This window comes from Lampris incognitus, unplaced genomic scaffold, assembly GCF_029633865.1.
Source record: "Lampris incognitus isolate fLamInc1 unplaced genomic scaffold, fLamInc1.hap2 scaffold_296, whole genome shotgun sequence".
Lineage (NCBI taxonomy): Eukaryota > Metazoa > Chordata > Actinopteri > Lampriformes > Lampridae > Lampris > Lampris incognitus.
The window spans coordinates 1-60120 of NW_026611254.1; the positions used below are offsets into that span (position 1 = coordinate 1).

The following is a 60120-nucleotide window of genomic DNA, read 5'->3' on the forward strand; positions in this document are numbered from 1 at the left end:
TCTGTATGTGTGTACAGGCATGTATGTCTTACTGATTTTCAGGAAGTGGAAGTGTGCAGCGTACGTGTTTTGATGTGTGACGTGTATGTTAGTACGCGTGTTATTGTGTAATATTTGTGTGGTACCTGAAGTTGCTGATGAACTGCCGAAATGTGTCCATCCTCCTGGACAGAGGCACGATGATGTTGATGAGCGTGTAGCGTGTGTCCACCCTCTCGCTCCTCACCTTCATCACGGGGCCGAAGGGCCGGAAGAACACCAGCTGTGTGAAGTCCTGCGGCCTCTCACCTTTGAACATCAGCTCATAGACTGTTCCTCTGTCCCTCTCTGTGCGAGTCAGCCCTGTTACACAGAGACGGGGGGGGGGGGGGGCGAGAACAAAGATGGAGGCTTTTACAGGATAAGCTCAGAGTTAAGGACGTTTACCTTGCTGACTTTGGACACACGTCAGAAAGTATTCCCAGGCCTGCTGAAATGCACGAACGTAATAGCAAGCTAGACGTTACCTTATGTGACACCAATTAGCAGCACATATCTAAAACAAGCATATCAAAATGAAATCATCATTATTTCAAAAATTACATTAAAAGTACCGGTTCTCCTAATTTCATTTCCCTTTTTTATTCTTGTTTTTAGCTGTTTTGTTTCACACATCGCACTTGTTGCATGTGACTTATTTTACTCAGTGTGAGTGACTGCTGGGATAGGCTCCAGCATCCCCGCGACCCTGAGAGCAGGATAAGCAGTTTGGGGAATGGATGGATGGATGGATGGATTTCTGTTTGTTTTGTTCTCATTGTTTGATTATTCTGCCTCTATTCTGCCGTAAAGCACTTTGTAACACATACAAATAAAGGTCATCATCTCCCACCCTGTACGAAATCTGATGGGGAGTATGTGCGCTTGCGTCTGGCGGCATCACTGTGTTGGTACGGTCCATTGAGGACATGCAGAGCCGTCTCCAGAGTGCCGATCAACTCGTCCCTGCGGTCCTTCCTCACAGGCCTCTCCTCGGGATGTTTTGTCAGTCCCGTCTCCAGCTGGTACACGCTGTGTGACAAAACAAACTATGTCATCTCACCACTGGCTGACCTTGACATGGTTTTATTCACTGCATGCACACAAAAAAAAACTAATGGAAGCGATGGCAGTTAAGTGTAGCACAGCTTAGGCAAGATTCAAACTCCGTGTCACCGCACGTTGCACAGACGAACACATCTCATGGCACTCACACTGTGCGGTTGAGAGAGTGGAGGCCCGAAAAGGATTTACTAAATTAGTGCATTTTATTTAGTAACTTAGTCTCTTAACAAGTTTCCTGACTCACCGATGCAGAGTAAAGGTGTCATAAGGAACCACTGCGTACTCGCTGGGCAACCTCATACCCGTGTTCACCTCAGCCTTGTTCAGCTGGGAGCGGAAGAATTCCTAGAGGACATGACAGGACATTTGCTACTATTTACTGCAGGATATATGTGCAAAGCATACTTATTTGACACCCATAGAAAAATTAGAAGGCGTCGACATTGTCCTTTTATGCGTGTATCAACCCCCCCCCCATCAACCTCTTACCCACTCCCTCACAATGGGAGGTCAGTACACCCCCTCTATCCGTCTATCCATCTATCCTACCTATCTATCTATCCATCTATCTATCTATCTATCTATCTATCTATCTATCTATCTATCTATCTATCTATCTATCTATCTATCTATCTATCTATCTATCTATCTATCTATCTATCTATCTAATGTTGTCTACGGTTGATACCTTGAGGTCATACTGTGTGGGGCTTTTGTGAAGGCTATCCAGTCCCAGAGGTAGGACCCCTTTGGCCTTGGCCTTCTCCAGGGAATCCTGTAGTTGCTGGGTCCTCTCCTGCAGGGCCTCCTTCAGCTGGGCTATCTGCTTGGTCAGGCTGTTGATGTAATGTCTGTGAGAGTCCTCTCTCTCCTGCAGTAAGGCCATGTAGACCTCTTTACTGGCGGCCCCCCCGGACCACAGCAGAGACTGGTGGCTGTAAGGAGCTGCCGGCTTACAGGCCAGGAGGTAGAAGAGGGTCAGACAGCAGCAGAAGAGCAACACGATGACCCAAACACGGGCCAGCAGGGCCAGCAGCCACCTCTTAAGCATCGTCCAGCAGGGTTTGTGCGTGTGTTTTTTAAGCAGGATGTGTTAAAAAAACCTCTGGCCAGAGGTCCTGATTGATCCAAACACAGGAGTGCCTTTGTTACATGGGGATGCACAGAAAAAAAGTCGTGTCGTTCATGTTGGGGTTCCACTCCATAGTTTAAAAGGAAGTAATGTTTTGTGGAGATGTCCTCCTGTTTGCTCTGTGTCATCTTATGTCATCCATAGTTAGTTACATCATCGACCACATCCACTGGGGCCATCTTCGTCAACGGGATTCAAATGTTCATTTCTCTCACCCTTTGTGTAGAAACTGTGGGGTTTGTCTCACATCAGAGGACAGATCTTCCCCGGAGTAGCGAAAGGATCTACAATGACAAAATATATAGTGCTTTAAGAACGACAATAAGTCACCTTTAATCACATGAAAACCGAGACACAATGCGATGTCAACGGCGTAAAGTATGCAGTGAAAATGAATCAACGAGCGTTAGCTGAAGTCAAGATATTCGTTGATATAGACTAACAATTTGAACCAAGCCAAGGACCAGTCCATTGCATCTGCTTCACGATGCTCTAAAAGCAAAACTAGAAGTCTAAAAGGCAATGAATTATAACAGTTATAAAAGTTTAAGAGAGAGAGGGGTCGCAGAGTCTAATGGCGGACCCTTGGTCAGGATTCGGTTGGACTTAATGTAAGATATACAGAAAGAAAAACTGACCTTACATTCCCTCTGAGTGCCATGACGCTGAAGAGGTAAGTGACAGAAACAAGACTGTCTCTGTGTGTTTTCTAACCCTGCGCGCGCATGTGTGTGTGTGTGTGTGTGTATGTGTGTGTGTGTGTGTGTGTGTGTGTGTGTGTTGCCATCATCCATGTTTGCTCATAGCACAGTTGGCTCTTTATTGCTCAGGTAGAGGCTGATCTCATGAAAGACTTGCTTATATTTCCAGGTCCACCCAAGCAACGTGTGTGTGTGTGTGTGTGTGTGTGTGTGTGTGTGTGTGTGTGTGTGTGTGTGTATGTGTGTGTGTGTGTGTGTGTGTGTGTGTGTGTGTGTGTGCATGGCAGGGTGCACGTGCACATGCACAATACATGTGCATACACGCCTCCATGCATCCATGCATTCTTGCATGTACCCACACCATCCAGCCCCTTAGAAAGCTGTCTATCAGTAAGGCGACACTCATTGCACTTTAATAAACATTGTAGTCTTTTAAACCTTGCAGTCGTAAAATGCTTACACGGCATTCGTAACTTTTAAAGCCTTCATATTATGCTTATGTTAGCATTCTTGCACAGCAGTCGTCTCCTACATGTGAGACTAAGCCTTGGGAGTGTTTGAAATGTTTGCAAAGGCTTTGGTGGTGGTATCAGCCCCGCCGAACACCTTTACATGCTGTGACTCCCACTAGAACATCAGCTTCGAGAGCCAGCTGATGCTGTCAGATACCAGACACTGGCTGTGTTTGACAAAGACACAAAGATATGTGTGAGGACACAGCTGCGATAACCTCTGATTTCCATTCATCATTCCAGAACAGATGGGAAGATTAGAGAAACTCTACTCACCAACTTCTTCTGATTTGACCTGAAAGATAAAAACAGTCCTCCGAGTTTCACAGAATCTCCTTCTCGCTTTCGCCGTCTTTTTATTTTGTTTTCATAAACAATGAACCTCTTGACAGTGCTGGTAGTCCTTTATCTTCAAGCAAAATCTTATCAATAGCGAGAAGCAGATAAATCCTGCACACAAATTATGTCAAAGCAACTCTCTCTTCCTCTACCTCTCTTTCATTTTCTCCCTCTCCCTCTCTCTCTCTCTCTCTCTCTCTCTCTCTCTCTCTTATACACTCACTCACTGTCTCTCTCCCACTCTCTCTTTCCTTGAATCCTAAGGGTTCGAATGCCCTTATAAATAAACTGAACTGACTTCTACGGTGCTCTAAGTACCCTGTCTATCTCATCCTCTCCTCTGAAACTCCACCCACTGACAGAACCCCCCCCCTCTCTCACTCTCTCTCCCCCTCTCTCTCTCTCTTCCCCCTTTTTCTCACTTTCTGTGAGAACCAGTGTTCACTCCCAATCTGCAAGAGATCTCCGGCCATCTGCCTTAATCTCAAATTCCCTTTCAGGTCCTCGGAGGCACCGCTTGCCCTTAAGTCTAATTAGAAGGCACCGGGAGTAAAAAGGAATGCCCCTCCGACTTCGGTGCTCTGCCACCTGCAATCTGTTCCAGAGAAATGGCTAGGTGCCGTTTGGATCCCACCATTAGGAAGGAGCCTTGCACATTTAATGGGGCACGGTGCAGATGTTCCTGCTGTTTATTTTCTCCCAGTCCTTTAGGGGCTGAATCTGCAAGCGCTCTCCTTGTTCTCCTTGTCATTAATCGAATGTATCCAGATTTTGTTAATGAATATATATATATATATATATATATATATATATATATATATATATATATATATATATATATATATATATATATATATATATATATAATTCAGTTAGTCAAGTAAATTCTCTATGAGACAGTACCACCCTGTTTCACGCTATAAGCATACATATATAAAGATAGATGTAGGAAAAAAACTTTGATACATTTCAGTACAAGCTTGTTTCGTGTGTCGCGCACTCGTCAGCTGCCAATGTGATCTTAATATCTTAACATATTTAGCGTTCACTTTTCTGCTTATCGCAGCGTGTAATTTTATATAAAATTGATGGATTATTGCACAAAAACAAAATGTCTGACATTACTGTTGCTGCCAATAAGCCCAGCTATCCCCCCGGCTATGTGAGAGTCTTTAATGGTCAGATTGATGATCAGATCTGATCCAAAGTGAAGTTTTCATAGTTAATGGAATGAGGATACTCACCAGCAAGTTTTACATCAAGCGCACCCCCCCCCCATCACAGCAGAAAGCCTTAGTGAAAATCCAGGTGTAACTACAGTATTTCACCTGTAGATGGCGGAAGAGGCATCATTGTCCAACAACAAGCAGGAGAAGCTCAGCAAAGCAGTCAACTGGATTTATTATTGTCTCGGGTCAAAGGTATTTTACCTCTATTGGATTACAAAATGTGGAATGTGGCCAGAAACGGCACTTCTAACATCATATTTCACCCATGTCTCGCGAATGTAACACGTGAACCAGACCTGTCCTTTCACGGTAACCCAGTCTCCCTGGAGTCAACAGGTTCACATTGACATTGGCAATAAATTACAGTGGATATGTCCATCCGGATCATGTGCTTAGTGAGGTTTGTGCTCAATTTAGGCAGTGCTTGCTTACAATGGCTGAAAACTTGTTGTAAACCACAAAACTAACAATCAAGGAATGTACAACCACCGGCGAGAATGGACAAATTTCTTTGTATAAAAGTGCAATTGAGTGTTTTTACCAGCTGAATTCACATGATGACATGTAAGTACTATGCCTCTACGTCCTTCACCATCGGCTGATGAAAACATTTCTGTCACATTAATAGAACTTTTAAGCAGTTACCCCCAAAAACACTATACCTGCTTTGGCGCTTTCGTCGAAAAATATTTGCCATGAAAAGTGGCACTGGTTTTTAAAACACTTGAGTTGAAGTGAAATACAAAAAAAAACAACCTTAAAACAAATCACAGCCAAGAACGAAACTGGTGCAGTGAAGAGCAGACGCACAAACTGTAAATTCCTGCAGTCAGTGTTAAAACAGTAAATCCATAACATGTTGCTAAAGGCATGTCAATAACAATGTTAAATCTCAGGAGCAAAACCAACTGGAACATATAAAACATACTAGCGGTGGGAACCAATATGGATTTTCCATATTGAATATCAACTGCAATTTCTCAATACAAAATCGATAATTATGAGTTTGTAGGAAAGAAAACAATTTCACAAGATGAAAAACAAAACTGTTGACTTGCTACACTTGGATTATAGCTAGAGGCAAACAGTGCTCTTTCCCTGTACAATGCAACCATTCAAGTCCTGCTGATTGTTAGGTATGATGCCGTCTGACCTGTCAAAAACACAACTTTTATTTATGGTAATAAATACTCCCTTATGAGCTTTCAACTTGTTTTAAACCCTCTTTGTCCAAAACTATACATTATATGCCCTGGTAACAGTATGTCCTTCTTCACTAGCAATGACAAAATATAACACTAAGCAGATGAGAAATATTTGGTTCAAGTCAGCTCTTTTACTCTAGCTAAATTTTAGCCAGCTTCAACATCTCTGGCACATTGTTGGATTTTCTTTTCCGTTCTTAACACATATATCTTGTTGTATTTGTGACATTAGCAGTGAAACTCACTAGGTAGTGAAGCTTCCTCCAACACTTCTTTGTGCTGCTTCCAGTTCTGTTTGCATTGTAGGCAAGCTCTCTGAGCAGGAAGTACCAATTTATCTATCTAACCGTCTCTGAGTTTCTTGTTTCAAATAAACTTAGGCAGGCATGATTACCCGATATTCATCCATTTTCTGTATCGATACTGGGACTCTCCAATCAATATCATATCATATCATATCATATCATATCATATCATATCATGTGAAAATGCTCAGAGAGGATCTTGCCTCCAACCCAATGCTCATTTCCCTCCTTACCCATTTGTTCACATATGTAAAACATGGCTGTATTGCTCTTCCATCTCAGTAGCGCTCTCAGCCTCAGGGAATGTGACAAGAGAGAGGGACAGAGGTGGAAGTGTGAGGGGGCGATGGTGGAGAAAGAGAGGGAGTTGAACAAACAAGGGTATGCTGAAAGGAGGAGAGTGGTGGAGTGATGTGTGGAGTTAATGGCTGAAGATAATCTCTCAGACACCACAAGGTGTCGTGTGTCGCCAACTCAGGGGTAGTTGCTAGGCAACGGCATCCCTCAGAGTCCCTCTCCGGGTTGTAACTAGGTTACCCCGCCTCATCATTTGTTGGTGTTTCACTGGGTTATTACAACGTAACAGTGTCCTCCTGTCAGTTGCTAGTTTCTACCAGCTTGCCTAGTCTGGCTACATCCCAGCCAAGCTGGCAGAGATTCCTTAGTTACACCAGTTCGTCCAGTAGGGTCCCAATACTGTGATGCTGCTCTGGGGGGCCGGCGATGGGTTTGTTGCACATGGGGCAGACGCAGCGCACCTCCAGCCACTTTACCAAGCACCTGTACAGGGGAACAAAGAGAACGAGGTCAAACAAAGGGAGAAATGAGATGTCCTAAACAGACATCAGAGCAAAGCTTTGTTCCTAACTGCCACCTTTTTTTTCTCTCTCCATCCATCCCACCACTACCATCTCCCTCTTCACATTCACCCATACTGCAGAGAGACAGATGAATTTTCCATGTTCAAAATGCTTTGGAGAAACCCCAGTCTAAATGTTAGACACGGATGAGCGCTATTGGAGAAAAAAAACAAACAAACAAAACAAAAAAACTGTTTTTTGTTTTTTGTGGCATGTGTTGAAATATTAACGAATAAAAAGGAGTGACACAGTTTCACCAGATCCGTGCAGCCTTTAACTTTCAAAGCTGCATTTGCAATGCATTTATCACTCTTGGATTTTAGAGGGGGGATAGACAAAATCATTTTACTGTACTAGGGAAATTTTTTCCTTCAAAAGTAATCGTATTATAGCAGGCCTTGCTAAATTTGGGTTCAGTAAATAAATGAATAAATAAACAAATAAATAAATCATCAAGGAATAAGAAACCTAAGGAAGCTAGCCTTACATCGGACCTTTTGCAACGGGAAAATGGCTCACGCGTATATTGCAACGTCTGTTCCGAAACGATGCATCGTTCAGCGCTGACGCCAGACCAGCGCCTTGACGTCAGACCAGCGCCCTAACTTTAGCACGCCGGGCGCGTGTTTGTGGACCGTAGGATGGTTAGGGCAGAGGCTGCAATTCCGCTATTTGGCAGCAGGGGAGGGTCCCCAGAATGTCCGCGTACGGAAATGTGACGTAGGCTTCACTCTGTAGACAGACAGCTGTCATTCTAGCCAAATATTTCGGTGGACTTATCGCTGATTTCAAGCAGATGTAACGTATATTGTAACATATATTAAACTAACGTCAGTTAAACACATTTCTGTGATGTGTGTGTGTTATTCATTCCTAACAACCCGCGACACTACTGACACATAGTAGCCTATACATATTGTGTACAAAGCAGTGTGTATTTTGCACTGCTTTCTCTTTAGGTGCTGCACACCTGAGATTAATCACTTCATCCAATTGTGTTTCATATTGTGAAGGTTTCAGAGTTTCGGCCAACACACTTTTTTTTAAGGCCAACACTCTTTTTTGTTTCCTATGGCTTGTCTGTTTCCATGATGTAGAAGATACACAGGATTATAAAGTTACAGGTGATTTGGACAAAGTTACATTTACTTGTATTTCTTATGTGAATAGCTTAAAACTGTGTGTGTGTGTGTTGCTGATCAATTAACATTTATGTGACAGTTTCAAAAGTAAATTTTGGTAAATGTAAAAATAATTGATTAAATCAAATGGTTGTTACTATTGTTGAAATGTCTTGTTTTATTGTCTTTATCTGTGTTGTTTTATTGTGGAAACAGGATGTTCCAGTTCAACTAACTCAGGGTCCTAAGTGATTAATCTCAGGTGTGCAGCAGCTAAAGAGAAAGCAGTGCAAAATAAACAGCCTATACGTGGTTGTGTAATGCAAGTTTTCCAGGCCAGTTTATTGCAGCTTCCTTCAGTTGTATTTCTCCCAGCTTGTCATCTCAGCATCCCCAGACACTCTCAAACAGAAGATGGAAAACAAAAAAAACAGTGGGTTCACCCATCCCCTCATTCACCTGTAAACCTCTCCCTTAGGCTACTCTGTGCCTTGCAGATGTGAGGCGCTTATTCGCCTTTGAAGACAGAAATAGCTACATATTCCATAGGCTACACACTGCTTTGTACACACCGAAATATTTGGCTAGAATGACAGCCGTCTGTCTACAGAGTGAAGCCTTCCGTCACATTTCAGTACGCGGACATTCTGGGGACCCTCCCCCTGCTGCCAAATAGCGGAATTGCAGCCTCTGCCCTAACCATCCTACGGTCCGCAAACACGCGGCCAGCGTAACATCAACGCTACATCTTGTCCTGTGGCGTTTAGCTTGGCGGAAGCATACCACCGAGCTAACATTTTAAATGTTTGGGGGAAGGATACCACCGAGCTAACGTTTTAAATGTCTGGGGGAGGGATACCGCCGAGCTAACATTTTAAATATTTGGCGGAAGGATACCACCGAGCTAACAGTTTAAATATTTGGGGGAGGGATACCACCGAGCTAACGTTTGAAAGTCACCCAGAACATTTCACAAAACGTGTCAATTTTCAACTTAACGATGAGATTGAACGCAACCATTCTTGCTCGTAAACCCCCCCCCACACACACACACACACAAACCAGTGACAAAAGTCAGAAGTGACGCCACTGCGTCGTCTCGTACCCACCTCCTGTGGAAGGCATGTTGGCATGGCAACACGCCCAACTCGTCTTTCACTTTGAAGTCTTCCAGGCAGACGGCGCACGTCTGCTGTGTGAGTGACAGAGGAGGGAGCGAGAGATAAGGCACGAGACTGAGGGCAATCACTTACCAATTAATTCTTGGATTTGTTTAACAGGACGCTGCAAACAGCCGTTAATTTCGAGTTAGATAAGCCTTAATATGTGTTCGCTGTGGTGCGCTATGTGTGAACGCCAGTCTTTCTCTTACCCCATGAAGATTCAGCTTTTTGGGATCTCCCTTTAAAACTACCTGTAAGGGTGAGATTTTTTAAAAAAAAAGAAAATGGTGGAGGAAGAATCTTAAAAAAAGAAAAAGAAAAGAAAAGTATTTTAAGGTCTGACGGCATCTGTTGAATAACCCCCCTCAGGCTTACCTCTCTGTACCCAAACCGCTCGCTCTGTGCCTGGTGTCGTAGTTTACTGTGGACGGGCATACAAACAGATCAATGAACAACCTCGCTGAAATTCTGCATATCTATTCTCTGCACATTCGAGTTATTTTCTGTTACAAGACAATGATATGATATGATGCCCATTCTAAACCGAGTTTAATAACGGGTCAATTGTGCCAATTGCTTTCATTGCTGCACAGTAATTAACTGGCTGTGGTCAAATGAAAGTTCTGACCGCGTGTCTGCAGCTATGTAATTACTAGGCACGCTTTGATGCTGCATGGGGACTATCTGGTCAAACAGCTCGTATGAGAGCCCACACACATGCATATTCACTCGCAAGCGGAAGTGTGCACACCCACGTCACATGCATAGAAAAAGACGTTACCCCGTGAAAATACATACTCACGATGTATGTGCATGCACATGCGCACCCTTGTGCACTCCAGCCCCCTTTACCGCACGCACGCACGCACGCACACACACACACACACACACACACACAGCTGATAAGTGTGTTGCTTCTTTGAGTCCCTGTCCCACCCCCAATCCCAACAATAGATGGAAGATCTTTATCGTCTTCCAAGCCGACTCTGTACAGACAGTTATTTTTGTCCCCCTATTATGGGGCTGTTTTTACACAACTAAACATAGTATGTCTTTCACGTCTGTTGGCGTGGCCCAAAACAAAGTGCAACATGGGCATTTGAGATGAAAGCTGAACGTTGTTTCTGGCTGACGGTAAGGGAATTAATAACTCGTTGCGTCACTGCTTGAAAGTGGGAAATAATAGGAGTTTTTTTTTTTTTAGTTGTTCCGTTCTTCTCTTGGTTTATTGTTTGCGTTGATTGCCCATAACAATCTGCCATGCAGAACAATGCGAGGATGCACGTTATACATGCTGTAGAGAGTCGCCCTGCCAGGAGAGTGACATGAAGAGGGTGAAAGGGGAGGTCGTGGAGATTTTAGATATTTCCGTTCAGCTATCGCAGCATGGTACTTAACAATAGAAAATCCTTACAAAACGACCAATAACCCAGCTTGTACAATATAGTAGGATTTATTTGTTGAAAAAACTGACAGCTAAATATATCTACTCATATATTTTCGTAATGTGTGTGTGTGTGGTGTTAGTGTGTGTGTGTGTGTGTGTGTGTTAGTTAGTGTAGATAGCGGGCCGAAAACTAAAGCACTTATGATCCTAATTCTTTCTGGAGGTGGTAGGTATTGTCTCAGAGAGTAAGGGAAAAATCCCAGAAAATTGAAATTATGCATAATTATGCATAAATATGCAAAATATGAATTTTTCTAAAAAATGGCTTTAAAACCACTTTTCTCGGCATTTCAGATGATTCTGAGCATCTTTGATTTTTTTTCACCTATATAAAAAAAATTTCTCGGACTTAGAAATGTTTTGGCATTACGCAAAATATATGCATTTTTGCAAAAATGCACTTGTGATCCTAATTTTTTTTTGGATGTGGTAGGTATTGTTCCAGAGAGGACCAGAAAATTAAAAATAATTATAATAATTATAATAATTATGCAAAATATGCATTTTCTAAAAATGGCTAAAAACCACTTTTCTCGGCATTTCAGATGATTCTGAGCATTTGGGGGGAGGGAGTTGGAGTGGGGGGGGGTTAGGGGCAGGGGGAAGGCGGTTAGCTGGCAGGATGAAGAGGAGGGAGATTTAGACGGGTGGAGAACCAAACCGCTTCATTGTAGCGGGGTTCTTCTAGTATATATACATATATATATATATATATATATATATATATATATATATACATATATATATATATATATATATATATATATATATATATATATATATATATATATATATATATATATATATATATATATATATATATATATATATATAAGACCAGAGACCTAATGGATGCTGGGTGAGGCGTGGGGTAGGTGGGCGGGCAACACAATGAGAAGGCATGACCAAATCTCCCAGAAGGCAACGATAACTACCAAACGCTCCAGCCCACATACACCGACTTTGCCTTTAAGCACAGCAGGAGTCATCAGCTCCTCAAGATTCATGTGTTTCTAAAGGGGACAGAAATGTCAAGCAGGGCACCACCGAAAGGAGCTAAAAGAAAACAAACGCCGCATTATTATTATTATTATTATTATTATTTGAGGGGACTTGATGCAGATGAATAACATCCAAAGGCAGCCTGAGATCTTCAATGCCAGCGTGCAGCTGAAGTGTTTATAATGGAGCATCCCAATATCCTCCGACACAGGCATCAGATCACATCTGAGAGGGATAATAGGAAACCTGCCCCCCCCCACACAGCAGAGCATGGCAATCATCACTCTGCATTCGTGTGATGAATCATCCAAGCCTATAAATGAATTCACAGTCACACTCCTACCCGAGACTACCTTCACACATTCATTCTCACGGGTGGTCTAAAGGAAGTGACTCATCGGTTGTGATTCATACCGGGAGCACTTTGAGAAAAGGGGGGAAGGATCCAAACTTCTTCTTTCTTTTTTTTTTCGCATACTGCCAACGGTCAATTATTACGACGGTGTTTTAGGGCCATTGTAGTAAAAATAAATAAATAAAAATACAATAACTTAATAAATAATTAATTTCTAATCAAATAGAAACTTTGAACATTTGCAAATTTGAACCTTTTAGACCTTTTAATTTCCAGGTTCCATTTTACATTCAATAACAACAACATTAAATTGCAAATATACTATATATATATATATATCTACTCATATTTTCGTAATGTGTGTGTGTGGTGTTAGTGTGTGTGTGTTAGTTAGTGTAGATAGCGGGACCGAAAACTAAAGCACTTATGATCCTAATTCTCTTTGGAGGTGGTAGGTATTGTCTCAGAGAGTAAGGGAAAAATCCCAGAAAATTAAAATTATGCATAATTATGCATAAATATGCAAAATATGCATTTTTCTAAAAAAAACCCCACTTTTCTCGGCATTTGAGATGATTCTGAGCATTTTTGATTTTTTCACCCCCCCCCCCCTTAACCTGGAAAATGTGACCCTCTCCCCCTTTAATGTTATTGTGTATGCAATGTCATGTATGTGAAATATGCGTGGTTGGAACAACTATTGGCCTCAAAGGGGCAGTTAGGGCACAGTTAGTGACAGGTAGCAAGCAATTAAAATGCTCTGCTGTGATTGGCTCTGGACATGTCAGGTGATATGTTATGTGGCCTGCTATGGCAGGATGAAGAGGAGGGAGATTTAGACGGGTGGATAACCAAACCACTTTAGCGGGGTTCTTCTAGTATACATATATATGCATATATGTATGTGTATATATATACACTACCGTTCAAAAGTTTGGGATCACCCAAACAATTTTGTGTTTTCCATGAAAAGTCACACTTATTCACCACCATATGTTGTGAAATGAATAGAAAATAGAGTCAAGACATTGACAAGGTTAGAAATAATGATTTGTATTTGAAATAAGATTTTTTTTACATCAAACTTTGCTTTCGTCAAAGAATCCTCCATTTGCAGCAATTACAGCATTGCAGACCTTTGGCATTCTAGCTGTTAATTTGTTGAGGTAATCTGGAGAAATTGCACCCCACGCTTCCAGAAGCAGCTCCCACAAGTTGGATTGGTTGGATGGGCACTTCTTTGAGCAGATTGAGTTTCTGGAGCATCACATTTGTGGGGTCAATTAAACGCTCAAAATGGCCAGAAAAAGAGAACTTTCATCTGAAACTCGACAGTCTATTCTTGTTCTTAGAAATGAAGGCTATTCCATGCGAGAAATTGCTAAGAAATTGAAGATTTCCTACACCGGTGTGTACTACTCCCTTCAGAGGACAGCACAAACAGGCTCTAACAGGTACTATTTAATGAAGATGCCAGTTGGGGACCTGTGAGGCGTCTGTTTCTCAAACTAGAGACTCTAATGTACTTATCTTCTTGCTCAGTTGTGCAACGCGGCCTCCCACTTCTTTTTCTACTCTGGTTAGAGCCTGTTTGTGCTGTCCTCTGAAGGGAGTAGTACACACCGGTGTAGGAAATCTTCAATTTCTTAGCAATTTCTCGCATGGAATAGCCTTCATTTCTAAGAACAAGAATAGACTGTCGAGTTTCAGATGAAAGTTCTCTTTTTCTGGCCATTTTGAGCGTTTAATTGACCCCACAAATGTGATGCTCCAGAAACTCAATCTGCTCAAAGAAGTGCCCATCCAACCAATCCAACTTGTGGGAGCTGCTTCTGGAAGCGTGGGGTGCAATTTCTCCAGATTACCTCAACAAATTAACAGCTAGAATGCCAAAGGTCTGCAATGCTGTAATTGCTGCAAATGGAGGATTCTTTGACGAAAGCAAAGTTTGATGTAAAAAAAATCTTATTTCAAATACAAATCATTATTTCTAACCTTGTCAATGTCTTGACTCTATTTTCTATTCATTTCACAACATATGGTAGTGAATAAGTGTGACTTTTCATGGAAAACACAAAATTGTTTGGGTGATCCCAAACTTTTGAACGGTAGTGTATATATGTGTGTATATATATATATGTGTGTGTATATATATATATATATATATATATATATATGTATGTAGTATATACACAACTTATGCAGTGATACATCACATCCACACAGCTGTTTTCCTTCCTCTGCAGAGAGGCAGCTTTTTAGCTTTCCTCGAGGAGAGGCCTCAGCACCGTCGCATTGATAACTCAGGAAGGATTGCATTTATCTTTTCTTTTCTTTTTTTGGGGGGGGGATTTTCCCCCTTTTTCTCCCCAGTTGTACTTGGCCAATTGCTCCACACTTCTGAGCCGTCCCGATCGCTGCTCAGCCCCCTCTGCCGATCCGGGGAGGGCTGCAGACTGCCGCACGCCTCCTCCGAAACACGTGGAGTCGCCAGCCGCTTCTTTTCACCTGACAGTGAGGAGTTTCGCCAGGGGGATGTGGTGCGTGGGAGGATCACGCTATCCCCCCCTTGCCTCCGAACAGGCACCCGACTGACCAGAGGAGGTGCTAGTGCAGCAACCAGGACACACCCACATCCGGCTTCCCACCTGTAGACACGGCCAACCTTGTCCGTAGGGACGCCTGAACCAACCGTGTTGGTAGGCCACGGAATAGACCACCACGCCACCTGCATTTATCTTTTAATACATAGATATCGCGTCTTTATTTGTAATCGCTGGAAATGTTGGGTGTGTAACATCGCGAATCACCAGTAGTTTCAAATTGTGAATGACACGAAGGCTGTGTGTGTGCTGAACTATCCGACAGCAGCGCATGCACAAAATGGACAAGATGCGGCCTCCGAGAGCTCACCGTGCCAGGTCGTTCTGCTGTAGCTACTCTGAGGACATGAAAAAATAATTTGCACGTACATTTCAGAGGGAAAGCGTATGGCCTGCCACCTCCCTGATGCTTTCATACGTTATGCCACAAGTTGACCTTTTCTCAAACGTCCCTCCGGACTGCAGGTCTTGTGTATTACGTGCAGTGTAGTATTCACGTAGCTGGTAAAAGGCGGGTCCAGATAGGAGCGTCGCTCTAAGGACACGTTCTCGGTTTAAATGAAGCACAGTGAAATGAAGTCCAATATAATAACACTGGTCAACACAATTTTTCTTGCATGGGGTTTTTCAACGGATTCTAGCTAACTTTTTGGGTGCTGAGTCCAAACCTGGCATTAGCTTTTGCCTATCACATCAGGTTTTTGAACTATGAAAAATCATTATTTTTGAGAAAACAGCAATTTTACACTCGAAGTTAAAAAAAACACTGCTGCATTAGAAGATCGATAGATACAAAAATGATTACAATTAATAAATCAACACTCAGCCTAGCATGAAATTACTCAGGAAATGAATAGGGGTCCTTTTTATCCCCACCAAGATTGCCAGACTAGATGGTCAACTTTTGTAAAATCCTGAATAAGGAGCATACAGATAGCACAAAAACTTGATGTGATAGAGCAAATCTGAGCTCAGATTTGGATTCAGCAGCCCAAACTTAGCCAAAAACAATTTCCAAAGTCTATGCAAGAAAAAAAACAACATATTTTTGTAGACCAGTGTAATGAATCATCTCTTCGGCAGCTACGGCAACACGTTTATAAATACTTAAGATTTTCTGAGCCATTGTTTTTGGTTTTTTTTCTAGCTATGTTTTTTTAAGGAACGAGAGGCCCTCGGAGGCTCCCAGTGGTCTCACGCGCCTCACACGGCTTAACAATACAGGACTTCGTATGTTTATAGCACGTTTAAAACCGTGCAGCAGAGAGAGAGAAACTTTACATATTTTGGAATGAAGGAGAATTAATGACGCCTTTTTAGACGTGATGCTGTCACTCAGTGCTGCGGCCTGACGGCAGGCGGTGTTGCTGAGATCATCCCCATTGCTCGTGTATCTTCAAGTCTAGTTCGGGGAGAGCTGTGTGTTTTGTCATGTTCAGATTAGACCTCGCGGATGTCGTTTTAGGAGAGGAGACGGGACAGAGGCAGAGCGGCTGGTCTTCCGAACTTGAGAAAAACAGTTTCAAGCCGGTGAGCCTTTACGCCATACACTCTTTCTTAGGCCCAGATGTGAGCTGACTGCTCTCCATATGGACTAAAGTTAATGGGGGGGGGGGTTGTGTGGGCACAGGCCAGATTGTTCCACTGTTACCCAGTTGAAAAACCCAATCAGGACCCACTTTTGGGTACAGCCGGGTCCTCAGTGAAACTAACAAACAACTCTGAATGAGGCTCTTCTATTCTATCAGCTCATCTTCAAGCCAAATGGCCTCTACATGGAAATTTTGGCTGGGGTAGTATCGATCGGACATCTGTCGATGTTGTTTTATGTCCGTCGTGTAGAGGGCAACAGTCTTTGGGCATTAAACGCGCGTGGTAGAAATACCAACACACATTTAATAAGCCAAATGTCCACAGCATGAGTATGAGAGTCACAGACCAGAAGGCCGGAGTTTCTCTTCTTTCCCCCCCCCCCTCGCTGCAGTGACGTCTGTCCTCACACACTATGGCAGGCTGTTTCCTGCCGCCTCGTATCCTGTCCCTCGGACACTATCGTCCCCTCGGCTCATCAGGGAGCTCATTGTGAACGGCAGGAGAGGTCACCCTCCTCCTTCCCTTCTTTTTCACCTATTCTCCACCCTGGCTATCGCTCTCTCACACACACACATTTGAATTACATACCATATGCACACAAACACATAACTTCTTTGGAAATGTATGGTTTTTTTGGCCATTTTAAGCCTTTGTTAGACAGGACAGTAGAGATAAGACAGGAAAGACACGGTTAAGAGAGGAGGAGGAGACATGCAGCAAAGGTCCCATTGCCAGATTCAAACTCGAGATGCAGCGATCAGGCCTCAATCTATATATATATATATATATATATATATATATATATATATATATATATATATATATATATGCGCTTAATTGGCTGAGCCACCAAGACACCCCAATACATTCCAACACACACACACACACACACACACACACACACACACACACACACACACACACACACACACACACACACACACAGAGTTTACCGAGTCTACCACTTTCTTTTTTTTTAAATAAATTTATTTCTGATTTTTCCCTTTTTTCTCCCAATTTAGTGGCCAATCGATCCCTGTTTTAATTCAAACACCCACCCTCGCACTGTATGCGTTCGCCAACTGCATCTCTCCGGCCGGCAGTCTCGAAGGAGACCGCCTCGCCACTTTCGTGACAAGGCGACTCCAAGCCGAACCACTGTTTTTCCGACACACACAGAGACGCATTCACGTGACGAACACAAGCCGACTCCGCCCCCCTCCCGAAGACAGCGTTGCCAATGATCGCTGCTTCGTCGAGTCCGGCCATAGTCGGATCTGACGAGAGCGGGGCGCGAACCCCAGTCCCCAGTGGGCAACTGCATCGACACAGAGCCGATGCTTAGACCGCTGCACCACCGCGGACCGGAGTCTACCACTTTCCACCATTTCACAGTTTTCTCATACGTCCCTGCTCCTCTTACCTGATGAAATAGCAGCAGAAGATGAGGCTAAGGATGAAGACAAAGATGCCTGTGCCAAAGATGATCATGTAGATGTTCAGGGGCAGGTCCTGGAAGGTGATGGGAGGCATGGTGCACGACTTGTTGGAGTAGACCAGTCCCAGACCACAGAAGCACCCTGAGCGTGGGTACGAGAATGGGGATTTAGATACTGTGGGGTACCCTACGGAGGACATGAGTATATAGCCCAGAGAAAAGAGACTTGCTAGAAGGGCCACAATGGAGCAGGCCGGACACACACTCCATTCACAAGAATCCTCATCTTTCACACACAATTGGCTGTGTGCGTGCGTGTGCACGCACGCACACACACACACGCACGCACGCACGCACACACACACACACACACACACACACACACACACACACACACACACACACACACACACACACAAACTTAAGTGAATACCCTCCGGTTCATGGGCAGCTGAGGGGGTCAGAGCTGCAGCTGTGTCCTTTTCTAAAAGAAGCTAAACATTGGAGCTTTATATACACATACACACACCCTCCCATATACACACACACACACACACACGCACGCACGCACGCACGCACGCACGCACGCACACACACACACACACACACACAGAGAATGAGCTATAATGAGAATCAGAATGAGGGACAATGCGTGCATGTGCATTTGTGTTTTAGAGACAAAGGACAGCGATTAAGAGAGAGAGAGAGAGAGATTGAGAGACAGATTAAGAACTAGAGTAAGAGTCCTTTTTAACACTATCCACCCACTCCTCTCTCTAAAAATACTGTCCAAACGTATCGACCACATTACCGCTTAAAACACGACAGAGTTCAGGAGATAGGCCTCGCGAAGAGCTCATTCCGTTTCACTCCCACTCCAAGGCCCAGTGTCTGACAAACCGGTTTAGCAGATAAAGCATAATATATTGCCGTATCTAGGCAACCGGGCTGTAATTTATGCCAAGCGACAGCCTCATTTCTGAGTCTGATAACAGGTCTTTCTCCAGTGAACCCATTAAAGTGGATTTGGAAGACGCCGGCAACATGCACAGATGAGAAAGTGTGCGGCGAGCTCGTTTAAACAAACCGGCGGTCTCCTATCGTGTACTAATATTACAGGCGTAATTTATGGGGGGGTCAGGGGGGACATGTCCCCCTCAATATTTAGAAGAGGTGAATTTGTCTCCCCCCCCAAAAAAATATATCATGAATGATAATGTTAACTCCCTCGCCAGAAAAGGTGAAATAACAACACAGACAGTCAAACTACTTAAAATGTCATTCGTACCCGTTTTTCAACAATTTCATACACCCCTATGCTTGGACCATACCATTTTAACCTTGCCACTGGGACTGCCGACCTCGTTGCTGTCTTGCAGTTGCTCCTGACAACCAGGAGACTGGAGCATGAATGGTCGTGTAAGCAAGTGTAAGTAACGTAGCTAGCCAGCTTGCTTGTCTAGCCCAGTACACCACCCTTTCTTGTCTAGTCCAGTACACCACCCTTTCTTACCTTTGGGGTTTCTGAGTTAAGATTTTCTTACGTATTTCCGGATGAATTATAGCCTTATCTAGTTTATAACTTGTGTTTGGGGTTATCAGTTCAGACCCCCTCACGAACTAGCTAGCTAGCTAGCTAGCTAGCGCTTGCTAACAGTAGCCCATAGACGTTTATGTTAGCTGAAATGAACTTGAACTCATCATTTCGGGCACGTGAGATAACATAATAGGTACATCTACAAACCAATTTGTGTCAAGGGTGTTGCATTAGTTCAAATGCATCTACTACTTTCATTCACAGAGTCAACATGAGCAAGAGGAAAGTAACAGAAGATACCCGGTGCTTTTTTTGGTGCAAAAAAAGAGAGTAAGATGAGAGAATTACGTAGAAAGTTGTTTTTCTTTGACATAAATAAGACATTTCCACAATAAATTGATGTAGGAAAAGAGCAAATTGGTGCATGCAAATTCACCAGAATGCAGGAAATTAAATCTGTGATGCTCAAAATTTCCAGGGGGGAGGACCCCCTGACGCCCCCCCCGCTAAATGTGCCCCCCCCAATGTTCAAGTGAAACTTACGCCACTGACTAAAATACACTCCTTTAGAGGACAGCCGACGAAATGTATCCCGCCATGATGCAAATGAGTCCCAGACAAGACCGGCAGGGTGGAGTTTTACAAATAAAGCATTTAAAAGTCGAGGCTTTTTCCGCACGAGGAAAGGGAAGTTGAGCAGCACCGGCGCGCGCCTCCAGTTCATCATTTATTTTACCCCCCCCCCTTCCCTCAAAACACCAACGCCCCATCGTCAAGCGGATGAAACGCGCGCAACAAACGAACCTCGTGTTTTCTTTTTCGTTGCACGTCCGTCCTTCTACGGCAGTAGAGCAGCGGGCGGGTTTTAAATATATAAAAAATACCTTTATTGAAAATGGCGAAAAACACCAACGCCTTTCGGCGTCGCCGCCTTCGTCGGGGGTGTTGGGGTCACCGTACCCGTCATCTGCCGCACGCCACAGCAGTGTATTTTCCCCCATTATATTTGAACTTTCCATTTATATCTTGATTTATCCCCCCCCCACCCCACCACCACCTTATAATATACACGTTCTGTTCACCCTCATTTTTTGAATTTTTTTATTATCAAGTAAGCGTTTCACCACACCGGGGGCGCCGCTGTGAGCCACGGCCGCGCGTTGTTTGACGGCGAAATGGAAACCTGAAACGTGACATTTTGACGAAGCGACACAATGTCACGATATCACAGCGACTCGACGCTCCGGAGCTCGACGCCCGCTGCGGATCGACGCCCGCCTTTTGCCTAAAAGCTGCACCGCGGCAACGTCAACCCCGTGTCTGTTCCTGCACACTACAAAGACGACGAACCTCTGCTGTCAGTTTAGGAACTCGTTCTCGTGCATTTGAGGCTGCACCCCATCTGTTAGAGAACGCGTGTGCGGCAACATGTGTTTCTTTTTTGCGTTGGTGGTGGTGGGGGGGCTGAGGGTTGGGGTGGGTGGGTGGGTGGGTGGGGGGGACTCGGAATGTATTCCAAGCCCAACAGATGGTATGTTCATTAAAAGCGGCTCCCCTTTGTCTGATTCACCTTGCTCCTGTAACGCGACTCTTCTGTGTGTGTTCGATGCTGTCATGAAGTAGCTGCCCCGTGTTTAACTGTATCCCCCTGCCGGCGAGCGGTCAAGGTCAGCAGAAGAGGGGTGGGGGAGGAGCAACTGTGTCATCGTGATATCAGATGGGCTTTGTTTATTGCGCGTGCGCGTGAGCACGTGCACGTGTGTGCGTGCGCGTTTGTGTCATATACGTGTTTACGTTTACACTTCTGGTAAATTTGATGGACTCTTGAGGAATTAGCTTGTATTCCTCAACTGCCAGTATTAGAGGCGGCAAGATGGACAGATACGGACAAATGAAACAGACAGCAAGATGGACAGATTAAAAGAGAGACACTACAGAAGGACAAAGAGAGAAAGAGGGGGAGCCAATTGTGCCTTGGGTCTTCTGAGTGTGTCTTTAGATGGGGTTGGTATCCCTGCCTGTGGAGTGAGGGCTCGGTGGGAGCTGGGTCATGCTAACCCAATGAGAGACAGTGAATACGGTCTAAAAGGTGGACTTCACTTCACCGGATACTCCTTGCAACCTTATCCTAATGTGAAATTGCACAGTGAACATCTTTTCTACTTTTTTATTTTTCTAACCCCCCCCCCTCCCCTCTCCTCCCCTCAATTGTATCCGGCCAATTACCTCACTCTTCCGAGCCGCCCCGGTCGCTGCTCCACCCCCCTCTGCCAATCTGGGGAGGGCTGCAGACTACCACTGCCTCCTGCGGTACACGTGGAGTCATCAGCCGCTTCTTTTCACCTGGCAGTGAGGCGTTTCGCTAGGAGGACGCACTGGGGGGACGTAGCGCATGGGAGGACCGCGCTATTCCCCCCCAACACACACCCCGACCGACCGGAGGAGGAGCTTGTGCAGCGACCAGCACACATACCCACATCCAGTTTCCCACCCGCAGACAGGGCCAACTGTGTCTGTAGGGACGCCTGACCAAGCCGGAGGTAACACGGGGATTCGAACCAACGACCCCTGTGTCGGTGGGTAACTGAATAGACTGTTAAACTACACGGACGCCCAGTAAACGCCTGTTCTAAACCCCTTTCACTGCGATGCTTGTTCGTTATTGGTCTATGTATTTCTCATCACAGCAGCTCATTTTATATCAGAGGATCAATACTGCCGCGCTCTTAGCTCCGTTTACTGCCTCTTCTGAGCCAGACTGGGGGCTACAGGTGCAACTTCCACCTCTATAGTACTTCACTCCCTGAGAGACAATCAATGCTGAAGACACTGGCATCCGGCTAACCCTCAAGTCAGCACATTAAGCACGGAGGCGTTAGCTGGCAGTCCGACGGAACTACGCACGCACACGCATTTGCACATTTGGAGAAATGTAAAAAAAAATGCAAAAATCAAAGAACAGACTCATTAAGCACACTGCGTGTCACCAGTGCCCCTGCCTATACAGGCTACCTTAGAAGTACACAGAGACAGAGAGATGGGAGAAGGGAGCCGTTCTCAGCACCCGAGTCACACTTGTCTTTGTATTCGTTTCAGTTCACAGCTAGCGACACATTAGCACCTGTGCGGCCCCTTTAGGCTGCATGACTCAAATGTGGGTCATGTGTATTTGAGGCTTTTGTGTTGCCTGTATTTCTGTGTGCGCATACATCGATGCACATATATTCCTCTAATCTCCATCTTGGCACCTACAGAAGGCAAATGGCTACACACCGTTGTTTTCTATGGGTGGAGCCCGTCGTGACCACTGACCCATATTGGTAAACTCAGGAGGTGCCCGGTTGCCATGGCGCGGAGACTGGCGGATGCTGAGAGAAGGCGCGCCAAGTCAAAGTTCTTCTTTTAGGGATGCCAAATCTGAAACGGTCCTTCTGACCCCTAGTGTGCCAGCTGGAAACTCGCATCTTCATTGTAGATGACCTCAAATCAAAGTTTGCGAGGAGCAGTAAAATATTGTGAATATGAAGAGACGTTTCCTGAGATGCCTGGTGGTGGTGGTGGTGGTGGGGGGGGGGGGCTGTCCTTCATGAGCAATATTCACACAAAGCTGCTGCTTCAGCGTGCACTACAAGCAAGGTTTTCCATCAAATATTCAACAGTTCACATGCAGGGAAAAATTCATTCCTGCTGCTGATTTTAACGATATTCTCTGAACTCCGTCACACGCATAACGCCACCAGAGATGTCATACTAACGTGCATGAACACTGGAACAGGGGCCTGCTGTTTTCATCACCCATCTCGACACATGAAACCGATTTGAAACCGTGGCTTGCTGGTGTTGCTTTCATTCTTGGAGCAGCATGTTATTTCTTCATACTGTGTCTACATTCTGAGTCATTCTGCAATGCGTGTGCAAGTATTTGTCCGTGCATGTGTATGTAAATGCACATACATACGTCTGTATGCACGCATGCACTGTTTCCATGTGTTTGCATGTTTGTGCATGCTTGTCTGCATGTATGTGTATATATATATGTATCTGTGTATGCATTTATACTCACACGCTGCACACATGCACTGTTTCCATGTGTTTGCATGCTTGTCTGCATGTATGTGTGTGTGTGTGTATATATATATATATATATATATCTGTGTATGCATTTGTGCTCACACTGCACGCATGCACTGTTTCCATGTGTTTGCATGCTTGTCTGCATGTATGTGTGTGTGTGTGTATATATATATATATATATATATCTGTGTATGCATTTGTGCTCACACTGCACGCATGCACTGTTTCCATGTGTTTGCATGTTTGTGCATGCTTGTCTGCATGTGTGTATATATATACATATATATATATATATATATATAAAATATGTGTGTATGCATTTGTGCTCACACACACTCACACATGCGCACATACACACCACTATTTCCCCCAATGAATAGAAAGGGGTGTTGAGCTGCACAAAGAGAGTAATTGTTCTTGTCTGAATACTTCCCAACAGTCCACGGTGGCTGCTGCGTTTAACGAGACGAGTCAGAGGAAAGACGAGCAGTCCCTTCGTCTACGGGGTGCGTTACCCTGACATCGCAAGACTTGCCACCATCCCCTCGACGGAGGAGATTCGTGTTGTAGATCGTGCACGATAGATTACCGCACGGCTTCCCCTACAAACAGGGTCATGGGGTAACGGCTCAAACAGGACGGAGCAGCTGCTCAGACTTTGCCCTTGGAGATTTTATTTATTTATTTATTTATTTTGGGGGGGGGGGGGTTTAGTTTTTGACGAAAGCTTAAAAGTGAAGCCGAGAAACTCAAAACGTGTTCAAGATGAACTGCATTACCCCAGTGGAACTCGGGTTTTTTTTCTTAAGCACAAATGAGACAGCCCTGTAGCGGCGGGTCTGACTATTAAAGGTAGTCCGGTCGGGATAAAGCGTGACAGTTAAGGTAGTGCACAAATCAACCAGTCCCGTTAGTCTGTAGTGTCCGTAGACTATTTAGGCATCGTCAATCAACACATAAAACGACCGGCAGACTAAAAAAAATGGATAAGTGAAATGATTCACATCACCATTTTTTTTAATCACCGGTCGTCCTTTCTGGATTATTTTGAGCTGCAAAAAAAAAAAAAGGAAAATAAAAGAGACACGTACCGTCTATTTGACGGTGGTCTAGTTCTTTGTTAAAGTGGAAGACTATCAATAGGCTAACAAACTGCGATCTCGTCCCCCCCCCCACCTACCCCCCCTCCTCTACCCCAACAACGTGCCATGATTACCAGATAAGTGACACCATTACTAATCTTGATTCTAGCAGATATCACAAGAGGCCCGTAGCACACAATAAAACGACTGCTCACCGTTACACCACTGAAACGGGTGCATCAATGCGCCGGAGGAAGTCGGGGACGGGATCCGATCCGTGTTTACCAACAAGCCGTCAACGCGCCAGCGACGACGAGCGGGGGGTCCGTTCGTTCTGCGTGGGCCACGATCAACCACGGAGCTCGCGAGAAGACAACAATGCAACAAAACAAAAAAAACCAATTTACAAGGCTATGTATTTTAGGATATCTTTTTTTCGAAAGTTGAAAGGGGGGAGAAATGGGATAAGCTATGTTATATTTGCACGGAAGTTCATCCCTCAACAATCATTTGGGGGGCGGGGGGGAAAAGGAAAAGATGATAGGATTTCTCTCCCCTGGATTGACTGCTATTATTATTAGACGACAGGGGCTCAATTCTTCTGGTCCCGCCCCCCCCACCCCGCGAACGTTGTTGACAGCCCGGTAGGACCAATCGGCAGCCGATGTCTGTGCCAACTTGTGTTGTGACGGCTCGGTTGGATGGACTTGATGCATTTTGTGCCAGTGACCGTATCTTATTCATGTCTGCTGTGATTACTCAAATAAACCCCCACCCGCACCCCACCCACCAACCAACCATCACTCCCACCAATGACCTATGCAATCAACGGGTGTGTTTCAGCTGCATTAACGACACTAAAGTCTGCACTGGAAAATCCATCATTATTTTAAAAACAGGCACATATTTTCAAAAATCACCAAAAAAAAAAAACCATTATAAAGTAGGCCATTGGAGTTTCAGTAAAGTCTTCAGCCTCGAATCCATTTTTGAGGCAAGAGTCCAGGTGAAGAAACATGAGATTTTCAGTTGATATAACGACATAAATATGCACACTGAGTCAACACACATGGTTTGAATCAACCTTTGTTTGGAGGGCTATGATTAAATCCAGCAGCTCTCAGACTAAATGGGACCTTCGATGTAAGGAGCGAAACAACCAGGAACTTTTAAGACCTCAGAAGAAATAAATCTGCTCATATCCCGTGAAGTTTCCACCGAAGATAGGCGTGTAGTTGTAAATCAGTGATGAGGCTTCTTCCTCAGGCGTGTCAAAAGAGTGCAAACTTTTCCTACCTAAAGAGAGCATAAGTGAGATAGATGAATGGGGCATAGAATAGAATAGGATAGAATATCTTAAAACCATGGCACAAAACCAATGGTACTAATATTCAATCTGTTTGTCAAGAGTATGCTGTAAACTTGGGCGGGTTGTTTCTTTTTTTTTTTTTATAAATTTATTTCTGATTTTTCCCTTTTTTCTCCCAATTTAGTGGCCAATTGATCCCTATTTTAATTCAAACACCCACCCTCGTATTGCATGCGTTCGCCAACTGCATCTCTCCGGCCGGCAGTCTCGAAGGAAAGCGCCTCCCCACTTTCGCGACAAGGCGAATCCAAGCCGAACCACTGCTTTTCCGACACACAGAGACGCATTCACATGACGAACACAAGCCGACTCCGCCCCCTCCCGAAGACAGCGTTGCCAATGATTGCTGCTTCTTCGAGTCCGGCCATAGTCGGATCTGACGAGACCGGGGCGCGAACCCCAGTCCCCAGTGGGCAACTGCATCGACACCAAGCCGATGCTTAGACCGCTACGCCACCGCGGACGTGGGCGGGTTGTTTCTTAAAAGGCATACGTGTTATTCAGATTTATCTTTTCCCATTTGTTAATCCCAATCTAAGATGACACACAATTTTTGTGGCCCATGACTTCCTGCCTTTGATAACTGCAATGACTTAATATGGGTTAACAGTACACTGTGTTCACCATCTCCAGCTTACCTTCATTAATGAAAAATTCTGCCAAGAGAGAGGATATTTGCACAGCATGCGTGGAATGAGGAAAGTTATATTTGGGATTCCACTGGAATCGATTCACCTCTGGGTGCCACTGTACACCATAGAATGGATATCTCTTACCTTGCTCAAACGAGACACAAACAAGAACATGGTTCACTGCTGTTATTGTGAACCCTATGCATGACAATTGTGCTATTATAACATATTGACTACTCCGGAAGGACAAAGTCATGCAAAGATAAGCCCATGTTAACCTTCAATGGTTGAAACGAAATGGGCTCCATTATCGGCTATGTTTGTTGACAGGATGGTGAAGAAATTTTGCAGATCCTCATTCTCCTGGAAATTCTGCAAACAAGTGCATCATTTTTTTTTAAATTTCAACCATTTGGTTTTCCAATGGAAAAAGAATCATTATGCAGCAAGTAAATGCAATAACACAAACACACACACACACACACAATATATTGTTCATCTAAATTATGTCATGAACTCTTTTTTAGCACTGCGCCCTGTTGTACTTTATTGGCAAGCCTCGTGTAGCACGTTTTAAACAATCTTTTTAACACGAGAGATTATTTATGTGTCATGGCATCAGGAAAATTGTGACAAAATCCGAGACAAAGTTCCTGTGGATTTTCTCAAACAAAGCAATCTCTCATTTTAATTCTCGAAATGGGAACATGACAAAAGCAGCAAAAGAGGAACTGAAATATGCACTGTCAGCAGACACAAGGACATACCTTCACTGTGACTCCATAGTGATGAAAATTACCCGTCAGAGCCTCCATGGACAAGGCCTTCATGAGCTCATTGGGAAAACCCCCAAACATCCTGCTGGAGCGAGCCTCTGGGAGGGTAGAGAAGAGAAAAGAAAATTCAAAGAAATCATGTAAGCCATAAAGAAGCATACATCAACTGCACAACATTTTTTTTAAATTAATAATAGTGAAGGTGGTTGACTGGGGGGCGCCACTATTTTGGTTCAGTTTCCAATTTGATCAAGTTTGAAACCTGCATCTACTGACCCTAAGTGGTCAAGTTTGGTAAATGCACTTTTTATTAGGCTAATCCCCTTCAGCAGTAAAGTGCCTCATCTGCAGATGGTTGAATGTCTAAACTTATTTTCTGAACGACAAATAAAATGTGAAAATATAATCTCCTATAGGTCTGAAGTCAAAATCTCTCTACATCCCCGAATTAATAGAATCTGCAGTGCACCTTTAAAAACCCTAAACTTAATATCTTTAATAGGTGGCAATGCTCTGAAAACCAGGCGATTAATTCAGGAACAAGTTAAACTGCTCTCACTGTATACAGTATCTGTCCTTTGGCAGATATAGTAATACAAACTTAATTGACATCAACAATACTTAACACATCAACAAAAACGCTGTAAGATATTACAAAAATGTGAGACCCGGCTGTGCTTACCTTCAGTCAGGTTAAGCGGCAAGGCTACATTCTCAGCTGTGGTCTTTGTCAGCAGATTCTTACCCGACACCATTACAGTCAATAGCTGCATACCCATACAAGTACCCCAGATGGGGAAGTAGTCCCCTGCGTCGTTGGCCTGTAACACACACAGCCACATAACACCACATAGCCTTAGATACCCATTGGAAGTTTACTTTGCAGTATGAAATGGCCTTAAAAATAATATCTGAAAGACAAAGAATTGCTAACAAATTCACTGCAAATGAGCTTCACTGTTTAACAAGGTCTTCCCGCCTCCTCAATGACAAGGGCATTTTCATTGCATTTCAAGAACAGCTTAAGAAATAAACCCCGAGACAACAAATCGAGGAGAGAAGATGATATGACTGGTATGGACAAACAGGTGAGTAGCTAGTGAAGAAAGTTTGACTGAGACAGTCTGTCACAACCATTCAGAGAAAAACTAAGAGAACAACTGGACTCACCGTCAGGGCGAGCCCGTAAAAGATCCTCGCCACCCTAGCGAAGTCCGACGTCTGTAAATCGACTGCTCCCCCGATGAGAAGTAGACTTGACAGAGATGAAGGATAGTGTCGAGTCAAGTTTATTTGTATGCTCCTAAATAACAGTTACTGTCTAAGAAGGGGCATTACATTCACATCACATTCTCCAAAACAGGCAAATACAATAAATGACAATGTACTGTAGCCCCTATCCTTCAACCCTCGATTCAGATGATGGGGGGAAAAAATCCAGTGAAACTTTCCCAGGAAAAAAAAAAGAAAGAAGAGAGACACTTAAGGAAGAGCGTCAGAGGAGGGATCACTCTTCCAGGATGGAACAGACATACATTAAGGACTGGGTGTTGCTGAGTAGACAGAAATCATAACAACTTGTCAAAGTCGATGAAAACTCTTGAATAACTACGCTTAATGGTCAAAAAGCAATGCAAAATACATATGCTGAGATGTCAAGTATCCTTCTCAGACACTGTCACAGAGCAGCAGGGCCCCACAGACGCTCACGTCATTTGCTATAGCCATCAACTTACAATGTGCGACTCTTAAAGTGAATGTATTAAAGATTCAGTTGCAATTTTGATCTATATAGAAGGCTGATAAGGTCATCCATTTTATTTTCAATTAATTTTGAGGGACACAAAATCACATGCAACTTCATATACAACACTTAATTCATAACTTACCCATTAACGGACCTGAATATTGTTTCATATTCAGCAATGGTCAGCGTCAATCTGTGTGTGAATGAATAATGCTGATTAAAGGGATGAGATATTGAATAAAACTCAATGAAAACTACACTGCAGATTATAAGAACAGTCTAGTCAGCTACAAGACAATATATGCTGTTTCAGCTATAGCCAAGCAAGTGTTGGACTGAAGTTTTCTATGTTAAGCCTGGATGATCAAGTTTTCATTACAGGTAAAAATCGCTAATAGGTTATCTTTGGTGGTGTGTTTTCATACCCAGCTATTAATTTGCAGGACTTACCGGATTGGCACTACTCTGCTCCCCCCGGACTCAATGTACTTCACATAGGAACCGGGTATATAGGTCTTCCCAAATGGTTTCATGGCTGCATCCGTAACAATTTGAGTCAAAATGCCTGTGCGACACACACCACACTGAATGCACCCTTGAGACAACTGTGCAGCAAAAACCAAGTCAACCCCAACACATAGAGGGGGTCATGAATTATAAACTTGATTCAAGATTTAACTGTTCCTCGACACGTCTAAACTATACACTGGTCAACACAATTCTTCTTGCATGGGGTTTTTCAACGGATTCTAGCTAACTTTTGGGTGCTGAATCCAAATCTGGCATTAGTTTTTGCCTATCACATCAGGTTTTTGAACAATGAAAAATCATTATTTTTGAGAAAACAGCAATTTTACACTCGAAGTTAAAAAAAAAACACTGTTGCATTAGAAGATCGATAGATGCAAAAATGATTACAATGAATAAATCAACACTCAGCCTAGCATGAAATTACTTAGGAAATGAATAGGGGTCATTTTTATTCCCACCAAGATTGTCAGACTAGATGGTCAACTTTTGTAAAATCCTGAATAAGGAGCATACAGGTAGCACAAAAACTTGACGTGATAGAGCAAATCTGAGCTCAGATTTGGATTCAGCAGCCCAAACTTAGCCAAAAACAGTTTCCAAAGTCCATGCAAGAAAAAAAACAAACTATATTTTTGTCGACCAGTGATCTGTGTTTTATCATTTGGCTGTTCCCCTGAGCACATTCGCATAGACGGTTCCCTCGGCTCACCGATGACAGGTCTGTCGTTGAGAGTCGTCCGTCGGGACTCCGCCGGCGTTGCATGGCTGCTGCTGACCAAGAGCAAACACACGTTCAGGACAAATCCCGCGCCCGCCATCGCGTCGACTCGCATTCTTATGTAAAGAGCGTTAGGCATAGAGGAAGCGCTCGTAACCGGAAGGAACCGCCGTAGCAGCGAGGGGCAGCAACGGGGAAGGCGTGGCCAGGTTAAACTCCTGGAGCGCGCGATCGCTGACGGCCGACACGAGAGTACGTAATCCTCTGCTTAGCCAAATTCTTTATTCATAAAAATAGATACTTTAAGTCATCCCCCAAATTTGTTGTTTTTTTTTTAAATGCATTTAGATTATACTTGAAATCTTTAAAACTAATGACCGATACAAAAGCTCTAAAGATTTACGAGGTGTTAAGACATTTTCCCACTGAATCAGAAGACTGATATCCTTCTTAATTCCCCCTTGTATGATGGAATATGTTTTTATTATTTTCAATTAGTGCATGTCATGTATTTAATTTATTACTGTTTGTACCCTTATTTTCATAATACATTACCGTATATTTGTCATGTGACATTCAATCTCTATGTACTTCCTGATATACTGTATAGAAATGTTTACATACTGTTCCCTTTGGCACGTTGGATCTATTTATGTATTTTTGGATGGAATGTATATTTGCCATGTTTGTTTTATAATGAACTTTCTCCAAGAATATGAACAACGTTCAGTAAAAATATTTTAAAAAAAACAAAAAAACTCCGCGAGTCGCCGCGGAAGCTCGCGGCGCAGCACGGGCTCCCTATTAACGAAGCAGACGTCAGATCGTATGCACGCGTTTCAAACGGTAACCTGTGCAAAGTTTGTCTCGAAATTGTGACCTCAGCCCAATGGTCTAGAGACCCACCGGAGAGCCAGTAGCTTCAGTTTAACGAGCCCAGTCAAACTATCGCAACTATTTGGGTATACCGCGGTAAAGTCAGCATTACGTTTCACCCAACGTTGAATCGGTTCACCTGGACACGTTTATTTAGAGACTTTTGACGTAAAAAAAAAAACTTTAATACAATGTCACACATTAACAGCAACTTTGAAACAAAGACTCATAGAAACAGACAGCCGTAACATCTGAAAACGTCCCTAAAAATGAATTCGTCACTGAAAAATGACGTCACTATAACGCCACAGGCACCTAATGGACACGCTTGTAGCCACTTCGCGCTACGCGTGTCTATGAAATTAAGTTCAGACTTGTTTAAGTTAAGACGTTATGATATTTATCGCTCACCACGATGTTTCAGTCCATAATCCACATGGGCGTCATACATCCATAAACCGTCCAATATTCCAAACGCACGCTTGCATCGCTTGCCAGCCCCAGCGTGGCCCGCACCTGCGGAGCGGTCAAAAAGCCGCGTGCTCCCCTCCGTCAAGCAACATCAGTCACCTGCCTGAATGTTCCCACCTATATTGCCGCGAGCCCATAGCAATTAGAGTGACACCCAGGGGACCTATTAAGTTCTTAAAAGACGAGATCAAATGGCTCCTACACATGCTACTCATTAGTTTATGAAATCTAAAATCAATTATAACGGGCTTTTACGAGAGAGGTGAACACAGGGACTATTTCTTCACACAGTTTTCCTTCTATCTTTTTCTTTCTGGCGATATAAATTGACAGTTTAGCTTCGCCAGCAAGAAAGTTGAAAAGTTGGCACTTTGTTGCATTACACTGGAAAAATATAGCTTTTTTTCTTGCACGGACTTTGGAAACTGTTTTTGGCTAATTTTGGGCTGCTGAATCCAAATCTGAGCTCAGATTTGCTCTATCCCATCAAGTTTTTGTGCTATCTGTATGCTCCTTATTCAGGATTTTACAAAAGTTGACCATCTAGTCTGGCAATCTTGGTGGGGATAAAAATGACCCCTATTCATTTCCTAAGTAATTTCATGCTAGGCTGAGTGTTTATTTATTCGTTGTAATCATTTTTGCATCTATCGATCTTCTAATGCAACAGTGTTTTTTTTAACTTCGAGTGTAAAATTGCTGTTTTCTCAAAAATAATGATTTTTCATAGTTCAAAAACCTGATGTGATAGGCAAAAACTAAAATGCCAGATTTGGATTCAGCACCCCAAAGTTAGCTAGAATCCGTTGAAAAACCCCATGCAAGAAAAATTGTGTTGACCAGTGTATTATTTTGTTTGTGTGTGTGTGTGTGTGTGTGTGTGTGTGTGTGTGTGTGTGTGTGTGTGTGTGTGTGTGTGTGTGTGTGTGTGTTGTCTTGCTCCGAAAATAAAAGCAGTTTTAGACCACACGTCATTAAAGGAAGTAAACAAATAATCTAAAACACCAAAAAATGTCCCCAAGTCTTCTGCAGTCTAAAAAAAACCAACGACAAATCGTTTCTACCAACCCACTGAAAGGACATTCATTAGAAAATGGGATTAATTACAGATATAATAATTCACTGCAACAGCTCCATGTAATATTCTCCACTGAGAGAAAGTGACCTCTTCAGTCTCAACTGACTGTAGGTATCCCCACCCACCCTTGTAAACATTATTGGCTGTAGTTTTCTTAGTGGGCCGGGATGGAGGAGACTTTGATTGTTGCTGTGTCTAACCAGCCGGTACTGTACGACATTCCCAGTGAAAACTACAAACTGCCCCACAAGAGAGATGCTGGCTGGCTGGGAGTGAGTTGAGAGACAGGCATTGAACGTGAATAAATGTAACATTTATTAATCCTGGACAGCAGACCAATACTGAATCAACATTGAATCAATGTTAATGCACCAACAAAAGTACCATTGAATCAAAGTTTAAATTTAACATTGATTTTTCATCAGGCTTGCGCCCTGGAATAATGTTATTCCATCCATTATCCAAACCGCCTATCCTTACTCAGGAGCCTATCCCAGCAGTCGTTGGGCGGCAGGCGGGGAGACACCTTGGACAGGCCGCCAGGCCATCACAGGGCCAACACACGCGTGCGGATACACGCGCATACACACCCTAGGGACAATTTAGTAGGGTCAATTCACCTGACCTACATGTCTTTGGACTGTGGAAAGAAACCGGAGCACCCGGAGGAAACCCACACAGACACGGGAAGAACATGCAAACTCCACACAGAGGACGACCACTAAGGTTGGACTACCCCGGAGCTCGAACCCAGGACCTTGCTGTGAGGCGACCGCGCTAACCACTGCACCACCATGCCGCCCCATAGAAGAACAATGCGTCTGTTATTTTGATTGTTGGCAAAGGCATCGATGATTTCACGTTTACATGCACAGTTTAGTCGAGCTATGGTTACAGCTCGATTAGTTCATTAGTCCGACTACCGACTTTGGTCCCAGTATACGTGCGCGGGAGGGAAATCGATTTACTGAGGGAGTCATGTGGGCTCCGCTGCGATAGGTGGCGATATGCACTCTTTCAGCTTGTTTGTATTGGGCCATTACCGTTTGACCTATTACGTCACACACGCGGAGCACAACAATCGTCGTAGTGAACTAGTAAATTAGCAACCCCTCCGAAGAAGACGAAGAAGAAGCAGTTAGCAACCCAGAGCTAAACTGGCACAAAGACGGACAACTTTGCGAATCTGTACATCGCGTACGTGTTGTACGCTCTACTTTTTGTTTACGCTGTTCGACTTCCGGGTCAGACTTGGCGCGCGGAAAGTTAGCGCGTGCGCAGATCGCCTCGACCGGCTCCAGTCCGACTAAGGTGTACACATGCAGAAGTAAATCGACTTCCAATCGCTTTATCTGGGCGTGTTAGTCCGACTATTACAACTTCGATTTCAGTCGAGCTAACGTGTTTACATGCATTTTAAAAGTCCGGTTTTAGTCGGACTAACGCAATAATTCGATTTTTTAAGTGTCATGTAAACGTACTGAGTAGTGTAGTGTAGTAGTGTCCAAATCGTTTGTCCTCCTGGTGTTTATGGCCAACAATGCCAGGTTACTGTTCGGGGTGTCCCCACTGCTGTTCCTCGGGTACGTTTTTTAAACGGCAAGAGAAACTCCGCTTACAGCTTGCTGATGACACGGGAAGTGTTATTGATATTGTCGAGAATCACCTTCGTGGTCCTCGTCCCCGAGTCCGTTGATGTGAAGAAAACAGCCACCACGTCTTAGGAGATTAACATGATTTTATTGAGTACAGATCTGGAGACACACTCTGCCAATCCGTCGTGTGTGTCTGACTTTCTTTGTGTGTCAGCTTCTTTATATGCTAAACCTCTTTTGTTCATTCATCACACATGACCTTGATTTTCCTGTCCACTATGTTTGGTCAATGCTCCCTTTCATGGTTGAGCTTTAGGGAGTGCTCGTCCTGTCTGGACCTGCAACTCTTAAGCGGGGGCCCTCCTTGCACCAGACACGGTATCTCTCCCAAGGCCTCAGAGGAGGGGAACCCCACACATTCCGTGCGAGGCATGTGTAACGGGGGCAGTCCTATGCTGTTCTATGCTGGTCAGCCTGCAGCACGCCCGTCACTCTCATCATTAGCTCTGCGTTGTGTTCTAGTTGGGTGGGGCCCCAGGTGTTGTGGGGGGCCCTCAGTCTCTCATCATCATCATCATGATCAAGGAAGGAGCGGGGACACACAGGACTCTATTTGGCCCACCTTGCCATTTATTTTGGTTTCAAACCCTTCGACAAACGTCCAGTCCTCCAGCGGGAGCGGTGTTTCTTACGGACGTGGGGGTCGAAGTTCAACCACTGCCCGGACTTCACTCGTGTGCATTAGAAGGAGAAACCGTCCACGGGACTCCGATGTAAGAAAGGATAAACAAGTATTTTATCCCACAGCTTGCAGTATCTTCTTACAGGGATACTCAAGGTTACGTTCTCCTCAATCAGCAAAACTGTGCTACCGTAAAAAAACACGCGTGTCTCGGCTCGATCGCTGCTTGAGACTCCTCCCACAAAACAAAAATCGCCTCTCCCGCGTTCCCTCTTCCGTGTACCCACAAGACCTCTCTCTTAAAGCGACAGTACAAGTATATGACGGTCATTATAAAACATACATAAAAGTAAATAATGACAAAATAAAACGTAGTAAACACAAATAACAGCACACAGACAGGATTTGGTGATATTTCATGCGCAAACAAAATAAAATAAAAACATTAATTTTAACCTGGTTACACATGCAATATATTTTATCGACATGAATGTGTCTTTCTTCACCCTCTGTTCTGGTTGCACACATTGGTTACATACAGAGTAATACAAATAATACCTTGGTTACATACATAGTGATACAAATACACTCGGATTATATGTAATATCAATCAACAATTCCCCCTTTTGATCTCCTCTAAGGAGATCACTAAAAGGCTTCTAACTCCGGATCTACAGGGTTCAGGGCTAACAGGCGCATCATAGGGGGAGGTAGTTCCCCGTCTTTACGGTCGATAGCCGTGATGATGAGCCGGTTTACCAGGGAACGCAGGCAGGGTATGAAGCAACAACCGCAAGTAACTAGTATAGCCAGGAATACGCCGAGGGAAAGGAGGAGGGACATTACAATACCCTTCCACTTGCCAAATAGGGAAGCGAGCCATCTTTCAAACGGGTTGGCAATCCCAGAGTGCTCATGCATGGTCTGTGATAATGCCCTCAGACCCTCGAGGGCTCGTGTAACAGATCCATCTGGGGCGGTGTTATTGGGAATGAAAGTACAACACTGGTCCCCAAACATAGAGCAAACACCCCCTTTTTCGGCTAGGAGCATATCCAGGGCCATCCTATTCTGTATGGTCATAAGGGAGGTAGCCGCCAACTGGTCAGACAAGCCTGCTACGGCATCCCTGGTCAGGTTAGCCAGTCTCAGGATATTGTAGTGGATATAGTTAATGCGATCCACATTCTTGTGGGGGAGCACCGGGAAGAGTGCACTGATTAGGGGCATGTTTTCAAACCCGGCGGCCATCTGGTCAACCAGTTTGTACTCATCCGGAACCCCCCGGGGCACCCCGATAGCGTCGATATACGTGGGGCCGCCTTTGGACAAGGCGAAATCTTGGGGAGACGTGTCCCTGCGCGGCCGATGGCCGGATTCCTGGGAACGGTGTAAACCGATCAGCGTGACCGGGAGGGACAGACGGACCAGAGCGCAGTGACCAATCCAGTCGGATGGCAACCTAGCGTGGAGGGTAATACCCCCGCAGTACCAGAATAGGTCGGCCCGCTGACGTGTGAGACGGGTGACATTACCCCAGCCTGTCATATTGACCGTGCGGCAGCACCAGTCTGAGGGAATAGTGCCTACGTCGGTACCTGTGTCGTTGTTATTCAGGAAGCAAGTGCAATTACTTTTAACCGGGACAAAAGCGGACGGGACAAAATCCTTTTTTCCCTTCTTACCGACCACCGGGTAGATCAGGGAGAGGCCAGAGCAGTTAACAGGCACTGGGTTCATCATAATGGCCATCAGGCAGTGAAACCCACCGGCGTCGTCCACATGAGTTGGTGCAGGGACGGTAATAAGAACGGGTCGGGCCGAAGAGCAGGCTACACACACCTCCATACCACGTTCTGCAGCGGTGGCGGAGAGCCACTCCAGCCACATATTCCGTCCCGCATACCCGGTGGCATAATACGCTATGTCAGTTGGGTTAATACGATGAGGGTCGACCCGTTTTACCAGGGGATCCTCGTGCTTTTGATCCACCCAGGTGACTCGAAAGAAACTCTGGGGATCCCTACCCGCGACATCGAGCCCGATGGTATACAGGGTGTCGTTTACATCTTTAAATGGGCACAGCTCCACCAACCCCTTGCCTCTCCGGTGCTTGTCAACATCTGTAAACGCATGTCCGGCCAAACCGAACTCAATACCCTTCTGCTGATCTACCGTGTCCTCTATGGATATCATGAGGGTCTTACCGTCCCCTCCTAACTGCACTTTTATGTACTTCTCGTAGTCCTTCTTACGGGAGGTGCCGATATCCCCGGTGTATGCATCCACATAAGACCACTTATAACAACTCGGCCAAAATACCTTGCGACATATGTAAACGGGTTGTCGTTTCCAGTAATCGTCCTGCCCCTTCGGACAGGGGAATAAGTCACACAGCCGTACCCGATATGTGACTTTGGTCCCTACAGGATGGGTCCAATTGACCCATGAGCTATGCCACCACTTACCAACATAACAGCGGAACTCTTCCCCCCTTTTTACCTCGTCCCTCTTTGCCCGGCTCTGGGTTAAATCAAAAGCCCAGACGCACCCGGTCAGCCACATCACCACGGCCAGAGCCCCAACCGCAAATCTAATTTCTACATGATGGTGAGTTCTTTTGACCGTCATGGCGCCGGCTGCTGGGTCGCCGATCAGCTGGACCGTTCCTCCCGAATCGGCTTCTTCTAGCCGGGTATGTGATCGTCCGGCCGGGCTCCTCTATGACCTAGGGGAGAGGTTACCAGCACTTTCACCCTGTTCCAAGCTAACAGTGTGGTTTGGTGCTTCGCTGGAATCTGGTCTCTCTTCCTGGGGGGACATTGCCTCCTGTAGGCCCTCTTGTATATCGTCTAGGGTCCGTCCGGGCTCCTCCGCGACAGCACACTGGCTCCAGTGGTACCAGACGTCTCCTTTCCCTTTCAGCCGGACTGCGTGAGACGTCCTCTCTACCACATCGTAGGGTCCGGTCCACCGGGGCTCCGCCCACTTCCGCTTAATGGCTCGCAACAGGATCCACCGCGCCTGGGGGAGGGTGGATTCCGGTGCCGGCGTGCGTCTTTCGCCAACCTGTCGGGAGAAATCTGAAACCAAAGCCTGTAATTCTTTAAAACATGTGCTTTTAGTTCCCCCCATTGATTCTAGTCCCTCCATTGAGGCCGCCCCTGGCCCCGGAAACTGTCGCCCCGTGTAACCAGGTTAAAATTAATGTTTTTATTTTATTTTGTTTGAGTATGAAATATCACCAAATCCTGTCTGTGTGCTGTTATTTGTGTTTACTACATTTTATTTTATGTCATTATTTACTTTTATGCGTTTTACAACGACCGTCATATACGTGTACTGTCGCTTTAAGAGAGAGGTCTTATGAGTACACGGAAGACGGAACGCGGGAGAGGCCATTTTTGTTGTGTGGGAGGAGTCTCAAGCAGCAATCGAGCCGAGCACACGTGTTTCTTACCGTGGGACAGTTTTGCTGGTTGAGGAGAACGTAACCTTGAGTATCCCTGTAAGAAGATACTGCAAGCTGTGGGATAAAATACTTGTTTATCCTTTCTTACATCGGAGTCCCGTGGACGGTTTCTACTTCTAACGCACACGAGTGGAGTCCGGGCAGTGGTTGAACTTCGACCCCCACGTCCGTAAGAAACACCGCTCCCGCTGGAGGACTGGACGGTTGTCGAAGGGTGTGAAACCAAAATAAATGGCAAGGTGGGCCAAATAGAGTCCTGTGTGTCCCCGCTCCTTCCTTGATCATGATGATGATGATGATGATGAGAGACTGAGGGCCCCCCACAACACCTGGGGCCCCACACAACTAGAACACAACGCAGAGCTACTGATGAGAGTGACGGGCATGCAGCAGGCTGACCAGCATAGAACAGCATAGGACTGCCCCCGTTACATTGGTGCCGTGACCCTCCTGGATTCTGAGAGTGACATCAGTTGCTCGCCGCGGGAGGCTGCTGTCGTCATCAAGCCCCAGACGTCCTCAGGTATTTCTACAGACTGTACACTCATGTTACAGTGGACTGGAGTTGAGCTGTGTGGACACTGGACAGTCATAGCTGTGGTTACCATGGACTGGGCTTGTGAACAGGACATTTGTATATACTGAAGGAAGAAAAACACACGAAAAAAAAAGGAAAAAAAGGTTAATGTTGATGTGATTGAAGGACTCGTGTGAATAATCTATTGATCTAAACTACTGGATATGTGCATATGTGATTAATCTATTGGTGAATTTGTTGATTGTGTGTGATTGTTTCAATCTCTTAGTGATTTCTAGATTCAATTATTTAAATGAATTGAGCTTTTCACTTTTTTATTTTATTTTTTATTTTATCTGAGTGTTAGAGGTAGGAACATGGCAGAGGGTGGTTCATACGTAGGTGGGGGTAACATTGCTGATCAGGATCTTTTGGATCGCCAGTGTGCTATGGAGAGGGGGTACCAGTTAGATGTGGGTGGGGGTTTACGGCTAGGTGTAGGTAGGAGTTTCGGGCAGCTCTTAGAGGGCGGGGAACCAGACACCAGAGCACCAGGACCTAGAGACCCGACCACATTTGGCACTCCTAAGTTCACCGCCACACGCTACGTAGAACGGGCCAGGCCAGGTATCAGCGAAGGGGCTGTGCTGGGTAACAGCGAGCAGCCAGTGGGTGAGTTAGCCATGCTCATTACTCGGTTAGCAGAGAAGATAGGAGAGTCAATCACTGCTAAGCTGCAGGAAACACAAATGCTTAGAAACACACACACAGGCAGTGCTAGGTCTGCTGAACAGTGTTCGGAGACAGTGCCTAGTGTTAGAGTAGTAATGCAGACAGACGCTAGGGAACCTCCTATTTTCAGGGGCGACAGCTCTGATAAGTTTACAGTTCATGAGTGGGAGAGCCTTATGACTTTGTATTTGAGGAAGCGAGCCATTCCAGTTAGTGAGCAGTCACATGAGATTCTAGCTAAGCTTATGGGGAAAGCAAGGGACGTGGTGAGGATAAAGCTGCGCAACACATCTGTCGACCACATAGCGAACCCCCACATTATTTTTGATGTACTGAAGCAACACTTTAGTGACTTCACATACTCGAGCATGCCCCTGGCGGACTTTTACAGTACGCTGCCCAAGCCAGGTGAGGACGCTATGGAGTATTGGATTAGGCTTAATAAGACAGTGGAGGTGGCTGACGAATGCTTGAAGCGGCAAGGCCGTAGTATTGAAGACCCAAGCCATGAGGTAAGCATGATGTTTATCAAACACTGTCCAGATCAGTCTCTTGCCAATGTTTTTAAGTTCAAGTCCGCAGGGAAATGGTCTGCTAGCGAGATCCAAGAGAGGCTTGATGAGGACATGCTGGAGAGGAAGTACCGTGTTGCTGCAGGTGGACAACGTGAAGCACGCGCGGTAAAGCGTAGGTTCCATTCACAGGTTCATGTCCCTGTAGTCGACGTGGCTCCCGAGTTGAACACGACCGTGCCTGTGGTGCCATCTCCCGTCCCGGCTCATGCGTCATCTACACCATTTTGTGCAAGGTGTCCTACACCGTCTCCCGCACCTGTCTTTGGCGGTGATGACTATATGAGGAGTTTGGTGAGCTTGCTAGACCGTTTGGTCACAATGCAGACTCAGGTTCCAGTTAGCGCTGCGGTCCAGACACCGACGCGGACTCAACCGCCAGCTAGCGCCGCAGGGCGGGTGCCAGACGCACCGCAGCGGTTGTGCAGGGTTTGTAAGTCTCCGGATCACTCCACATTTTCCCACTGCAGCCGGGAGAATCGATGTATAAACTGTTTGTCTCCTGGTCATTGGAAGAGGGACTGTCCTCACCCTCAGCCGCCCAACCAGCTCCGTTCTCAGCCTGGTGGAAGAGCTGGTCGTCAGTCTCGTCCGTTAAACTACTAAACCCACACCTAGAGAGGGATGGTGTGGGTAATGTAGATGTATCCCTCACTGATATCTCCGACCTGGCTCACTTGTATGAAGACAAGTGTGCCAAAGCACCTCAGGGTTCGCGTATGGTCATTCAGGCGACACAGAGGATTCAGGCTTTCAGTGACTTGTTCTATGCTCCTGTTCTTATCAACCAGAGTGTGCAGCTTAATGGCATGTTGGATACTGGCTCTATGTCATGCAGTATCAGTGAAAATGCAGTAGAGAAGCTCCGCTCTGGGGGTGTTTTACCTGAGAAGCAGCAGCCTGAAGAGAACATTGTCTTGATTGGCTGCGGTGGTCTGGAGACTAGGCCTGATGGTTTTTATGACCTCAACATGCAGCTTTATGGTGTTTCCTTTGTCATACCCACTCTGGTCGTGCCCGGTCAGCATGATGATCTGATAGTCGGCACAAACGTCATTAAACATGTGGCCCATGTACTCAAGAGTGGTACTGAGTACTGGGACATCGCGTCCGTCCAGACAGGAACATCCGTCTAGTCCTGACGTTGAACAGTTCTTGTCCATGTTCACGAATGTAGAGCGCTGGAGGGGTGGTGCAGTTCCTGAGAAGATAGGTACTGTTAAGCTCACCCAGGCCGTGACACTCTTACCGAGGCACGAGCACTTAGTCTGGGGCAGACTTCCTGCTAAGGTGCCTATGTCAGCTGGAAGCACTGTTGTTGTGGAGCCGACAGACTCCAAGGCCATGCCACGCAGTGTCCTCGTAGGTCGACTTGTCACACCGCTCTGGGGTGATAGGTGGGTACCCATGACTGTTGTCAATCCATCTGACAAAGCCATCACACTGAAAAGGAACTGCAAGTTGGCTGATGTGTTTCCATGCTTGGCGATTGAGGACTTTAATGTTTTCCAGGGACTGCAATCAGTTGCAGGGAGGCATGAGTCCAACGCCACAGATAGTGCCTGTCCCCCTGTCCAGCCGGCTAGGAGTTTGTCAGAGCTCGGACTCAGTGACATTGACCTCAGCTCCTGTCAGGTTAGTGAGGCATGCAAGTCCCAGCTCACTCAGCTGCTCACCGAGTACCATGACATCTTCTCCAGGGACTCTCTGGACTGTGGCGAGGTCACAGGATACACACATCGCATCCATCTGGTGGATGAGCGCCCCTTTCGCTTGCCCTACAGGAGGGTTCCCCCAGCCCACTATCAGAAGTTGAGACAAGTTCTCACTGATATGGAGGAGAAAGGGATTATCCGGAAGGCCTCGAGCGCATACGCTTCACCGCTGGTTATGGTATGGAAGAAGGATGGCGGGCTTCGGATCTGCACTGATTTCAGATGGCTGAATGCTCGGACCTTGAAAGACGCTCATCCCTTGCCACACCAGTCGGACTGTCTTGCCGCGCTGGGTGGTAACTGCCTCTTTAGTACGATGGACCTCACCTCTGGCTTCTTCAACATCCCAATGCATGAAGATGACAAGAAGTACACTGCTTTCACGACTCCCCTTGGGTTGCATGAATACAATCGCATGCCACAGGGCCTTTGTAATAGCCCTGCAGCCTTCATGAGAATGATGATTGGGATCTTTGGGGATCTGAACTTCACGAAGCTTTTGTGCTATCTTGATGATCTTCTTGTCTTCGCGCCGTCAGAGGTTGAGGCTCTATCGAGGCTCCGCACTGTGTTTCAGAGGTTGAGGGAGAACAACTTGAAACTGGCTCCGAAGAAGTGTCATCTGCTGCAGAAGCGGGTGCGGTTTTTGGGCCACGTGGTTGATGGCGGAGGTGTGTCTGTCGATCCCTCCAAAGTAGAGGTCATCTCCAACATGACAGTGCAGGATCTCATGGAAGGTGATGGGTGCACGCCTTCTGTTCGTAGGATCAAATCTTTCCTTGGTATGGTATTTTACTACCAGCATTTCCTCCCGAACTGCTCCTCCGTGGCTAAGCCCCTGTTCGCCCTTACAGCTGGACAAAAGAGGAGGGGGAGGTCGGCTAAGGATAAGAAGCCCCATGGCAGCTTCCGTAAGCTTACCTCCGCAGACTGGACGGTGGAATGTGGGGAAGCATTTGATCTGTTGAAGACGATGTTACTTGAGTGTGTGGTGCTTGCCCATCCAGACTTTGAGGTGCCTTTCATTTTGTCGGTCGATGCGTCTTTGGACGGACTCGGCGCGGTGCTGTCTCAAGTGCCCCGAGGAGAGTCCAAGGCCAGACCTGTTGGTTTTGCAAGCAAGTCCCTCAGTGCCTCACAGCGGAAGTATCCAGCTCATAGACTGGAGTTCATGGCGCTGAAGTGGAGTGTTTGTGAAAAGTTCAGCCACTGGCTGAAGGGTCAAAGCTTCACCGTTTGGACAGATAATAATCCGCTGACTTATCTCCTAACGAAGCCGAAGCTTGATGCGTGTGAGATCCGCTGGGTGTCTAAATTGGCATCTTACACCTTCGATCTCAAACACCTGCCAGGGAAGAAAAACGTGGTGGCGGATGCATTGAGTCGCGACCCTTTTTCCAAGCCCGTCAGTCAGAGGCTACTTAGGGAGCCCTACCCGGCCCTTGTTCAGGAAGCCGACGGGGTTGAGGGGGACTCTGTGCAGGATGTTTTCAGACTCAGTTGCCAGTCCCAAACACTGAGTAGTGCGCGGTCTGGGTTTGCTTGTGATGCAGCTGAGGTCAGGGCTTTTTGTCAAGCCAAATGTGACTGGCCTGATGCATCAGTATTCACAGCACTCAGTTTGGTCCAGCACGTTCAGCATCTGTCGGGTGGTCAGGATACACTGCCAATGTTATCCACCGAGGAGCTCAGGTTGAGTCAGGAGCAGGACCCCTGCATCTCCAAGGTGTTGCCCTTTGTCGCTGTTCGGAAGCGGCCATCGAGGCGTGAGAGGCATGGTGCTGACCAGAAGGTCCTCAGGCTGTTGAAACAGTGGGAGAAGTTGGAAGTCAATGATGGTGTCTTGTACAGGGTGACAAAGGACCCAGTGTCCAAGCAGAGGAGGTCTCAGTATGTTTTACCTCTGAGTCTGAAAGACAAGGCACTGTCTGGCATCCACGATCACGCTGGTCATCAGGGCCAGGACCGTACTCTCTCTCTTGCAAGGCAGCGTTTTTATTGGCCTGACATGGAGAGGGATATCAGAGCATATGTCAGATGCTGTCGGAGATGTGTGTTTGGGAAGACCCCAGAGCCAGCTGCTTGCGCGCCCCTGGAGAGCATTAAAACCTCCGCACCGATGCAGCTTGTGTGTATGGATTTCTGGTCCGCTGAGGACAGTAAGCAGCGGTCAGTCGATGTCCTAGTGGTTACTGACCACTTCACTAAGCTTGCTCACGCATTCCCCTGCGCCAATCAGACAGCGAAGCAGGTCGCCAAGAAACTCTGGGATCATGTATTCTGTGTTTACGGGTTTCCGGAGAGAATACATTCTGACCAGGGCACAAACTTTGAGAGCAACCTGATTGCAGAGCTTCTCAGGTTGGCGGGTGTAGCGAAGTCCCACACGACGGCCTACCATCCTATGGGTAATGGCGGGACAGAGCGGTTTAATCGCACGATGGGGAATATGCTCCGTTCCCTTCCGCTTCAGCAGAAGCAACAGTGGCCTCAGCAGATCCATTCTCTCACGCTCGCGTACAATGCCACTGTTCACGAGACCACGGGTTACGCGCCTTTCTTCCTGATGTATGGGCGTGTCCCAAGACTGCCGGTGGATGTTATGTTCAGGCAGGTTTTGCATGACCCTCACGTTGTTGATTATGACTCTTATGCTCAGTCTCTGCTTTCCTGTCTAAGGAGTGCAATGGAGATCGCTCAGAAGCACTCCACGGCTGAGCAGCAGCATCAGGCGCGACAGTACAACAGACATGCCAAGGGCACTGTCCTGTCTGTCGGGGATCGTGTTTTGGTTGCGAACCAGAGTGAGCGAGGGAAGAGAAAGTTGGCTGACAAATGAGAGAACGGAGTGTACACGGTTGTCGGTGTCAACCCCAATATCCACGTCTACAAGATTCAGGATGCAGAGGGGCACACCAGGGTGGTGCACAGGAACCGTTTGTTGGAGGTCAACTTCTTGCCCCTTCCTGAGTTAGATCAGGGTGAGGAGTCCAGTACAACCAGTCAGTTGCTTGACTGCGCAGGGTCCGATGAGGAGGACAGTGCAGATGGCCTGACGGTCTCAGGGGATGCAGTGGGGCTAGCAGTCTCATCACTTGGAGACTCACCTAGATCTGAGTGGGCAGAAGCGGAAGAGTTAATTCCGTCTAGTCTGGTAGTCAGTCCTGTGGGGGCCACTGCTCAGTCTCCACCCAACACACACGCACCACACAACACACATGCACCACACATAGAGGCATCACACTCACTCGATGTAGGTGTTATATCTCACACTGATTCGCACACAGGGGCACCACCCTCACTCGATACAGATGTTGCAGCTCGCACTGTCTCACGCACACAAGTAGAGAGCGATGGTCGGGTTAGGACACGCACAGGGAGGGTGGTGAGGTCAGTGAACAGGTTAATAGAATCTATGGCTCAGATGCCATTTCTACGGAGTGTGAGGGTTTGAACTTTGATGGAGGTTGGAGTCATTCAAACTAGTTTAATGTGAGTTATTAGGTGTCTATCAGACAGGGTTGTTTTGGGCCAAGTGCATGGTGTGGCGTATCAGGCGTCACATTGATCTAAGGGAATTCTGAGACTTGATCAACCTCATTATTTTCTGGACCTCGTAACCGAGGTAGCTCCTAAGTTGACTGGAGGACTAGGTCCTTCTTTTCACTTGTGCCAGTAGTCAGTGATGGGCTTTTCCTTTCCTCTTTCTCTTTTTATCCTGCTGTCAGGATGTTGGTGAATTTCAGGAGGGGTGAATGTAACCAGGTTAAAATTAATGTTTTTATTTTATTTTGTTTGAGTATGAAATATCACCAAATCCTGTCTGTGTGCTGTTATTTGTGTTTACTACATTTTATTTTATGTCATTATTTACTTTTATGCGTTTTACAACGACCGTCATATACGTGTACTGTCGCTTTAAGAGAGAGGTCTTATGGGTACACGGAAGACGGAACGCGGGAGAGGCCATTTTTGTTGTGTGGGAGGAGTCTCAAGCAGCAATCGAGCCGAGCACACGTGTTTCTTACCGTGGGACAGTTTTGCTGGTTGAGGAGAACATAACCTTGAGTATCCCTGTAAGAAGATACTGCAAGCTGTGGGATAAAATACTTGTTTATCCTTTCTTACATCGGAGTCCCGTGGACGGTTTCTACTTCTAACGCACACGAGTGGAGTCCGGGCAGTGGTTGAACTTCGACCCCCACGTCCGTAAGAAACACCGCTCCCGCTGGAGGACTGGACGGTTGTCGAAGGGTGTGAAACCAAAATAAATGGCAAGGTGGGCCAAATAGAGTCCTGTGTGTCCCCGCTCCTTCCTTGATCATGATGATGATGATGATGATGAGAGACTGAGGGCCCCCCACAACACCTGGGGCCCCACACAACTAGAACACAACGCAGAGCTACTGATGAGAGTGACGGGCATGCAGCAGGCTGACCAGCATAGAACAGCATAGGACTGCCCCCGTTACACCCGTCATTAATTCATATGAGATGAACCCGGTGACCTAATCGTCATTAGTGCCAAGGGAAGGGCCTCAACCCAATTCATTTTAGTTTGAGCACAAATCTTAGCCAGTTTTTGTTTGAGGTTTTGATTCATTCTTTCTACCTTGCCCTGGGACTGTGGATGGTATACGGTCCCAAAGGCGTGTTTCAGTCCTAATAGGCTCTCGACCTTTCTGAGGTCGGCCCCCTTGAAATGAGATCCATTGTCGGAGCGGATTTTGGAGGGGAATCCATGTCGAGGAATGTAATGGTTAATCAAGCATTTTATAACAGTGGCGCTATCTTCCTTTTTTGCCGGCCATGCCTCCGGCCACCCTGTCAATTGATCCACACACACCAACAAATACTGGTATCCTTTCACCCTCTTGGCTTCCCCCATATCCGTATAATCCAATACCACCTCTTGTCCTGGACACGAGATCAGGGGAAATCCCCCCATTTCAGGTTTTATGGTGGGGCGAGGATTATACTGAGTGCAAATGGGGCAACTCTTGACGTGGTATTTAGTCATGTCAGTCAAAAAAGGATGCCACCAATGGCATAGATTTCGATTCATCTGAACAGCCCCTACATGCCCTATTCCGTGGGCCTCCTGAAGGGCCTTCCTTCTAATCCCTGGTGGCAGGACTATTTGGCCATCGGGTCCTCTCCACAACCCCCCATATTCCGTTGCTCCGCGCTGTACCCACACTGCTTGCTCGTGTATCCCTGCCTTTCCTTGAAAATATTTTATGGTCTCCTGGTCCCATATTTCGCTAACTTCCTCCTGTTCTGTTGTCATCATTTGATGAGCCGTCGAATATCCTGTCACTTGCTTCGCCACCCTATCTGCTTCCTGATTTCCCTTGGCTACCAGAGTATTTCCCACATCATGCCCTTTACATTTTACCACTGCTACCTGTTCTGGTAGGTGAATGACCTCAATTAGTCTCTTGATATCCGACTCGTGTTTAATGGGCTTCCCTCCTGCAGTGATAAACCCCACTCGCTGCCATTGGGGAATCTCTAAATGCACCACCCCTACTGCGTATGCCGAGTCTGAGTATATGGTTACCCTTTTTCCTTTTCCCCACTCCAGGGCCGCAATCAGCCCTCTTATTTCAGCCCTCTGTGCTGACATTTGTCCCTCCAGTTTTTCTGCTACTACAGTTTCGAGTCCTGTCTCTGTCTGTCTTACCACCGCATATCCTGCCTGGAGGCCCTTTTGCTCATCCCGATAGCAACAGCCATCCGTGTACAACACTATAGCCCCTGGTATAGCCTGAGCTTCCAAATCTGGTCTTATTTTTTCTTCTTGTTTTACCCGTCTTTCACATTCCTGTGGTTCCCCCGTTCCCATTCTATCCGCCATGTTTATCCCTTCATGGATGAATGTCACGTTTGGTGCCTCCAAGGCCTTTGTTATTCTCTGTTGTCTCAGCGGTGTCATAGTAAACCGTTGTGAGTTAACATAGGCTATTACACTGTGTGTTGTTAGGACCGTCAGTGGGTGACCCATCACAATGTGTGCTGTTTTTTGTAAAATTTTTGCTACGCCTGCTGCATGTTGTGTACACGGCGGGTGTCGCTTCTCGGTGGCGCCCAACAGTATGCTAGCATACATCAAAATCCTTCTTTCCCCCCCTTTTTTCTGAAACAGAATGCCATTTACTGTGCCGTCTGTTTCAGAAACATCCAAATAGAAGGGTAGAGTGTGATCTGGAATAGCAAGTTCAGCACTTTGGGCCAAGCGTTGCTTCAAGGCAATGAAAGCGGTTTCTGCCACGGGAGTCCAGAGCAGTGAGGCGGCGAGGTTGCGCATCCCGCAGGCCTTTACCAACAACCGTAAAGGTGTGGTAAGACCCACGTAGTCTGGAATGTATGTGCGACTGTAGCCCGTAAGTCCCAGAAACGAGAGCATGTCCTTCACCCGGAGGTGTTTAGGGTGTGTCAAAATAGTAGAGCGATGCGCGGAGGACATGGCAGCTCCCTTCTGGGATATGACCCTTCCCAAAAAAGAGACCTGCGTCCGCACCACTTGAAGTTTGGCCCGACTAACCTTAAAGCCAGCTGTGGCGAGGTGACGGAGAACTCGGTCCGTGGCAGCAGCGCATGCTGCGGGGGTGGGAGCAGCTAGCAGAAGGTCGTCAACATATTGCACGAGTGTACAGCCGGTAGGGAGGGGACAGTCAGACAAAATTTTCTGTAAGACCTGATTGAAAAGGCCGGGGGAGTTCGCAAAGCCCTGTGGCAGGCGGGTGTATCGAAGTTGGCGGCCGCGAAAGGTGAAAGAAAAGACGTCACGTAGGTGGTGTGCCAGGGGAAGGCAGAAAAAGGCGTTAGCCAAGTCTATACAGGAAAACGATTTGTGGGTGGGGTCCAGCGCTCCAAGGGCTGTATGTGGATTGGGCACAGGAATGGAGGGTGTGAGGAGGAGGGCGTTTATGGCCCTAAGGTCATGGGCCATTCGATATTTACCCGTCCCGGGTTTCTCCACCGGGAGAATGGGGGTGTTCCAGGCGGAGGTGGAGGGTTCCAGAACCCCGGAAGCCAACAGGCCACCTATGGTTTCTGCTATGCCATCCTCCGCCTGCTGCGTGCGAGGGTACTGTGGGATCCAGACTGGGGCCTGCGTGTGTTTAAGTGAAAACGACACCGGGGGACAGTCTACTAGCCCGACATCCATGGGGCCCCCCGACCACAGTGTCTCAGGCAGGGCCGCAATCAAGGGAGCGGCCAAAGGGTGATCAGATTTTTCCCTACCGTGATATCGACCGATTTGCTCATGACACAGTGTTACGGTATCCAAAGTGGAGTTGGTAATGCGCCATACCCTTCCCGATGGGGAGTAGGCCACCCCGGGGAGCTGAGTGGGGGCCCAGTCTTGCAAGAGCAGGGCAGCCTTGATCATGGGTCCCAAATCTTTTGCTTGATGATCGAGATGCAGAGCGAGTGAAACGTGTGGTGACGCTTCGTCGCCCATCTTATACCAGGCCATTTGTGACGTAGTCAATGAGGCTGCGGCGGCCACTCCCTCAGGGGCAACATAAATATCTGTCAGTCGGACCTCCCAAATGTTTCCCTGTATTTCATCAAATTCCATCTGATAGCCCTCATCACTTTCTCTATCATAATATAGGGTAAGATGGGGCGGGTCAACCGGGGGCATGTAGGGTGCAAGACTGGAGATCCAGGGCCGCCACTCCTCGTAGTGTTGTAGCAGGCCTTTGTCTTGTGGGGGGTCGTCGGGGAGGATACCCCAATAGATGTCAGCGTATTCCGGCTCCTCGTTCTGCAGAAGCCACTGTCCGCACCTCCTGAGCTGTGGTAGGCAGGGCAGGGTAGAGCCCCCTGGCAGGGTGACTGTGAGGCCATCCGCACAACACAATATGGATGCCCGTAGTTTAATCAGTAGGTCTCTTCCTAGCAGACTAACTGGAACAGAGGGGGAACACACAAAGGGGTGTAACAGTCTTTGGTCCCCTATGGTGATGACGAGAGGTTTAGTAATAGGCATCTCGCATTCTTTGTAAGTGGTGTATCAAGTGTCGCTCCCACACACTCGGCTCACTACCTGGCAAATCGGGGTTATCTAACATGGGTCTTCTCACTTTCTCCGGGACCCCCTCCAATATTGCCCTCCTATACCATTCTTGTTGTACCCCTTTTCTATCGGGGTGTTGACCTGTCTGACGAGTCCATTCTTCCTTTGCCTTATTCAAATATTCCCGGGGGGTTTTGTCTTTAGACCACTCTAATTTCGGAACATGTCCGCGGTTAGGTGGGGTAAACTTATCCCGTGTGGCTTGACATATTTCCGCCAAATCCAGTAGGAGAGGGCGATCGTCAGGCGCATTGTCAATTTGGGCATTGAGCTCTATTTCCCGTAACTCAGATGCCGACATACTGCGGGCCGCCACCGCCCGCCAATCACCCAGTGCCAGCGTTTTTCCCTGCGTAAGCTTATCCAATTCTCCCAACCATATGCCCCCTCCCTCAGTTATCGGGGGCATCTTATCCACTAGGGCTTGTACGTCACCCAAATTCCATGGTTTATATCGGCTCCCCTGACCCCTATGCGACTGCACGAGTGGAAACTGCAATCGGGACCTAGCCCGTGTCTGTGGAGGGGGCCCTGCCCCCCCTCTCTCTTTCCCTGTGGATAACAACAACTCTGCTTCTCTCATTATTTCAGCGGCGGAGGTTAGTAAAGCCCCCGCCACACACTCCTCTCTCTCTCTACCTCTCTCTCCCTCATCTTCCCAGCTTCCCTGGGCTACGCCCATTGCTTCCACATGGTAGGTATCTGATATCTCATTATCATCTTCACACACCCCCGTCAATGAGCCTGTGATGACCATTGGCCTCTCCCCCTTTTCCCGCTGTTTCGGCTTCGGCCGCGCCCCTCTAGCTCCCTGTTGTCTGGCTAATCTCAGTTTAAACGGGACTTCTTCCTCCTCCTCCGGGGAGCTGGGCCCTTCATTCACAGTCTCTATTCACCCCGTGATCGGGTTGCTATCTTGGGGGCGCTGGGCACCGGAGCTCTTTCAATTTGAAATTTACCATCCGTAATGTTTAATACCGGATATAATCCGCCCTCACACTGTCCTTGTGGCTGTGGGCTACATCTTCCCACCTCGTATGGAGGAGGATCCTTTTTTTCTATCTGGGGTCCCCCTGTCTTTTTCTCTTTTTCCTCTTTCATGCAATGAACAAGCCCTTGCCACATGATGGCATAATTATACTATCTTAGTCGATCTTCCTCAGCTTGCCTTATAGTCTTATTCCATTTCCTCTGTGACATCAACCCACATGTCTGTCTCTTTTTCTCTGCCTCTACTCACTTTTCCTTACACATTTTTTCCTGCTTCCACAAATACCTCCCCAACGGAACAGCGTCCTCCGCCTTTCTCTCTCCCCTTATAATAGCTTCTTCTAACCTCCTTTGTTCTTCCTCCCTTCGTCTCGCCTTTGCCTTGGCACCCTCATTTTTTTGGTTCGTCATCATTTGTATCAGTATGTCGCTCTGCTTCTGCAGGGACTTCCACTGCGGTCCGCCACCGCTTTTTTCTCCTTCTTCTTTTTCCATTCTACCTTTTATGTCTCCTGTCTATCTGTTAGGGACTCCAACCCTCTATTTTATTTAATCTATCATTTAGGGACTCCAACCCTTACTCTATTTAACCTATTGTTCAGGGACTCCAACCCTTACTCTATTTAACCTATTGTTCAGGGACTCCAACCCTTACTCTATTTAACCAATTGTTCAGGGACTCCAACCCTTACTCTATTTAACCAATTGTTCAGGGACTCCAACCCTTACTCTATTTAACCTATTGTTCAGGGACTCCAACCCTTACTCTATTTAACCTATTGTTCAGGGACTCCAACCCTTACTCTATTTAACCAATTGTTCAGGGACTCCAACCCTTACTCTATTTAACCAATTGTTCAGGGACTCCAACCCTTACTCTATTTAACCAATTGTTCAGGGACTCCAACCCTTACTCTATTTAACCAATTGGTCAGGGACTCCAACCCTTACTCTATTTAACCAATTGTTCAGGGACTCCAACCCTTACTGAGCTCTAAGCTTCCCTCCTTTGGGGGTCCTCAATTCCCCGGGAGAGTTTTCCCAGCCTTAACCTCACCCCCTCGTCAGAGAGTGAGTGGGTGCGCCACTACCTAGGATCTTAGACAGACGACTCCAACCTCTTCTACCGATTATCTCCTTTTTACTCTTACCGTAGGGGACTCCAACCCCTCCTCTTTTGTTAAACTGGCCGCCTTCTCCTTCCCGAGCTTAGTACAATTTAGTAATTCAGTCCAATATGCAGATTTCGTTAAAACAGGTTCTGCTTACCTTATTCGTGTTGTGGGTCGACCCCAAGCTCGGGAGGTGTCGGCAGGCAGCCACACTGTCCAATTAGGACTGCTTCTTCACATCCCGGACGAGCCCCCAATTTGTCGAGAATCACCTTCGTGGTCCTCGTCCCCGAGTCCGTTGATGTGAAGAAAACAGCCACCACGTCTTAGGAGATTAACATGATTTTATTGAGTACAGATCTGGAGACACACTCTGCCAATCCGTCGTGTGTGTCTGACTTTCTTTGTGTGTCAGCTTCTTTATATGCTAAACCTCCTTTGTTCATTCATCACACATGACCTTGATTTTCCTGTCCACTATGTTTGGTCAATGCTCCCTTTCATGGTTGAGCTTTAGGGAGTGCTCATCCTGTCTGGACCTGCAACTCTTAAGCGGGGGCCCTCCTTGCACCAGACACGGTATCTCTCCCAAGGCCTCAGAGGAGGGGAACCCCACACATTCCGTGCGAGGCATGCAATATATTTTATCGACATGAATGTGTCTTTCTTCACCCTCTGTTCTGGTTGCACACATTGGTTACATACAGAGTAATACAAATAATACCTTGGTTACATACATAGTGATACAAATACACTCGGATTATATGTAATATCAATCAACAATATACGTATCAATTTATACAAGTCCATAAAGGCATCCTTGTATGGGCTCGTAAGTGACAGGAGTTCATAATGTTTATTTCAACAATGAAAAAGGAGATCAAGACGGACATACAGTCAATGTAACGTCAACATAAATTCAATCGCCGATTTAACGTCGACTCAACATTGAAACGATATCAAATCAATGCTGCTTTAAGCACAGCAGGATTCTATGCAACTTGTCAGTGAAACATCAAGTCAATTTTGATTCGTTTTAATCAAAGACCACCCGGGGGCTGCAATTAACATGGTTTTGAGCCAATAAGACTAACTGAAACAAAGTAAATAAAATATCCTTCAATCAGACATTAATGCACATGCATTTTATTTATGTATGCCCCCACGCCCTGTTTGAAAAAGAAATAACATCACATTCAGGAAAGAAGCTCTGAAAATGCCATTTCATTATGAGTTTAAAATGTAACTTGTGTTCAGATTGTGTGATAAATTGGATGACAACACGACTTAAAACAATTAGATGGGAATCTTAATTTGGAATCTATTAAAGTAGAATCTGCACAATTCACTAAAATTTGAATGTCATTACGTACTGGATACTCTGATGGTCAGTGGTGTCCACCTCAAGCCGTTCAGGGGCATAACAGAGCCATTCTTGCACTGTTGCAGCAAAGACAAACTCTGAGGCCGCCCTTTTCTCTTTCACTTGTTGTAGGGCATCTGAAGAATAAAAAACAAAAAAACAAATGGGAAGTTAGAACTGCACATTGTGTATGGGGTGTGTCAGTGGCAGAGCACTGTTTGTACTAAATTCACATGCCTGAATATCTCTGTTGTAGTATTCTGTTTACATTGAAAGAAAATTATAGCAGGATTTGAGTTTTTTTCTCTTATCATGCATTCATTTACTTTTTACCTCGCCAGATTGCTTTGATTACTTACATTGTATTTGCAAAATATAAATACATTAAATATCACAAGGTATTCCCACTAAAACATATGTAATATGTAGCTTTATTTCCTGTTTAATTATGGTCTAAAGCTGGCTGAGCACCCCTGGAAGCCCAACCCCCCATAGGACTTGGTTTCACGTCTCTAGCTAGTTCAGTTCCTTAGATATGACACTTGGTATGGGGTCCAAACAGTGTGGAAGATGCCTGAGGGAAGGACACTGGGTCACAAAAATTGACAGGATTCACCCTGTAGGCAACATTAATGTTGACACAAAATTTCATTTCAATCCACCTAATAGATTTTAAGATATCCCACTCTGGATCTAACTGCTGACAGACTGGCATGGTGACGTATACAGCAGACCAAAAACTGTCACTAATATAACATTTCCCATCCCATAAATGTTTTTTTTAAATTTATTTCTGATTTTCCCCTTTTTCTCCCAATTTAGTGGCCAATCGATCCCTATTTTAGTTCAAACACCCACCCTCGTACTGTATGTATTCGCCAACTGCATCTCTCCGGCCGGCAGTCTCGAAGGAGACGCCTCACCACTTTCGTGACAAGGCGAATCCAGGCCGAACCACTGCTTTTTCGGTAGAGGCTAGTTCCCATCGATGCAGAGAACGGTCAACTGAGCATGCGCAAGTACTCGGTGCCTCCGTTGTTTGGGTAGGTTAAGGTTGAGGTTAGGGCGGGGTTAGGGTTAAAGTTAGCTAATCAGACGCAGAGTAGGGGTGGGTCTTCCTAGAATCCTAGCGCCTGGATGCTACGCGGGGTGTGTGGAGGCATGGTAGAGGCATTTCGCGCATGCTCAGTTGACCGTTCTCTACTCCATTTCCGTTCTCTGCATCAACGGGAACTAGCCTCTACCCTGCTTTTTCCGACACACACAGAGACGCATTCATGTGACGAACACAAGCCGACTCCGCCCCCCTCCCGAAGACAGCGTTGCCAATTATTGCCGCTTCATCGAATCCGGCCATAGCCGGATCTGACGAGACCGGTCCCCAGTGGGCAACTGCATCGACACAAGGCCGATGCTTAGACCGCTACACCACCGCAGACCCACATCCCATAAATGTTAAGAAATGGCCAAAACTGAAATCATACTAACTGCCCTTTTAACAGTTTTCTCCATTCTTTACTGACAATAACTTACCAAACATGCACATCTTGAGCCCGGTGTCTCTGAATACTGTTTTTCGTTCATGCATATCTTTCAGTTTCTTCCCTGGCCAGTTCATCTGAGACGCCAGCTCGTTGGTTATAGGACAGGCAAACATCCTTCTAATGCGCGCTTCAACAGATGCTCCTCCCACAATGGCAAAACAGCCAACCTATAAGCGGGTTTGGGTACATGTTTGCATAGAACATGGATAGGTTACCAAAAAAAAATGCAATGCGGGTACATGGGAAAATTTTTCCTGCCAGACAATATTTAAAGCAATATTTGCCTAGTAGATGTGCGGTGAATGAAAAATCTGATTTACTTTTAAAAAAAAAACTTAAGATTTAAATTTCTGTAACGTGCATGGATAAGTACACACGTTGGCCGCTGAATGGCGGGTCTGACCCTTTAGTCGAGCGGTTAGCGATGTCTCCTGCGGTGCGGGCGATACGGGTACGCTTCCCGGCCGCGGCACTTCCTGTGGTTGCGTTGTCCCCCGAGCTCACTACGTTACCATCACACGTCTGGATGTCTTCGCTTTGAAGAATCCACTCAGCTTCTTCTAACTCAGTTAAGTCTATTAGAGGAAGCGAGAGAGGTAATGGGGGAGATATTGGTAGCTGCAATCTCATGAAACATTGGACCTCTTGGCGAAGTTTTTTCACTTCAGACACCTGTCAGCCAGAGTTTCAGTGAGTTTTGAAAAAGCAGTGTCTTGAAAGGGAAAGCAGTTGGGGAAAAAAAAGGGAACACTATGTCAACAACTGGTATGATGCGCCGCCGTCAAAGTTTTCATAACCCTTAGAGCATTCTACTTTTTACTGTTGCAGCCTGATTTCAAAATGAATTCAGTTGACTTCCTTTTACAAAATAACAGATTGTATTAACTTTCAGATGATTATGATATATATATATCTATATAGATATATAGATATATATAGATATAGATACATAGATAGATATAGATATATAGATATTAGTAAGTTCCGTAATTACTTGCCTTTTATTATCTGCCTTGATTCTGGACTTTAATAATAACAATTAATAAAGTAAGTAATATTCGACACCTGTAGCGGGCACCAACTGGCAGAAGTTCATTCTTACCGTATGTGAGTGAATCTTGGAAATGTCCCCCTGATGGGCCTACAAGTAGGGAAAAAAGAAGGGCGGGGTGGGGGGTACAAAACATTGGTGTTAATTTTGATGACATATTGACACAATGTGTGTCAAAGATGTACTGTAATACAAAAGAAACTAATCAATAAAACTGGTAAAAAAACATAGAAAATACATAAACATCAGACAAGAAACCCAATTAAATTACACCAGTGGAGTTACAGCACCTCGCACGGAAAAGGGAAACCGGGGGCCCCCCCTAGATAGATAGATAGATAGATAGATAGATAGATAGATAGATAGATAGATAGATAGATAGATAGATAGATAGATAGATAGTTAGACAGATAGATAGATAGATAGATAGATAGATAGATACATACATACATACATACATACATACATACATACATACATACATACATACATACATACATACATAGACAGATATATAGATACCTACCACCTTCTTTCCTTTCTCCCCTTCTTGCCTCCTTCTCTACTTGAGTCTCCAGAGAATGGGCTATTTGTTGGAGTTGGGTGAATTTCCCAAGACAAGGCATAAAATACAAAATCATCTTCTTCTTTCGGCTCATTCCCTGTTTATCAGTGGTTGTCACAGCGGATTTTGTAGATTACATAGGTATCCTGTTAGGGCACAGCACCAATGGCAGCCATTGTTATCCCGGGCCTTGACTGATCCAGTATGGTCTTGTCAATCCGCATACTGATTTGACAAGATTTTAAGTCAGATGCCCTTTCTGAAACAACAACTATCCCTGTGTATGGGGGCACAGGTAAAGTGCTGGATGCCATCCCAGTATTCATTGAATTGTGCCCACGCCTGTCGCTAAGCATACAATACAGAATGAATTTTAGTAAATTTGGCACAGTCACTTATCTTTTCCTTTGGTGTAAGAAGATCAAGTGATGACACTTTTGAAGGATTTAGCAGAGACCATACTCAAAACAAATGTACTGCTAGTGCCATACTGGTATGGGATGGTTTGAACACACTGTACAAATCATACCAACATATCAATGCAACTGAAATACAGGCAAAATTGAAAAAAGACGAATTTAAATATAAAATGAAACTGTATATTTGTCACTGAGCTTCTTAATTGGGGCTTTCTTTGGTATACAGATATCAATCGGCGGAATTATTGAAGGATGTAGATAAGCCCCGAGTCAAAACAAATATGTTTCTCCTACAGGGCAACTGGCTAGATAGATAGATAGATAGATAGATAGATAGATAGATAGATAGATAGATAGATAGATAGATAGATAGATACCTACCTGCCCACCTACTTACTTACTGACTGACCTACCTACCTACTACCTTCTTTCCTTTCTCCCTTTCTTTTTCTTGATGTTAATTTTGGTGACATATTGACACAATGTGTGTCAAAGATGTACTGTAATACAAAAGAACCAATCAATAAAACTGGTAAAAAACAAAAACAAAAAAAAAACATACAAATTACATAAAATCCGACAAGAAACCCAATTAAATTACACCAGTGGAGTTACAGCACCTCGCCTGGAAAAGGGAAACTAAGGCCCCCTCCTGGAGCCAGGCCTGGGAAGGAAGCTTGCAGACAAGAGTCTGGTGGCTGGGCCTTGGCCCTTGGGGCCGGTCAGGCCCAGCATGAAAAAACAACATGGAGCCACCACCCCGTGGACCCACCACACGCGGGGATGAGCATTGGGGTAGGGTGCAATGACTGCCTAACCATGACTGACCATGACTGACCTAACCATGCCTAACCATAACTGACCATGACTGACCTAACCATGGCTGACCATGACTGACCAACTGCCTAACCATGACTGACAAACTGCCTAACCATGACTGACCATGACTGACCTAACCATGCCTGACCATGCCTAACCATGCCTAACCATGATGACCAACTGCCTAACCATGACTGACCAACTGCCTAACCATGACTGACCAACTGCCTAACCATGACTGACAAACTGCCTAACCATGACTGACAAACTGCCTAACCATGACTGACCAACCCCATATTAACGCCTGTGAATTTAGAATGCTGTTAGAAGGAGTGTTGGTTTTCTTTGTTGACTTTAAGAGCTGCTGTGGACAAAAGCACCAGTGTTTCATAGAAGAACGATTTCATTTTGCGCAAACTTTTGCCTCTTGTGGAAAAAGTCTCTGTTCACCCTCTGGTAGCCGGTGCTTTTTTTTTTTTGAAGAGAAAAGTGAAAGATGTAGAAATGTTTACAGGTGTTTGGATGATATACAACAATGATGTATGTGTCTCTATCTATAGTTATGTATCCGGGTTGTGTGCAGTAAATAATTTCTGCAGATTTTAAGAGGGGAGCCTGACCCGCAGACAAGCGTTTGAAATCATTACACAACTATATCCAATCATCTTGCTGATGGGCTCATTTGCTCATATCGGTCATACAGACGCATCAAAATTAAATTGTGACTAATGGAAAAACTCCTTATTGCAGCTTTGAGCTCGATGCATGCACCGCAGGCACTGTGTTGGGGGTGTGAATTTGCTCTCCACTGGGTGGCACCACAGAGCTCTGAGACCATTGCTTCAGCTGAATCTGGTCTTGGTCCCAAATGTAAGAGATGTAATCTCTCACCACAGGGTCCATACTCACAAAAATAAATTGCTGCTCATGTCATGCAGAGACACAAAAAAACAAAGGCTCAAAACCCATTTTGGTCTCCGGCTCAAGTCCTTCTCACCTCTCTGTCTGTCCCATGCAGAACTGTGCTACAACCCCCCGTCCCCCCACGCACCACTCCACCTTTGTGAGTACAGAGCATAGTGTTTCTGTCTCAGCGGAGTGTCAGCATGTCTCTTCACTTGATATGCATTAGATTTTTCACACTTTTGGCAGTTATCTGATTCTAACTCAGTATGCTGCCAGGGGAAATTGAGTCCTAAGGCCAGGAGATACACAGAGAGAGCGCAAGACAGAGACAGAGAGAAAGGTTGTTTTTTTTTTGTGGCTTTTTAAATTCATTACACAATTCTGCCATGATCTCTACGGAGCTCATCTGGCTGCATGAGGCCATGAAGGTCTATGTTAAAGTTATACTATAGGGAGAGCTGAGCAAACTAAGCTGTCACTGCAATACAAGAATGATTCGCAGTCCCCACACTTTAATATAACCTGCTTTCTCATGTTGATGCTGTACAAGGAAGATGGGGGGGGCATAGTTCAAATACAATCTGCTGAGACTTGTTATAATGCACTATGCCCTCGAGTTCCATATTATGCAAGGAATTCATATTAGCCTCTTTGGGCGGAAATCGCTTACCTCCTCCTTCAGCCACTGTCATTTATCAGACAGTACAAAATGCAAGGTCCACTATGGTCTGGGAACATCTTTAAGACACAACATGCTTTCAAAACGCACTAGATATTTTCAAAAACTCACGGTTGGCCTAAAAATAGGGCTGTCGTTACTTAATCTTGAGAAGTCAAACAGTTTGGAAATGCTGTGATGTTTCCCACCTGCAACAATTTGTTCAATTAATGTATGCTTCAATGTATTTCATATCAAATACTAACGGAATTGCCAACTATGCCTTTATGATTGTCCGTGTTCCATTCAATGAGTTACATTTCATCTCTCTAGGAGA

At 45.7% G+C, this 60120-nt stretch overlaps 3 protein-coding genes and 1 long non-coding RNA gene across 8 annotated transcripts; all 4 read right to left on the reverse strand.

Annotated features, from left to right (window-relative positions):
• Window positions 1-125: 125 nt before the first annotated feature.
• Window positions 126-2134, reverse strand: LOC130133384 (chondroitin sulfate N-acetylgalactosaminyltransferase 1-like; the record flags this gene model as incomplete). The annotated part of the gene is made up of 4 exons (XM_056301994.1): window positions 1772-2134; window positions 1328-1428; window positions 872-1050; window positions 126-342 (listed from the first exon to the last, which is right to left on the reverse strand). Coding segments are annotated over exons 1-4 (860 nt in total), but the record flags the coding sequence as incomplete, so codon positions are not given.
• A 3023-nt stretch (window positions 2135-5157) lies between these two features.
• On the reverse strand, window positions 5158-25105 carry LOC130133382 (RING finger protein 122). Of its 2 annotated transcripts, none has more exons than XM_056301988.1 (6): window positions 24997-25105; window positions 18074-18230; window positions 10026-10071; window positions 9860-9901; window positions 9597-9676; window positions 5158-7286 (listed from the first exon to the last, which is right to left on the reverse strand). In XM_056301988.1, the coding sequence occupies exons 1-6, from the start codon at window positions 25019-25021 to the stop codon at window positions 7172-7174; spliced, it is 465 nt and encodes a 154-aa protein (XP_056157963.1). In that variant the 5' UTR covers window positions 25022-25105; the 3' UTR covers window positions 5158-7171. The 2 variants fall into 2 exon arrangements, with proteins under 2 accessions (XP_056157963.1, XP_056157964.1); XM_056301989.1 differs by lacking the exon at window positions 24997-25105 and adding an exon at window positions 20169-20187.
• Window positions 25106-25658: 553 nt separating this feature from the next.
• LOC130133383 (gamma-glutamyl hydrolase-like) lies at window positions 25659-31970 on the reverse strand. 4 transcript variants are annotated; one of them, XM_056301991.1, is made up of 10 exons: window positions 31842-31917; window positions 30546-30604; window positions 29756-29870; window positions 29448-29498; window positions 28729-28813; window positions 28241-28379; window positions 27550-27656; window positions 27061-27154; window positions 26789-26926; window positions 25659-26077 (listed from the first exon to the last, which is right to left on the reverse strand). In XM_056301991.1, exons 3-10 carry the CDS (start codon window positions 29836-29838, stop codon window positions 25959-25961), a joined length of 816 nt encoding a protein of 271 aa, XP_056157966.1. In that variant the 5' UTR covers window positions 29839-29870; window positions 30546-30604; window positions 31842-31917; the 3' UTR covers window positions 25659-25958. The 4 variants fall into 4 exon arrangements, with proteins under 4 accessions (XP_056157966.1, XP_056157965.1, XP_056157967.1 ...); XM_056301990.1 differs by lacking the exon at window positions 30546-30604 and having other exon boundaries at window positions 31842-31970; XM_056301992.1 differs by lacking the exon at window positions 30546-30604 and having other exon boundaries at window positions 29756-29910; window positions 31842-31883.
• Window positions 31971-53926: 21956 nt separating this feature from the next.
• On the reverse strand, window positions 53927-55833 carry LOC130133381 (uncharacterized). Its single transcript, XR_008813512.1, has 3 exons — window positions 55743-55833; window positions 55355-55532; window positions 53927-53958 (listed from the first exon to the last, which is right to left on the reverse strand). It is a non-coding gene; the product is annotated as an uncharacterized LOC130133381 (long non-coding RNA).
• Between the last annotated feature and the right edge of the window lie 4287 nt (window positions 55834-60120).

Coding starts and splice junctions, on each gene's coding strand:
- LOC130133382 (XM_056301988.1), bottom strand. CDS start 25,021: ATGCACCCGTTTCAGTGGTGTAACG. Junction 10,072..18,073: donor TTCTGCTGCTATTTCATCAG/GTAAGAGGAGCA, acceptor GCCCGTCCACAG/TAAACTACGACACCAGGCAC. Junction 9,902..10,025: donor AGCGGTTTGGGTACAGAGAG/GTAAGCCTGAGG, acceptor TCACCCTTACAG/GTAGTTTTAAAGGGAGATCC.
- LOC130133383 (XM_056301990.1), bottom strand. CDS start 31,881: ATGTATGACGCCCATGTGGATTATGGACTGAAACATCGTG. Junction 29,499..29,755: donor AGCAGAGTAGTGCCAATCCG/GTAAGTCCTGCA, acceptor ATTCACACACAG/ATTGACGCTGACCATTGCTG. Junction 27,155..27,549: donor ACTATGGAGTCACAGTGAAG/GTATGTCCTTGT, acceptor ACTTGTTTGCAG/AATTTCCAGGAGAATGAGGA.